The sequence below is a fragment of the Mauremys reevesii genome, linkage group 11 (assembly GCF_016161935.1).
Source record: "Mauremys reevesii isolate NIE-2019 linkage group 11, ASM1616193v1, whole genome shotgun sequence".
NCBI lineage: Eukaryota > Metazoa > Chordata > Testudines > Geoemydidae > Mauremys > Mauremys reevesii.
In genome coordinates, this window is record NC_052633.1 from 71173636 (window position 1) to 71245724 (window position 72089).

The window sequence follows — 72089 nt, forward strand, 5'->3', positions numbered from 1 at the left end:
ATGTGATTCTAGACACGTCGAAACCTCTGAGGCCTGGAAGTTAGATTGGCCAATTTCTCAAGCACTAGACTAGGAGCCAGGAGATTAACCCAGCCCTGACACAGATTTCCTCTGTGACCCTTGGCAAGTCACTCAGGCCAAAGTTTTATTATTACTATTAATTGTTACAGTAATGCCAACCCCACAGGTACAAAAATCATGAGTGAACCCTCCTCCTGCCCTTCTCCCAAAAAATCATGAGATTGATTTAAGATCTCATGCACTGCCACAGGCTGGGGACCGACTGGCTAAGCAGCAGTTCTGCAAAAAAGGACCTGGGGATTACAGTGAATGAGAAGCTGAATATGAGTCAACAGTGTGCCCTTGTTGCCAAGAAGGCTAATGGCATATTGGGCTGCATTAGTAGGAGCACTGCCAGCAGATCAAGGGAAGGAATTATTCCCCTCTGTTCAGCACTGGTGAGGCCACATCTGGAGTACTGAGTCCAGTTTTGGGCCCCCCACTACCAAAAGAATGTGGACAAATTGGAGGAAGTCCAGTGGAGGGCAACAAAAATGATTATAGAAAAATGGGACATGTGACTTATGAGGAGAGGCTGAGGGAACTGGGTTTATTTAGTCTGCAGAAGAAAAGAGTGAGGGGGGATTTGATAGCAGCCCTTCAACTACCTGAAGGGGGGTTCCAAAGAGGATGGAGCTCGGCTGTTCTCTGTGGTACCAGGTGACAGAACAAGGAGCAATGGTCTCAAGTTGCAGTGGGGGAGGTCTGGGTTGGATATTAGGAAAAATATTTTCACTAGGAGAGGGTGGAGAATCACTGGAATGGGTTATGTAAGGAAGTAGTGGAATCTCCATCCTTAGAGGTTTTTAAGGCCTGGCTTGACAAAGCTCTGGCTGGGATGATTTAGTTGGGGTTGGTCCTGCTTTGAGCAGGGGGTTGGAGAAGATGATCTCCTGAGGTCTCTTCCAACCCTAATCTTCTATGATACTAAGATTTTTTCAAACAATAAATTTTTTTTGGTGTGGGGGGGGTTGTTTGCCTTCTAGTTCTGGAAGCTTTAGGGCAAAGCTGCCTGCCCCCCAAGTGTGTTGTGAGCTTTTAAGGGTCCGGCCTTAAATACACAGGTAAAAACAAGTCCTTCCCCCTGGTGTTCTGGACTAGATTCCACTTCCTCTCCACAACTCCTGGGATTGGGGAGCTATCAGTCTCTCTCTCCCTCATCACTACCCTCTGCATCCCCTCTAGGCTTCCCTCCAGTTCCCAATCCTCCTCTGCCTCCTGCCCTCTGCCTCCCCATGCCCCTAATCCCTTGAAACCCCTAAATCTGCCTCCTGCTCCCCCCTGGTCTCCTTATGTACCTTTTATAGAGTCTCTGCTATATCATAGTTTCAGTCAGGCCCCCCACAACAATAGTGTGGCAGCCATTTTGCCTGTAGGCATGTTTCAGTTTCACTGGAAAAAGTGGGAGGTGGCAGCCATCTTTATTTGAGGACACTTCACTTCCAGATGCAAATAGATGGTAGTGCTGGGGGGAAGCAACCACCTTGCTGGCTTCAGCCCCATCTACAGTAATGGGAGAGGGTGGCTATTTTGAACATGGGAAAATTGTGTGTTAAAGCTGCCTCTCATCATGCTTTTATGAAATAGGTATAACCACATCCCCAATCACCAGACTCATGATGAAGTTGCAGGAGTGTATAGTATACTGCATTTATACTATGAGAGCTCTAAAGGTCTCAACCAAGTTGGGCCCCCAAGTGCTAGGTACAGTACAAACATAATAAATCACAACCCCAGAGAATTTACAAAAATATAACAGGGGGGATGAGATAATCAAGTGGGGGATCCTGTGGGGGGGGGGAAGAGGGGCAGGATAACAAGGGACCAGGTTCTCCACTCATGTAGACAAGTGCAGCTTCATTGGCTTCAGAGAAGTTAATCCTGATTTAGGATGTTGTAAGAAAGAGGGGACCAGACCCAAGAGGTCCCCCCCCCCTCTTTTATTTTGCTAAAGTATTAAGGGAAGGCTATTGGGGGCGGGGATAGGGAATGAGAAACTGTCTTTCACTCAGCACCTGCCTCTCTGGCACAGAGGACACAGGCCCTCCGAATGTTGTGGCCCTTCAATAAAAATTTCTCGAGCAGGAGGTGAGAGAAGGCTCCTGGTGGTTTCTAAATGCTTGTGCTGCAGTTCCATGATGCACGTAATTAGGAATGGTCAGAGAAGGGCTGATCTTGCCATATTTCCATCTGGGATGCAGCAACCAATGTACTAAACAGACAGTGATGTTGGGGATACATAATGCTGAGCTCCACAAGCTGCATTTCTGGACATGTGTTCCAAGGAGACGAAGGCCTTTAGTGTTAAGGTCTGGGCCACTAGACCATCTCTCTCTTTGTGCCATATTAGGACAATAGTGGTCAGCAGAGGGGACTGAGCCGGAGTTCCTTGTGTAGTTGGCAGTATATTCTCTGTAAAGGCCTTCATCTCTGAAAGATGTTTTCCCTATTTGGTCCACCAGTACCTGGATCTTCTAACTGTCTGAACCTGCTGCAAATCTCCTCTCTTTTCTTCTGGTATTTGGGGAAGGTGAAGGGTGACATTTCAAAAGGATAATTTAGGAGTCCAGAAGGATTACCTCTTGTGGTAAGATTTGATTATAATTGCATGGGCAGTGGCTGTAAGTGGTTCAATATGAGTTCCTAATCATTGTGTATTTTGCATTTTCAGGCACACCAGCTCTTGAGATGGGGACCGTTTTCATATGTATTTGATAAGTCAAAATTAACTAATTGTGCTAATGGCAGTCACAATTTTAAATAGAAGGAATATCTGTTCTCACCAGGGCACCTTTCCTAATGGTAAAATGGTTAAAGGACCCTTTTAAGGTACCCATTGTATCATGCCTCTAACCTCACCCCCAAATAACATGGAGAGAAAATTATCCTATATTGCTGTGATGTCAGCCTAAGGTTAAAGTGTGATTTTGAAACACTCACCTCCTGTTTTGAATAAGAACATTAGGTTCAACTGTGGGTTTATACTTCAACTTTGTATTCCCGAAGCCTCATGGTGATCTTTACAATCTCTCCAATAAGTGTATTTACTTAGGTTTTTTTTTTTTTAATAAATGGAAAAGGTTAAAGTCACAAGAGTTTATAGTATACTGTGCATATACTCTGGGTGTATCTAAAGGTCTTAACCAGGTTGGGCCTGCCACTATTTTTATGGGGAAGACTGTCTTGTTTTTTAAAGTTTTAAATTTTTTTTTTAAAAAAGCAAAGACCATTATTTCCCCGTTATTTCTTCTCCACCATTGCTCATGACTCCCCCTTTGCCTTCTTTCTTCTCTTACTAAATTCACTCTGTCGTTTTTTCCTTCCTCTCTTTTGAAAACGATGAGTGGAATGTGTCTCAGATACCCACAACAATAGCACGCAAGCCACAAATGAACCAGAGCTAATGGGGCACGAGGGGAAGGAAGAGAAGCAGGTGGCATTGTTTCCAGACTCATATACCTCAATGGCTGTGAGCAGCTCTGAAATCTACATTCGCTATGGGTCAAGAATTATCGTAAACTATAGGACTGGCTATTTAGGGCTTGATTCTTGCTGCAATCTAGCAAAGTTCGTGCTTAACTTTAAGCACATGAGTGGCCCCATTGCAGTCAGATGCAGTTATAACAAGGATGATCTAATAAGCTGAATAGAATGGAACAGAATTGAAGTGAATGAGACTAGTAAAGGGCTTAAAGTTAAGCAGTGCTTAAGTGCTTTTTGTGGATCAGGGCCAGAGTGCTTAGCACCTGGCAAGATTGAGCCCAAAGAGAAGAAAGTGAATAGGTAACCATAAAGGGCATGGTGGTACTTTGGCACGTCTTGTGGTCCAGTTTTGGGTTGAGGGAATAATAAGGTTCAGGGTTGGGGCCAGTTAGTTAGCCCTGAAAAAAAACTAGCAGAGGTGAGTCAATGGAATGGAGCAAGTAGGTGCAGTTTGTCCCACTGTTTTTCAACCCCAAGAGCTGTCTGTGAACTGTCATTACTAATGGCCCATACTGCTACTATGTGATTTCAGTAAATCAATACCCACACCTCCATTTGTCATTGTGGATATAATCCATCATGCCATTTGGTTGGTCTGGGCTGCAAAGAGGATGAGCGGGGATAGATAAATAACTCACCTCCCTGCTCATAAATAAGCTCTTTAAACATGAAGCAAGACCGGCTTCTCTTGTATTGATCCAGATATCCTTTTTCTGCTTTCCACCACTCTGCCTTCCCCTTTAGTGTAACATGGAAGCTCTGAGCTGTTCAAACTAACTGAAGGTCATGACTACGTTGATGCAGCAATGTGAAAATGAGTCAGCTCCAGCCAGCCAGCTAGGACTAAGAGAGAGCCCATCTTCCCTATAGAGTTGGTGAAGAGATGTAATTGTGTGGTATATGGTATAGATCTGAGATATCAAGTTATTGAGGAGTTAGAGGATAAGCCTTCCTTACAGATTAGTTTGCTCATATTTTCCCAAGCCAGGAGTTTCACCTAGTAAGGCCCTATGTTAGCAAATTCTTACTGCAAAGATTCCATAAGTAAATTTCAGTGTCACAAAGACCAAATCAGCTGCGTTGGAGGAGCCTCAATGAGCAGAACACCACCAATGGTTTTCATTACCACCATAGCACTGAGAGCTGCCAACTTTCAGCATGGGCCCTGTGACAGGGTTGGGACTCACCACCACAGCGCCTCCTACTGGTTGTCTCCTTGAATTAGCTCAGTCCAGTGGAGCGCCCTCTCCTGGTGGTGTCCCGCCCTCAGTTGGCATCTGAGCCTGTGTCGCTCTCCAACTTCTTGCGTCCTCTTCAGAACCACTGCCCTCTGGCAGTGCCCCTTAGTCCATCCACCCCACCTTCCCAAGGGGGTGATCGGCAGTCTTTCTACACCCCAGCCACCATCTCCAACCACACCCCCAAAGTCTAACCTCTCCTGTCAGGGATCTGGCATAGTCCATGATGGCTGCTCCCCACAGCCAATGGCTGGGTGTACTGCAAGGGGGGACCCAGGCCCACCCTCTACTCTGGTCCCAGCCCAGGTACCCTCCAGCATCAGCCACACAGTCCTCCTTATCTCCCCTCATCTGTCCACTTTCCTGGGCCACTTCCCCTATGGCCCCTTGCACCCACCAGGCCTTCCCTTCAGGGCCTGCAGCCTGGCAGGCTATGGGCTAGAGCTCCCTTCTGCTCTCTGAGCCCAGCCAGCACTGCACTGTCCACAGTGCTAATCTCCCTACTCTGGCGACAGACCTTCCCTTGTCAAAGGTCTGGAACAGACTGACTGCTCCCTTTCTGGGCAGCCTTTATATAGGGCCAAGCTGAGCCCTGATTGGCTCCCAATAAGCCCTTTTCTAATTGGTGGCCTGTCTGCACAGGTACACTGGCCTGCTGCAGCCTACACTCTCAGGGAGTGGAGCAGCTGCTCTACTACAGTCCCATTCTTCTAGGCAAGAAGGAAGTAGTCCCCACACAAAAGAGAGTCCAATCAAAATTGACAAGGAGTGGGAGGATGGATATACATTCCCATTTTACTGATGGGAAACTAAGGCACAGGGGAGGTTAAGAGACTTGTCCAAGGTCATACAGAAAGCTATGGGCAAAGCTGGGAAATGAACCTCGCTCTTCTGAGTCCCAGCCTAGAGCCTTCACTACAAGAAGATTCTTCAGTGACATGGGTCTAGGCACAATCCATCCATGCTGATACTGGATGACAAAACAAGCACATGGTCTCTCCCATATTGAACTGAATGGAAACAGTTCTCATCCTGCAAATATTTCTGAGAGTTTGAAATCCCCTTCCACCATCTCAAATCAGGATGAAAAGTCAAAATTGTGAAAATATCCATGAACCAAAAATCCATGTTTTATTTCAAAAGTTTGGAAACATTTAATTTCAATTTTGATGCCCCTCCCCCTTTTAAACTTTTCTTCCCTTCAGGCTAATAGCTTAGATTCCTGAACAGCATTATATTTCAGATCAGAAAACTGGAAAATTTCATATTGAAAATGCCAATACATTTCATTTTGACAATTTTGAAAAACTTTTTTCTCAAAATTTTTTTGAGTTGGGAAATTCACTAAACCTGACACTGATTTGGGACAGTTCAATGAATAAGCATGGTTGGATGGAAGAACAATTATTTAAATACATATATGGAGATATACCTATCTCATAGAGCTGGAAGGGACCCCAAATGGTCATTGAGTCCAGCCCCCTGCCTTCACTAGCAGGACCAACTACCAATTTTTCCCCAGATCCCTCAGTGGCCCCTTCAAAGATTGAACTCATAACTCTGTGTTTAGCAAACCAACGCTCAAACCACTGAACTATCCCTCCTGCTGTTGAAAAATATCTGACTAAGTCAACTCCCATGACTCCAGTCACTACATCATTAAGTTTTGCTTTAAAGGTTTATTGTGTCTCTATTTCATTGTGCTTGTTTTATTTGTACATAATTGCATTTGTAAATTGTTTTATGGAAACCCAAGTGCTTAGGGGATCAGGGATGCTCATAAAAAGAATATCTATATGATAGGAGAATTGGCATTAAAAACAGTGGTTGAATCATAACAACCTACTGGTTAGAGAAGAGAAATGGAAAAAAACCTGTTTGACTGAAAGATCTGTCTCCGAGCACATGCAGGATTATTCCTCATATTATGGGTAAGGATTGAAAGAACCCCGAGGAAATTTGGGTCTGAATTAAACTTTGCAGCAGACCTACACATTAGGGATAAATCAGTTCTTGCATTATGGAGAAAGGAAAGTGGCGGGGGGGGGAATCACAAATGATGTGAAATGAGACAGCAAACTGATAAAAGGCCAATTGTCTTCCTCGTCAACACGCACAGAGAGCATTCAAAGCTCCACAAAAATTTCTTTTTGTTAATTTATTTGGCTAAAAAGCATTTACACTAGTAGCTCGTACAATAATTTGCTGCCAACGGAACCCAGAAGTCACGTGAGCATTCTACTGCAAAACCTTTTCTGGAAAGGTGCAGGCAAGTCTCCGAGTGCCCCCTTTCAGGCCTGTCGAGTCCCAATTTCCCAAATGGAGTAGCAATCAATTCTGAATTAAAAGCCCAGGGCAAAGAGAAGCCAGCACACATGAAGTAAATGCCATGTACCTTTAATAAACTTCAGCCCAGGGAAGCATTGCCACAAACAGTTCCTCAGTCCAGGAACCATTACAACAATTGTTTCATTAGAGCCCAGGTTGAGGTCTCCCATACCTACAGTTCCCAAGTCTATGGATCAGTTTAGACTTGTCTCCAAGTGCCTCAGGGAACAACTGTTACTCCCCCCGCCCCTGGAAGCCAGCCAACTGGCAATACAATAAGCCATCAGCAAGATCAAGAAATGAAAGACCCATGGAAACAGCGGAAGGTTAAGAACAATTGGGCTGCCTCTAAATCATTTAAGATAGAACAAAGGAGACTTTAATTATGTTTGACAAAGGAAATTGGTGGAAAGTTTTGCAAAAAAAAATATCATTCAAAAGGTGAGACAAGATTTTATTTGTAATTGCCCACTTTGATTTTTAAATGTCTTATTTTGTTTAGATTTAAGCATTTTTTTCCATCATGCACACATGCGTACACACACACTGACCAGGCGGTCTGCATTGCAAGAATGTGTTTCTGTTTTGAATGCATAAAGCAATAAATGAGTTTCTTTTTTAAAAAGGGAAAGTACATCCATGCTGAAATAAAAATAGCAGATTATTCATGGAAGGACTCCAGGGAAAGAAATTGAAAGGTTACTTTGAAAGAGTCAGATACTGTAAGGTACAAAGCACCTTCTGCTCCTGCTGAAGTCTATGAGCGCAGAGGCCTCTCAGCATCTTACGGGAGATGCTTAAAACCTCACAGAATAGGACCCTGGGAGACCAGGATCATAAAATAACTTACTGATAAGCCTGAATTATGGCACAGCATGCCCCATTTTATTACAATCTCCATTTCATGCTGTCTATGCGTACCACAAATCCCTAGAACTTGAGAGTTTCAGAGGGAATTTGTACTGACATCCTTGGGCTGATTAGAAGCCTTAGGACATGGAGGTAGTGGAATGAAGTAAATGTCAGAGTCTTTACTGAGTTATCAGATAAATCGGATGCCTTACTACCAGGATTCTGAGCAGAAAGATTATAGGCCTCAAAATTGAGGTAAATGAATGAGGTCAGAGAGGTCAGAGGCTACCAACAACGCCTAAGAGGAGAATTCATCTGGCAAACAAAGTGAGGGGAACTTGTTGAACTGAGCACAGGAACTTTTCGGTCCATGTTTCCTTTTCTGTCCTATTTAGGATTTTATATGGACATCACCACGGTACCTGAGTGTCTGAACTTTGACTCAACAGATCCTGAGTCTATAGCAAAAACTGGAGTTCCTGATTCTCTACTGCTTGCACTTATGCCTGTGCAAAGTGGAGGCACACAGCACTTTTCTGATCTGGAAGCATTTTATGCCCAACTTTGCACAGTTATCAGGTGAAAGGCGGGGAAGAATCAAGTCTCATGTCTGAGAAATGAAAATATAAAATAATGGGCCAGGTACTCAGCTGGTGTAATTTGGTGTAGCTCCATTATTGTGCAATTTACTCCAGCTGAAGATGTGGTTCTACGAAAACAGGCCTTGAGCATCAAAATTAAACCTTTTACAACTCTTTCTCCTTATAACACATTGGATTGATATTTGTTTTGTTTCCTGCATTAGTCCTTGGGAAGCATGGAGTCTCAGGTTTCAGTGATTTGCTTTTATTAAGCTATTATGTCAAGAACATCATGGATGAAACTGATTTGGGTTCTTACTGTAAACTTTCCATGCCTCTCTAGCTTACTTTCTCTTGCTGTACTTTCTATTAGGCCTTGTCTACATTGGGGGGGGTGGGAAATCGATTTAAGTTACGCAACTTCAGCTACATGAATAACATAGCTGAAGTCGATGTACTTAGACCTATTCACCGTGGTGTCTTCACTGCAGTGAGTCGACTGCTGCCACTCCCCCGTTGACTCTGCTTGCACCTCTCGTAGCGGTGGAGTACAGGAGTTGATGGGAGAGCGCTCAGGGGTTGATTTATCACGTCTAGTCTAGACGCGATAAATCGATCCCCACTGGATCGATCACTGCCCGCCGATCCGGCGGATAGTGTAGACATACCCTTAGATAAATAAAGATGGCAGTATGCCATTATTTCCCCATGACTGCGGTGCTTCCTGGATTTGGCTGGGGCCAGAAGCGTCAGCATGGAAGAGGCATTTCTGACCACTTAACTGGAAGTTTTAAACAGACAGGTTTTGGTAAACAAAAACAGCACCAATCGGAACCTGGTACTTCATCTGCTACATGCACAAAATTCTCATTTAACACTCCATGCTCTTGGTGTCCCTAAACTTCTGGCTGCCAGTAGCTGGGACTGGACAACAGAGGAGGGAATCACTCAATAGTTGTCCTGTTCTGTTCATTTCCTCTGAAGCATCTGGCACTGGCCAGTGTTAGAAGACAGGATACTGGGCTAGATAGACCATTGGTCTGACCCAGTGTGACTGTTCCGATGTTCTATTTAGCCAAAGTGGATTGGATAGTCCCTTGCCCAATTTGTAAAGTTTTCCTCATTTTATTTACACAAGAAATGTTCCTACATCATAGAGGACCTCACTCCTATAAGCAGATCTGCCCTTCTGTACTTTGATTTTGATGGTCTTAAAGTTTCTGGGTTCTAAGGTGTCTCATAGCATTTACAAAAGGTGCAGTTATTTAACTTTCACATCTGCAGCTCCATGTGCATGTTCAGGCACCATGACTATATTAAACTGGAAGGACTGATTCCACTTTCACACAAAACACTTTAAGTCAGTAGTAGCTTCAAATAGGCCAAATCCATGTACGCTGTGCTAGTTTAAAGCTGCTGAGGATATTACCAATGGAGTTAAAGCAGTGTAAGAGAAAGGAGAATCAAGCCCATAAGGATATTGTCTGTCTCACTGTAAAACTAATTTTGAATCCTTTAATATTAGTCTGTGCTTACAGTATTTTTCAGAAGCTACTATTTTAAAAGCAGATGCACACTAAATCTTGGTTTGAATGAAATCTTGCAGTTTTGTCAGACTTTGTTACTTATTTGGGATCTGATTTTGAAACAATGAGCTTTTCAATTGACTTTAAAATATCCCTGGCTTGAATTTCAGATCCCCTACTGCTAAGATATATAAATGGACCACGGCATTGCGATACAGTGAACTTACAAAGGTTAGTTACATAAATAATGGACACATTTCCACTTGAAAGCAAGACATGATCTATAAACTTCAAACTTGAGTTGCTTTGCTACCAAAAGCCACTGCATGCATCTGACAAAGTGGGTATTGACCCACGAAAGCTTATGCTCCAATATGTCTGTGAGTCTATAAGGTGCCACAGGACTCTTTGTTTCTGTTTACAGATCCAGACTAACACGGCTCCCCCTCTGATATTTGCAGAAAGTTTGTGTTCGTTTGTTGACTGTTGAAGGATATACACAATTTTGGGTCTCTAACAGCTAAATCTCAAATACAAGAAATGGATGTTCCGACTTCTGACTGGCTGACATGAAATTTTCCTTTTGAAAATATGAGGATTAGGTGTTCTTTATGGCCAGTTTTTCCAATGCGTTATGTTAGTAGTCTAAACCAGACCCTAAAAGAACCAGCCTGTATGATTACAAATCTTAATAAAAGACCATATATATTTTTCAATAACATGTAGGTAACTTCGTAACACTTAGCGCAAGAAAAATAAGTCTACTCACAGAATTGCAGGCTGGGAACTTGCAGCTTTATTTAACTGCATCACTGCTGAATGAGGTGGTGATGGTGGTGGTGGGGGGGACTTTCACTGACTAAACAGAAAGTAAGGGAGGGGTGGAACCATGACAGTTAACCCTATCACAATCTCTTTACTACAGATAATGCAAGCCAAACCCTATAAATCATAAAAATCAAGGAAGAAAATTACTCAGTAGGCTATCTACTACATAGTGCCATCCGGTGGACCCTGTATGGTATATAACAGAAAGGAGGCTAGAGAGAGACAGAGAGGCAGATTTGAGGGGTTCTCTGAATAAGATACTGAATCTAATTCCATCCATTATGTTAGAATCATAGAATCTCAGGGTTGGAAGGGACCTCAGGAGGTCATCTAGTCCAACCCCCTGCTCAAAGCAGGACCAAACCCAACTAAATCATCCCAGCCAGGGCTTTGTCAAGCCTGACCTTAAAAACCTCTAAGGAAGGAGATTCCACCACCTCCCTAGGTAACCCATTCCAGTGCTTCACCACCCTACTAGTGAAAAAGTTTTTCCTAATGTCCAACCTAAACCTCCCCCTCTGCAACTTGAGACCATTACTCCTTGTTCTGTCATCTTCTACCACTGAGAACAGTCTAGATCCATCCTCTTTGGAACCCCCTTTCAGGTAGTTGAAAGCAGCTATCAAATCCCTCCTCATTCTTCTCTTCTGCAGGCTAAACAATCTCAGTTCCCTCAGCCTCTCCTCGTAAGTCATTTTTGTGGCCCCCCGCTAGACTCTCTCCAATTTATTCACATCCTTCTTGTAGTGTGGGGCCCAAAACTGGACACAGTACTCCAAATGAGGCCTCACCAGTGCTGAATAGAGGGGAATGATCACATCCCTCGATCTGCTGGAAATGCCCCTACTTATACAACCCAAAATGCCATTAGCCTTCTTGGCAACAAGGGCACACTGTTGACTCATATTCAGCTTTTCGTCCACTGTAACCCCTAGGTCCCTTTCTGCAGAACTGCTGCCCAGCCATTCGGTCCCTAGTCTATAGCAGTGCATGGGATTCTTCCGTCCTAAATGCAGGACTCTGCACTTGTCCTTGTTGAACCTCATCAGATTTCTTTTGGCCCAATCCTCTAATTTGTCTAGGTCCCTCTGTATCCTATCCCTACCCTCCAGCGTATCAACCACTCCTCCCAGTTTAGTGTCATCTGCAAACTTGCTAAGGGTGCAGTCCACACCATCCTCCAGATCGTTAATGAAGATATTGAACAAAACCGGCCCCAGCACCGACCCTTGGGGCACTCCACTTGATACCGGCTGCCAACTAGACATGGAACCATTGATCACTACCCATTGAGCCCGACCATCTAGCCAGTTTTCTATCCACCTTACCATCCATTCATCCAGCCCAGACTTCTTTAACTTGCTGGCAAGAATACTGTGGGAGACTGTATCAAAAGCTTTGCTAAAGTCCAGAAATAGCACATCCACTGCTTTCCCCTCATCCACAGAGCCGGTTATCTCATCATAGAAGGCAATTAGGTTAGTCAGGCATGACTTGCCCTTGGTGAATCCATGCTGACTGTTCCTGATCACTTTCCCCTCCTTTAAGTGGTTCAGAATTGATTCCTTGAGGACCTGTTCCATGATTTTTCCAGGGACTGAGGTGAGACTGACTGGCCTGTAGTTCCCTGGATCTTCCTTCTTCTCCTTTTTAAAGATGGGCACTACATTAGCTTTTTTCCAGTCATCCGGGACCTCCCCCGATCGCCATGATTTTTCAAAGATAATGGCCAATGGCTCTGCAATCTCATCGGCCAACTCCTTTAGCACCCTCGGATGCAGCGCATCCGGCCCCATGGACTTGTGCTCGTCCAGCTTTTCTAAATAGTCCCGAACTACTTCTTTCTCCACAGAGAGCTGGTCACCTCCTCCCCATACCATGCTGCAGAGTGCAGCTGTCTGGGAGCTGACCTTGTCTGTGAAGACAGAGGCAAAAAAAGCATTGAGTACACTAGCTTTCTCCACATCCTCTGTCACTAGGTTCCCTCCCTCATTCAGCAAGGGGCCCACACTTTCCTTGACTTTCTTCTTGTTGCTAACATACCTGAAGAAACCCTTCTTGTTACTCCTAACATCTCCGGCTAGCTGCAACTCCAAGTGTGATTTGGCCTTCCTAATTTCACTCCTGCATGCCTGAGCAATACTTTTATACTCCTCCCTTGTTATTTGTCCAATCTTCCACTTCTTGTAAGCTGTTTTTTTATGTTTAAGATGAGCAAGGATTTCACTGTTAAGCCGAGCTGGTTGCCTGCCGTATTTACTTTTCTTCCTACACATCGGGATGGTTTGTTCCTGCAACCTCAATAAGGATTCTTTAAAATACAGCCAGCTTTCCTCGACTCCTTTCCCCGTCATGTTATTCTCCCAGGGGACCTTGCCCATCAGTTCCCTGAGGGAGTTGAAGTCTGCTTTTCTGAAGTCCAGGGTCTCTGTTCTACTGCTCTCCTTTCTTCCTTGTATCAAGATCCTGAACTCGACCATCTCATGGTCACTGCCTCCCAGGTTCCCATCCACTATTGCTTCCTCTACTATTTCTTCCCTGTTTGTGAGCAGCAGGTCAAGAAGAGCTTTTCCCCTAGTTGGTTCCTCCAGCACTTGCACCAGGAAATTGTCCCCTACACTTTCCAGAAACTTCCTGGATTGTCTGTGCACTGCTGTATTGCTCTCCCAGAAGATATCAGGGTGATTAAAGTCACTCATGAGAACCAGGGCCTGTGATCTAGCAACTTCTGTTAGTTGCTGGAAGAAAGCCTAGTCCACCTCATCCCCCTGGTCTGGTGCTCTGTAGCAGACTCCCACCACGACATCACCCTTGTTGTTCATACTTCTAAATTTAATCCAGAGACTCTCAGGTTTTTCTGCAGTTTCATACTGGAGCTCTGAGCAGTCATACTGCTCTCTTACATACAACGCAACTCCCGCACCTTTTCTGCCCTGCCTATCCTTCCTGAACAGTTTATATCCATCCATGACAGTACTCCAGTCATGTGAGTTATCCCACCAAGTCTCTGTTATTCCAATTACATCATAATTCCTTGACTGTGCCAGGACTTCTAGTTCTCCCTGCTTGTTCCCCAGGCTTCTTGCATTTGTGTATAGGCATGTAAGATAACTCACTGATCGTCCTGGTGTCCCAGTATGTTGTTGAGGACATTGGTAATTAAATAAATGGAATTCATTTAAACTTGAGACTCTGCCTCCTCAAACACGGCAATTTTATTTCCTTGCCTGAGAAATAAGAAACAAAGAGGAGTCTGAATTAGTGAGAGTCTTTCTGAGATTTTCACCACTCAGGAAGTTGTTGATAAAGTGACAATTGTCTGTTGTGGAGGGAGGTCTTAATGGGAACAGCAGAAGTGACCCACCTTGAACTTTGAAGAAAGCTGGGTTTAAATGTAGATCTGCACTTCAAGATGTGTGGTTCTTTCTCACTTATTGAACAATAACCACTTTTCTCTAATCAGACTGATATATCAGCACTGTTTGTCATAGCTCTAAGCAATAATGTTCACGTCCCTAGAAAGAGTTGTGACTTGGATTAGAACTACACCTATTCTTCTCACTCAGAACCAATATATTAGAATTGGAAAATACAGAGAAGGGCAACAAAAATGATTAGGGGGATGGAACAGCTTCCATGAGGAGAGATTAAAAAGACTGGGACCGTTCAGCTTGGAAAAGAGCTGACTGAAGGGGGACATGATAGAGGTCTATAAAATTATGAATTAAGTGGAGAAAGTGAATAAGGAAGTGTTGTTTACCCCCTCACATAACATATGAACAAGGAGTCAATTAATAGGCAGCCAGTTTAAAACAATCAAAAGGAAGTATTTCACACAACGCACAGTCAACCCGTGGATGTTGTAAAGGCCAAAAGTATAACTGGGATTAAAAAAAAAGAATTAGATAAGTTCTTGGAGGATAGGTCCATCAGTGGCTCTTAGCCAAGATGGTCAGGGATGCAACCCCATACTCTGGGTGTCCCCAAGCCTCTGACTGCCAGATGCTGGGGATGAATACCAAGGGTTTGATTACTCGATAATTGACTTCTTCTGTTCATTCCCTCTGAAGAACCTGGCACTGGCCACTGTCAGAAGACAGGATACTGGGCTAGATGGACCATAAGCCTGACCCATTATGGCCGTTCTTATGTTCTTTCACACACACCCAGAACTCATTTCAGATACAAGCACTGAACGTCTTTCCTTCCTGATGCAGCTTGTAAGCTCCTCTCTCAGAAGCTAGTGGCCTTGTTGAGCTTGTGGAACCTTAGAAGGGCTGTAAGATCATTAGTCTGGTGCTTTGTGACCTATGCTGGCTGCTTACTGGTTTCTGAGCAGAGAGCAAGATGTCAGTTATAACCTTAAAAAGTCCTTCATGTTTGAAGAGCAGGTTACCTGGGAGACCGCCTCTCACACTGTTGACAGCATCACCATTACAGTCAGTGGAGACACTTGTGTGAATACTCTCATGGTTTAAACAGGGGGGAATTACTGGAAGGACATTCTGTACAAATTCCCCTTACTTTGAAAAAGTATAAATATTTATTACACATTAAAAACTATGTTAAAAGAACATTATTAAGGTTTCAACGTCAAGTGCTCAGAAGTTAGGAAAAGCAGGTATTAAGCTTCGTCTCCAGATGTGGGGTACACAGTCTTCACATGTCCACTGAGTAGTTTTGGGTTCCAGACTTTCTTTCCCATTTTCCCACTGGGAGACTCTTTCTGATCTGGCTCCTCCAACCTGTCCTGTCTCTTCCCCACCCTGGCTTCTTCACCCAATCCCATTCTCCTCACCTAGACAGTCCCAGTCTCCACTCATGTTTCTTCACCCAATCCAAGTCTCCTTTGCCAGCACCTCCTAGTCTCACCACTCTGGAACCACTCTTGTCACAGTACCAAGTCTCTCCCTCCCCAAGTTCCAGTCTTCTTGTCTAGCCAATCCCAGTCCCCTCCCTCCTGGCTCCTCATCCCAACTCTCTCTTCCCCCCACCCTAACTCCCTCCACCCACATTCTCCATCTCCAGTTGGTCCCAATTCAATCTTCATCCCTGAGTTACATGCCCAGTCTTAGTGCTCCCCCATCCATACCCCCAGGTCTTTGTGCTAGTATATTTGCCCAGGCAGTTACATTTCTTCCTCCATACCTGGCTCCTTGTCAGATCTGTCTCTCCCTCCCCATCACCTCTTTCCCCCGATGCATAGCTGTTCAACCCCAGTGCCATTGCCCAGCCAGTCCCAGTCTCCTTCCATGCGCCTTGTCCCAATCTACTCTCCCTATATCCCCATAGGTCTGGCTCTTGTCCCCTCCGCATTTGAATCAGACAGCTTCTCCCCCCACACTGCCTGGCCTCAGCAGGGGTGTCATTCAAAGCACAGGAGATAGTATCTCAGTTCTCAATTTAGGTGTGTGGACCTGGTTCCCGCATATCCCAGAGCAGTCCACAGCTGTAATTGCAAGGAAAGTCCTCCTCATTCCACATGACCAGGGCACACAATGTTCAGAGAATGTAGCTGCTAAGCCTGTACTGAGCATATGCAAACTGATTTTTCAAAAGTTTATAATGTAGCCAAATTTGGGGAGATTTTCATAGGAATGGCAAAAGACACCTCCTGGATGCATTTCAAAGTTCCTGTCCTAAAGCAAGGGGGCCCTTGTTGAGAAGTGGGTGTGAGGGCATAACTGAGGATTTTATTTAGTGGTCAAAGAATCAGGGGGTCGCCGTGTTAGTCTGTATCCACACAAACAAGAGGAGTCTGGTGGCACCTTAAAGACTAACAGATTCATTTGGGCACGAAATTTTAGTATTTTATTTACCCACGAAAGCTTATGCCCAAATAAATCTGTTAGCCTTTAAGGTGCTACTGGACTCCTCGTTGTTATTTAGTGGTCAGTAATTCTTTATCTGAAGCATATGGACAATTGATTTTATTGCCTTGTATTTCAGATCCTGATCCAAATTTCTCCAGAGAGCCCAGGTTTTGATTCAGGCCTGTCACTACGTATAGTAATGCCTATGTTTTCTGTCTTGGGACCTCACATTGTTAAAGCATATACCAAAACTAAAGACGAGGATATCTAAAGGGCATTTTGCGAAGACCAATAAGCAGAGAATGAAAGGCCATATGGAAAACTAAATAACCTTATTCAAATACCACAGGTTACAAACAGATATTAGCCATGCAAAAATGCAGCAAGAGATAACAAGAGCTAATACCAAGGTCACAGTATGCCTGACTCCTTAGTCACAGCAGACCAATAATGATCCTACAAAGCAAATAGTGAAATATTCAAAGGGAACAGAAGAAAAAAAAAACATTGAAAGTCAAGCAAGCTTTGAATTCAAAGAATTTCTCAATTATCCTGTTCCTTGTTTCCTAATTTACCTGAATGGGCTGTTAGGGGCTTAGGAAAATACTATGCTTTTGTTAACTCCAAATGAGACATACAACACCTTGTGCCTTCATCCCAGTGTGACAGTAAGAAGGGTGAATCACAATATGGCCCTTGATCTTCTGCCATTGACAGTAGAAGATCACTGAACGATGAGAGTCTCCATATCTTCCCAAGCTGAAAACTAGATTGCGATGCCTTCTGAGAGAACACCAGTGCTGTCAGGCTGGCATCACCTTCTAATTACCGTAATCTTCCCTAAAAGAGGAAGATTAAAGACTGGGCCATAAGACGCAAGATTCTCCGTGGCAAGAGATTGTTTCTTAGCAAGGCAATTACCCAAATTAGTTCTGTAGGGTTCATGTCTTCCTTTGGAAGGACAAGCTGCCACCACCTCCCCACAAGATTTTATCAGTCATAAGGGATATGGGTCCAACTTGCAGGTCAGACACCAAAGCTACCCAGCACTTCTGGAACCTCTTGAAGCAACCCTGACACAGATACGAACAAAGCATACTTCATACATTTTGTCTCCTCCAGACATATATTAACTACCGATATTCTGGAAGCCAACTAACTTGTCTGAATCCAAGCCTTGAAACTGCCCCCTGCTCAACCTGAGCAGAGCAGTAAGAAATTACATAGGCATGTAGGTATACAAACTGAACTACTTGCTCCCGGGAGAAGATGACCCCTCTTGCAAGCGGCCCCTCCTATGCAGGGTTGAGGGTCCTGTGATGAGCAGTGGTGGAAGGCAAGTTTGCCCAGCGACTAATGATTTTGGGGTTCATTAAATAACAAACCAGTGAATGAGAAAGGAATAAAACAAACTGTAGGGTGTCTCTGGTGAACTGCTGCACCCAGCCATGAAGTGCTCCCAACCCCCACCTTTAGGGCACATCCCCAAATTCCTAACACTAGCCATTACGAGGGAGCATCGCTAAATTATAATCTTTTACAAACATACCTCTACAGCGACGGCTTTAGAAGTGCCTGTTTTGTGGATAAATAGAGAAGTTCATTTATTTGGGCTTTACTTTCAACAGCTCTGAATTCTCTAATGGGTGAAAAATAGATTGAGAAACAGGTTCTCTGATGCTCCAAAATATACTCAGTGCAGGGGAGTGGGCGAGTGCCTCAGGGAGCATGCTCAATCTGTTCCAGGACCCAACATCAGTAAGAGCAGCCTAGGAACTGCTCTAATTTGTGACAGCTGGTTAGGAAGGATCCTTCAGGGTTCATAAACCCTGTGTGAATTGTCATAGCAGTGCAGAGATTCATTCTACTCCTGACACCCACACATGCACACACATAACATGAGATGAGCTGGTGTCTCTGCCACCTTTACTCTTGTTGAAAATTGCCCTCCATCCTTATCTTGGCAAGTGTTCCTCATTTGCACAACTCAGGCTGCATAAAAGAGCCAAATCACAAATGAATGTCTGACCTTGGAGTCCAACAGTAAAAGAGAATATAAAGTCTCAAGGCCAGAGCCTCAGCTGTTATAATCTAGCATTGCTCCACTCCATGTGAGTCAACGGTGTTCTGCTGCTGTGAAAGAGGCAAATGTCATTTTGGGATGTATTACAGAAGTGTCGTATAAAGACCTGGGAGGTAACGGTTCCACTCTACTCGGCACTGGTGGGTCTCAGCTGGAGTGTTGTGTCCACTTTTGGGGGCTAAAGTTTAAGAAAGATGTGGGCAAATTGAAGAGAATCCAGAGGAGAGTAACAGAAATGACTGAAGGGTTAGAAAATGTCACCTGTTAGGAAAGGTTCCATGTCACTTTGTCACAGTAGCCTAAATATGATGTGCATTCTCCTTGTTATTTCAGCTGTGAAAGAAAAAAGGAAGACAAACAAAAATACTGACTCTTGATGAGCAGAAATGGTCATAGATTAATAGGTTTTTAAGGCCAGAAGGGATCATTGTGATCATTCAGTATAACATCCTGCATAACACAGGCCATAGAATTTCACTCAGTTACCTCTAGGCATCCAGTCTTGATCTGAAAACATCAGCAGATGGAGAATCTACCTCGTCTTTGGATAGTTAATTCCAATGAATTATCCTCACTGTTAAAAAAACAAAAAACAAAAAAATGCCCTGTTTCTAATCTGATTTTTAACTTCATGCTGTTGGGTTTTATTATACATTTACATTTCTCAGCTAGATCCTTCTGAGATCTAGCTTAGTACCTGGAACCATGGTAACGAGCTTTCATGAAAAATTTCAAAAAAATTGAATTAATCTTCATTCTGCAGAGTTCAAAAAAGAATTTTTTTTTGTTTATGCAACATGCTTTATGAAGATCATCAATTTTCAAGATCTGGGTTTTCACCTTCCTTCCCTGTGTTCATTTTTTTTCCATTTTGCCAGGAAAAAAAGGGGGAGAAATGGAGAAAAACAAACAAAACCTTTTTGGTTTTGCATTTTGTCATAAATATGAAAAAAAATGGATGGAAAATGAAATTTTAAGCAAAAAAATCATTTCCATTTTATTTAAAAAGCACAAAAAAGTGCAAAAAAAAATGTTGAAAAATTCCAGTCAGTTCTGTTAATGGGACATTGTCAAGCAACAACTCACATGTAAAAAAACAAACAAACAAACAACCCTTAGCTGCGCTAATAGTGGATCATTAGACACCTCCCTCTGTGAACATCTCCGCTGAGTGCCCTGCATCACCACATCAAGTTCAACCTGCTTGTCATTATCTTCAAGGGCCCTCACATTTCTTCTGCTCCTTATCTGCTCATGCTCTCATCACCCCAATGTCAGCCACAGGCCCCATTTGTCAGCTGATTCCACAACCATCTTTGCATTTACTTCCATGCCTCCCCTTATGCTTAGGACAGTCTGTAAACCCATTTTACAGATGAATCATCTGTATCTTGGAGAATTTGCAACTGACCTGTGTGGGCTCAATGAATCTATGGAAGTTAGGAGCAGAATCCAGGAATGCTGGCTCCTAGCCACAGGTGGCTCGTCAGCCCAGGCAAGTGAGGCAAAGCCTAACCAAAAATTCTCAAAAGCTGCAAAACACATTCTCTCTTTTGTTTTAACTTAATGGATAAATACATAGAGATTTCGGGACAAATAGTGACTTGATTTCAAGGTCACAACTTGCTGTCTCCAGCCACGACATGCAACGCCAGAAAGGTCGAAGAATGTAATGCTGCGTGAAGCTCAAATCTCAGTATAGCTAATAGTGCCTCAAGAAGCTGCCGTGTCACCATGGCAATTTACCATGCCCAGGAGAGCATTGCTGTGGTAACCACTGCTTGGTGAGGTCACAGGGGGATTGTAACAGTTAAGCCCAGGCTGCAGGGGGCTTGCAGGGGACAGGGATGGAGGCTGTGCCCTGTGCCTCCCTTACACTCTCCCCCAAGGACCTGGCCCCGTGTGTGTGCATGAGGATCCACCACCAAACCACAGGCCTGCCTTGTGTTCTGTCCCCATGCCAGCCTGGGTAACAGTGGTGCTTTGGTAGCGACTCCATCTCCTGGGTCCACCTGCTGCTTCTTCACTATAAATAAGGTAAGCTTTAATTAGCTATTAAATTATACACTGCATGTGGGTGGAAAAGACAAGTTTGTGATTTATGTCTCACCTGTCAAAAAGGTCATGAGCTGCCACACTCTGAGCCCCCTCACTGGGGGCTTGCCCAGCTGCGATCCAGACCATGTGCAACAATACATTTCCCTTAACGTTGCCCTGGGGCACTGGTTCAATACCACTCCAAAGCAGAAAGGGAGCCTGCTCCTGTAGATAAGGCCCTGGAAAGGGACCCTGAGGAGACACAGGTTCTCTTCCTGACATGCCCAGAGTTCTTGGACTAGATGACCTCCTGAGGTCCCTTCCAACCCTGAGATTCTATGATTCTATGATATGTGACTTGGGGCAGATTGTTTATTTCTCTGGTACTTCTGTTTCCACTCCCACCCTTTGTCTGTCTTGTCTATTTAGACTATTGACTGTAAGCTCTGTCGACAAGAAATCTCCTGCTGTGTGTGCGTACAGCATCATGCACAATGAGGTACTGATCCTCAGTGTGGGCACTAGGTGCTACTGTAATATAATTAATAATACGAGAGTGAAAAAAAAAAACACTTTCCATTGAGTTATCAACACCCGTTCTTGTAGCAATCTCGATTTGCCTTGAAGATCTTCCATCCAAACACTGACTTGGCCAGAAACAGCTTAGCGCTCAGCATAAACATCATCCACTTGAAATTGACCTTTGAATGAGATTTAAGTAATACAGACAGCATAGAATCATAGAAGATTAGCGTTGGAAGAGACCTCAGGAGATCATCTAGTCCCACCCCCTGCTCAAAGCAGGACTAACCCCAATTAAATCATCCCAGCCAGGGTTTTGTCAAGCCAGGTCTTAAAAACCTCAAAGGATGGAGATTCTACTATCTTCCTAGGTATCCCATTCCAGTGTGTCACCACCCTCCTAGTGAAAGACCTCCCCCACTGCAACTTGAGACCATTGCTCCTTGTTCTGTCATCTACCACCACTGAGAACAGCCTAGATCCATTCCCTTTGGAACCCCACCTTCAGGTAGTTGAAGGCTGCTATCAAATCCCCCCCCACACACACACACTCTTCTTTTCTGCAGACTAAACAAGCCCAGTTCCCTCAGCCTCTCCTCGTAAGTCATGTGCCCCAGCCCCCTGATCATTTTTGTTGCCCTCCACTGGACTCTCTCCAATGTGTCCACATCCTTTCTGTACTGGGGGGCCCAAAAACTGGATGCAATACTCCAGCAACCATACAGCAACCTTTTACCCTGAGGAGAAAGTCACCCATAATAAGCAAAGCATTAGCCTTTAATAAAATACATGGTCTACTAGATTCTCACATAAACACTTGTCATTATAGTGACCTGCCTCAAAACTGCTAATTATCTATTGACCTCATTCAAGTCTATGGAACTACACCAGTTTACACCATCTCTGGATCGGGCTCTCCAAGATCAAATGTAATTGGTATAACAGGATTCAGTTCCCATGGACTTTACTGACATTGCATGTACGCCAAATTGAATTTCCCCTTGTGCTAATTATTAAGGGCTTAAGTGATTGATATCAGTGTGTCCATCTTTTAAAAAGATTTAGGGCATTACATCTGCAGTAAAGTTTAGGGTATTTTATTAAGTAGTGGGATAACTTGGATGTCTACTTATTTTGAATAACTGCATATAAGTATCACTAATTACTGGTATATATTAGTCGGATATTGTCTACACGACCTTTATTTTTACTATTAATATTTTGTCTTGTAATTTACAGGCTTAATTATGACACCGAGGATAAATGAAGCACTGATGGTGGAAGGGGAATGGTGCTGCTGTAGTGTCTCAGTAAGGATAGGAGGAGGCATTGTGTCTGTGTACAAAGCCTTCAGAGATGCCGGGTTGCACTGTATTGGTACGTCTATACAAGGAGGCTTGGTCTGCACTTAAAATTTATACCAGCATAACTGTGTTGGTCAGGGGTCTGAAAAAAACCACACTTGGTATGCAAACAAAAAACCCAGTATAGACTCAGCTTTGTTGACAGAAAGATGCCTCCTTTGGCATAGCTAAAGTCATTCAGGAAGGGGATGTTTCTACACTGGAAGAAAATCTCCTTCTGTCAACGTAGGCTGTGTTTACACTGAGTGGCTACAATGCCCTACCTATGCCAACATAACTGTGTTGACATAGGCTCTGTAGTGTAGACAGACAAACACAGGCATAGTGTGCATTCCAAAAACGCTTCCTTCCAGGCACTAACTTAGAGCACAGTGGTTGTATGGGAGAAGGACCTACCCATGCCCATCTCTGAACCCTGTGTAGAATATTTACCTTCTGGTTTCTGAATTTTTAGGATGTACTTGGCTTTTTCTGATTTTTCCCTGAAATTATGGAGCAAGATTTTTAAAATAAAAGGTGAAATTCTCATGAGAAAGGTGAGAAATCCCATGACTATAGTAGACAAAGAAAAACCACCAAACATTCAAGATTTATAATAAAATTGCAAGAGTTAATAACAGCACTGCAAACACAAGCCAAGCCTGGGCCAAGCTAAAGCCATACTGGGTTTCAGATGGAAACCTGCTTTCACATCATTTCAACATGAAACTCCAGGCAGAACTCCAGTGCTGTTTCTGAATATTTTTTCTATTTTTTACTTTTTTGTATAAAATGTCAAGTGAATCAGCAGCCATGATGTCAAGCTGTAGCTATTGACTCCCGATGGCTTAGCTGACAGTTGGAAGCTCTCCTGCCTATGAAAGACCTCTACCAGTAGGTGTAGCAGTGCCATTCCCATTAAGAAGGCACATTATGGAGGAGACAGAAGCCTTCCTTTTGAATGCGGAAGAAAAGGATTGATGGTTTATGAAAGACTGTTTTGTGTTTGGGCAGCTAGTCTTGTTTAGAATCACAGTAATTTTCTTATTCCCATGGTCCTATGCTCTGGGTTTCTGACTCACTTGCACAACTTGTGAGACAATACTTGTTATGTACCTAAAGAGAGCAGCACCCAAAAGGAATATAAATATATATTAAAATCAGCAGCTACTCTAAAACCATTGCTTTCCTATTCTCCTTAAACCAGCCCTGTGCCGAATTCTCTCTCTTTTCTTTGTGGATTTCAAGATAGTTAACAATGTAATAATCAAAATCAAAATGTATCGTTCGCCTGGGCTTTTCCCACTTACTGGCTTGAAATGGCCTCCTGCCCTGCGTTGTGCTTTTATTATTGTTTTTTTCTTGCTTATTTTTCTTCACTCATTTATGTTTAACTAGAATTGTTCATATTTTTCCTGGATGTTCCTGAGAAGAATGAATTACAATTCAAGATCATTGTATGTACATTCAGAAATGCAGTCACAGAATCATAGAAGATTATGGTTGGAAGAGACCTCAGGAGGTCATCTAGTCCAACCCCTTGCTCAAAAGCAGGAATATCCCCAATTAAATCATCCCAGCCAGGGCTTTGTCAAGCCTGACCTTAAAAACCTCTAAAGAAGGAGATTGCACCACTTACCTAGGTAACCCATTCCAGTGCTTCACCATCCTCCTAGTGAAATAGTGTTTTCCTAATATCCAGCCTAGATCTCCCGCACTGCTACTTGAGACCATTACTCCTTGTTCTGTCATCTGTCACCACTGAGAACAGCCGAGCTCCATCCTCTTTGGAACCTCCCTTCAGGTAGTTGAAGACTGCTATCAAATCCCCCATCACTCTGCTCTTCTGCAGACTAAACAAGCCCAGTTCCCTCAGCCTCTCCTCATAAGCCATGTGACCCAGCCCCCAAATAATTTTTGTTGCCCTCTGCTGGACTCTCTCCAATTTGTCCACATCCTTTCTGGGGATGGGGAGTCTCAAACTGGATGCAACACTTCAGATGTGGCCTCACCAGTGCTGAATAGAGGGGAATAATCACTTCCCTCGATCTGCTGGCAATGCTCCTACTAATGCAGCCCAATATGCCATTAGCCTTCTTGGAAGCAAGGCCACACCATTGACTCATATCCAGTTTCTCATCCACCGTAATCCCCAGGTCCTTTTCTGCAGAACGGCCACTTAACCAGTTGGTCCCCAGCCTGTAGCAGTGCATGGGATTCTTCCCTCCTAAGTGCAGGACTCTGCACTTGTCCTTGTTGAACCTCATCAGATTTCATTTGGCCAATCGTCCAATTTGTCTAGGTCACTCTGGACCCTATCCCTATCCTCCAGCATATCTATCTCTCCCCCGAGTTTAGTGTCATCTGCAAACTTGCTGAGGGTGCAATCCATGCCATCCTCCAGATCATTCATGAAGATGTTGAACAGAACTGGCCCCAGGGTCAACCCCTGGGGCACTCCGCTTGATACCGGCTGCCAACTAGACATCAAGCTGTTGATCACTACCCACTGAGCCTGATGATCTAACCAGCGCTCTATATACCTTATCGTCCATTCACCCGATCCATACTTCTTTAAATTGCTGGCAAGAATATAGTCACCATTCAGAGACCAACAATTTTGGATTGGAGAACATTACAGACGAATAAGCCAGTTGAAGAACAACTGACTTGAAGCTTTGTTCAAAATTCAGATGTGAACCTTTGAGGCAATTTAAAAATGGCCAGTTAATTTTGTATTATTATTAATCGCTAACATTTATCATCATTTTATCCATATGTGAAGTGAAAAAAAAATGCTCTCACAGTTTTGATTTTAATATGATGAGTAGAAAGGGGTGATTGCATGGGAGACACATTTGTGTGGAAGTGAAGGCTTGGGGATGTCAACCTAAGAACCTGCTCCTAGAATATATCACATGCAGCTCAGAATATATCACTGGCCTTACAGTTTGTTTAATAAAGCTGTTTCTTTCAACTCTGCCTGCTTGTGTTACTTATTCTAATGAAACAGTGATGCCTTATCTTTTAAGTTAAAGAAGAACGAGAAAGAGTGAATATAATGTCTCCATGAGAGACAGCATATGTGCCAACTGTGTCTCTCTCTGTTAGATCATTCTTGAATCTCTTCCCTCTGGCAGCCAGACTTCAGGGGCCTGATTCTGATATTGCTTACCCAGGTATAAATCATGTTTCGCTTCACTGAAATCAATGGAGTTACATTTGTGTAGCATAAGTGTGAGACGAGTATGCTCTTTTCATTTAAAGGGGCAGTGCCTAGAAACAAGATCATAGCTACATGGAGCACAGCTATTATTACTATTCATTCATTTTTGCATTGACTGTACTTTCTAGTTCAGCTGGATTTGGATGGGAATGTGCAAAAAATGTTATTTAAAACAGCATATTGTTGGAGTAAATATAGTCGGTGTCCTAGATTTGAATATTAGCAATGCTGCTTCTGCAACTGGATTTCAAAAGGAAGCCACCATTTCCCCAGCTAGTTACTGCTTGAGAAGCAGCCAGGCCACTTTTAACTGAAATGTAAGGAGCTGAATTGGGAGCCGATTTAAACTAGTTCATTAGTTAAGACAGTGAGTTTATAGCAGTGCCAACTTTTACAATTTTAAATCACGTGTCTTACAGTACCGGCTGGGTTTTCAGAAGGCCCCAGCTCCTGGACATTGTCTGCTTTCATTTAACCACCAAGGTAAACCCATGCAGTTGCAAAAATAGTTGAACATGTGACACAAGGGCACTATAAAGGCTGAAAAATGCAAATAAAACCTAAGTTTGTTAATTAAAAAACCTTCATTATTTTTAAGCCAGTCTCATGATTTGGGGGGGCCTAACTCAAGAGTTTTGAATGCTTGGGGTTGGCAAAACTGAGTTTAAGGGAATACCTGAAGCTAGGGTTGCCAAATTCCTAATTTTGGTAAACTGAACCCCCATGCTCTGCTTCTTCCACAAGGCCCCACCCCTGCTCTAACTTCTTCCCTTGAGACCCTGCCCCTGCTTGCTCTTCTCCACCTTCCTCATTGCTTGATCCTTTCCACCTCCCTCCCATCCCAGCTGGGCTCTCTCTGTTCCAGGTCTGGGACGGGAGCTGCAGCCGGATGTGGAGCTTGCCACCTGCCCATGAGATGCAGGTAGAAGGCGGCCCTGGCTGACCAGAAGCTGGCGCAGGTTGATGACCTGGCACCTCCCTGCCTCCCACCTGTGATAACCAGACTTTGGTGTCCCATCAGTACATCTGGCCAGATACTGCCAGGTCCCCTTTTTGACTGGACTTTCTGGTAGAAAACCAGACACCTGGCAACCCTACCTGAAGCCAGTGCTGGGGGAGGCGAAGAGAAGAGGAGGAGCAGGGTAGGATGGTAACAAGTTACACATGGGAAGGGCAGTAACTAGGACCTGATTTTCACATGTTCCCAGAATTCCAGTTGGAATCAGTGAGAGGTACAGATGCTCAGCACTTCAAAAAAAAAATCACTTCACATAGAAATGGTTATACTGGCCCAGTATTCAGAAAGAATGAACAGAACAGGGCACCCCCTATCTCACAAACTTTAAGGTCAGAAGGGACCATAGAATATTGGGGTTGGAAGGGATCTCAGGAGGTCATCTAGTCCAACCCCCTGCTCAAAGCAGAACCAATCCCCAGACAGATTTTTGCCTAGATCCCTAAGTGGCCTCCTTAAGGATTGAACTCACAACTCTGGGCTTAGTAGTCCAATGCTCAAACCACTGAGCTATTGCTCCCCCTGACCACTGTGATCATCTAATCTGAACTCCTGCATATTACCACAGAACCTCAGCCACCCTCTCCTATAATAGACCCTCTAACCTTTGCCTGAGTTACTGAAGTGCTCAATCATGATTTAAAGTCTTCAAGTTACAGAGAACCCACCGTTTACACTAGTTTAAACTTGCAAGTGACCCATGCCCCATACTGCAGATGCAGGTGAACCCCCTCCCCGAGGGTTTCTAACAATCTGACCCTGGGGGAAAATTCCTTCCAAACCCCAGATATGGAGATCAGTTGCCCATGTGCTCAAGGTCAAGACCCAGAAGCCAGACACCTGGGAAAGAATTCTCTGTATTAACTCGCAGCCCTCTCCATCTAGTGTCCCAGTCTCAGCTTCTGGCAATCAGAGGTTTAGGGACACGCAAAGCATGGGGTTGTGTCCCTGATCATCTTGGCTAATAGCCATTGATAGAGAATATCATGGGGGATAGATCTCATACTTTTTTGAACTCGGTTATACTTTTGACTTCAGAACATACCCTGGCAATGAGTTCCTGAGGCTGATTTGCATACCACAGTTAGTAGTTCTGCAATTTCATAGTTGAGTTCCTTCAGAACCCTTGGGTGAATACCATATGGTCCTGGTGACTTATTACTGTTTAATTTATCAATTTGTTCAAAAACATCTTCTCTTGACAACTTAATCTGGGAGAGTTCCTCAGATTTGTCACCTAAAAAGACTAGCTCAGGTGTCGGAATCTCCCTCACATTCTCTGCAGTGAAGACTCAGTGCAAAGAATTCATTTAGCTTCTCTACAATGATCTTGTCTTCCTTGACTGCTCTTTCAGCACTTTGATCATCCAGTGGCTCCATTAATTGTTTGGTATGCTTCCTGCTTCTGATGTACTTATAAAAACTAACAGCAATTTTTATTTTGTCTTTTGTTAGTAGTTCAATTTTTGGGGGAATCTGCCTAATTATATTTTTACCTTGACTTGCCATGCCATGATGTCTTCATTCCCAATTAATTCTCTCACTCAACCCATTATGTACACACGGATTTTCCTGTTTCTCCTGTGATGAGCTTCCAGATGTGCACCACTGAGAGATGGCGTACAGAAGAAGCCCCAACTGGCCAACCAGAACCTCGTTGTGTGCAATCAAGACCTGAGCGTGTTCAGCACCTATAGCTTTCATTGAAATTATTAGGATTTTCAGGTGCTCAGCAGTGCATGCTCAGTTGAAGCAGCATGTGGAATAATATCCCAAGGGCAGTGATAAAAAGCCTAGTTTTTGGAGATATTTAAAACTACACTGGAGAAGTCTGTGCACTGTCAAAGAGACAGGTAGCAGTCCTCTTTTCCATCTCTAATTTTTTTCACTATTCTGTGGTTTAATATGGGCTCAGATTCACGTGTTACCTCCTGAATCACTACATCACTGGATTTACTTTAACTGAGGAATTCTTCCCTACTATTTCATTATGGACCTGGTGCGCCTAATGGAAGTTCACTTTCTGTTTCTCCCTTCCATGTCTTTTGTAAGATGGACCATTTGTGACTTGTAAAATTATAATCAAAGAATGAAGCCCGATATAGCCAGATTCTCAACTGGTATAAAATGGCATGGCTTCATTGACCCCAACACAACAATGATTCCACTGGCATCAAGGCTGAATCCCCACTCTGACACCTCGAGTGCAGGAAGTGGGGGCCTGCAAGGATTTAAAAAATGAATACTGGCCACTCCAGGCTTGTATTAAACTCCCAAGGTTACAGCTTCTCTCTGACCTTGGCTTGGTAAAGCTGCCACCACCCAAATGAAAAAAAGCCCCCTTTGAACCCAGGAAGGCGCACTTGGGAATTCCTCCTTGTGGGGTAACCTCAAGCCCTTTCACACACACACACACACACACACACACACACCCGCCCCCCGGGGAAGAGTTGAGAAAGAAAACAAAGGAAATTTGCACAAACCTCTTAGGACACCAAAAATCCAATCCTGTTCTCAAAAAAAAGGTGAATTTTATTAAAAACAAAAAAAACACATCTGGAACTTAGGCTTTTTGCTAGATCTTAAAAGAAAAAATTACAAAAATTAAGCACCCAAATTAGCTTTCTTGGGGGTTCAGCTTAAAGGTGACAAGCAAACAAAAGCATCTGGGGTTAGCACAGAGGAGATCCACAAGCCAAAATAAAGAAATAGACCTGATTGTGTCTAGCTAAACATTCCTAATTTACTTACATATTTTGGGGGTTTCAAATAAGTAATTCTAGGTATGATCTGATGATTTTCATATCTGGTTCAAGCCTTATGTAGCATTGCGGCTCCATGTCTCCTTCCCTGGAAAACAGACAAAGGGAAAGTTTCCTTCTCCATTTTAAAAAGTTCTAGCCTTCTCATTGGCTCTTTTGGTCAGATGCCCACTTTTTTTCCCCTTTATCTGTGGGCTTGTTAACCCTTTACAGGTAAAGCAAGTAGAGAACAGCTACCAAGAGGGATTTTATAGCTAACTGTCTGGCTGGGTGTCCATAAACGGGAGCTATCTCCACTTCATTTATCACACTGTCAATTTACACCAGCTGAGAAGGATCTGGTCCTAGTAACCCAACGTTGTTAGGATATTTTTGTCTTAAAATTTTGAAACATACCATTGATTTCCGCAGACTTAGGACATAGGAAGAAGTCATAGTCAACCCCCTGCAAGTTCAGGTTGTCAATGGGAGGCAGGAGACTTCACCGGGCAAGAGACAGGTACTGCATATGATCTTTGCTGGAAGGCCATGTAGTTAATGATGAGCTAGTTAATTAATGGTGAGTGTTCCTCTCCAGCTGCTCTAGCCACTTGCTAATTGCTTGGTGTTGCCCTGGCTACCCAGCACCTAACACTTGGAGAATGATGTCTCAAATTGCTATTATATAGAGATGGCCCTTTAACAGGGTTCACATCAAGGGAGGGAGAAGGGTGTGCCTCTGCTCACCCAGTTCCAAAGACCAACTGACTTCCCTGTTGCAGACACACATGACACATTCTACGGCACTCAGTTCAGCTAAGAAAACCAGTTGATTGCCGTTTCATCAGCAAATCAGTACTTTGTCACTTGGCGATGTCCTTTGAATTTGTACATTTTAATGGGGATATGCTGCGTATCATGTGCAAACATGACCGAGCTGATCCAAAGAGAAACCCAGGGAGGTCTAGTCTGCCCAATGTACCAAGCCAATTAGATCACAAGTCAGCTATTAAGGAATATGTATGTATAACGACAGACATTTTAGCCACCATCTGGGATTGACCCCAAGACTTCCAGAGTTAAGAGCATAAGCCCATACAGCTGTCTAAAGGCCATGGAATTCAGAGGACATTAGGTGCCTAAATACCTTTTAAAAACCTGGCCCTAATTCCTCTCTCTGTGGCATCTGTAGCAAACTCCTACCCTGTGTGTATCAGGCACAGAAAGGGAACACATAGAACAGTGACACAGACCAGAACCCCTGACTCACTGTCCCCCACATGCAAAGCAACTGTTTGTTGTGACTTTGGTTTCTGCCAAATAATGCTACACTGCCCTCAACAGAGAACTATTCAATATGATGCCATCGCCCCCACTAAAATCACTTGTGAAACAAGAGTTTAGGCCTGGGGATAAGAAAAGATTCCTTTACTGCTTGTCTGAAAGGTTTGGAGATGCAAGGCAGAGTGTTTTCTGCCCTCATCTTCCTTCCAAGCAGCCATAGCACATTTGTCACACTGCCCAGAAATCCCCAAAGGTGATACTTTAAATGGAGCCATCAGGCCTGCAAATTGGCTGGTGCGTGACATTGCAACAGTTTATCAAAACTGCAACCATTGAATTTTTTATGTCTTAGGCCCCTCACTTCCTTGTCCCCGCCTCTCTCCTTGAAGTTTCCTATCGACTTTCTTAGGTGGCTCCCTGCTCAGGTGCTGGCTTCTCTGAATCCCTTTCTTAGGCACCAAACTCTCTCCATGCCTTCTGTAGGACGCTCGGCACTTAACTCAGGGCTGTCCATTCCACTGGGTGGCAGGGTGCCGAAACGTTAGGCATTGCAATCCTGAGCGTAAGTTCCCTTTGGGTAAGAGTCCTTATGCCATGGCTTGATAGGAACAGGTGAGCTGCCTTCTGGGAAATGGAGTCTGATATCCTGTGCAACACCAGCCAGCACGGGATGTTTCAGAGGAATGCGTGACTCATTCAAAAATGAATATAATTAAGTAACATTATAGTCTGTGCTTAATTTCTTTCTGAGTCTAGTTGCGGGATCATTTTATATAATAAAGCATGGGGTTTGAAAGCTCTTCTTAGGCCCCTCCTTAAGATTCGGTTCTTCCATAATGTCCACAGGTGAACCAACAAGCCAAACACACACACACACACACACACCCCTCTAAATTTGTCCTTCTAATGGGCTTCCTAGTGTACTCAGTGTTTTCTGTACTATCTTGAGAAGACTGATTAGCTTGAATGGAGTCCCTGGAATTAACAGGGCTATACTGGTGTTAAACAATAAATAGTTAATGCAACAATTTTCCCATCATCACAAAGTCTGTTTTACTGGGGAGAAGCAAGTTCTCTCCCCCCCTCCATCATGCCTCCACTCCCAGCTTCCCAAAATGCTGGAGGAGACCAGAGTTTTAAATTTTTAATTGCTAACTTAAAAGTATCAAACAGATTGTTTTAGCAACAGCAAAATGCTAACCTATCATAACAAAAATTAAAATGCATTTAATAGAAAATAAAACAAATGGATTATATTAAGGTTAAATTGGGAAGGTTAGAATTCACCACAGTTCTTTGTTGCTAGGTTAAAAAATTGGTAGTGCAACATCAACGTTCTTAAATATAGCAAATATTAAACTACCTCTGTAGCTTTTCGTTTGAAAACGCTCAGTGATCTTGAAGGTTTAAGTCAGCTATTAAGAACGTTATTTATACTAATCTGTGGCTGCCTATCAGTGCTCCCTCTAAAAGCAGAGATGGTCAGTAATGATACATGCAAAATTGCAACAGGAAAATTCCCTTGATAAGTTCCCAGCTCAGCATCCCTCTCATCAAGACTAAAAAGCCTTAGAGAATCACTGAATCTGTAGCTAATGGTTGCCAAAATCAAGGGTGGAATAATCTACTTGCATTAAAATATAAGAAAGAAGAGACTGTTTTATTAATTGGGAAATTCCCATCATTAAAAAGATCTTGCACTCTTAGCATGAAGGGCTGAAATATGAAGTAAAGGGCTACCCAAGGTCACTGATGCTAGGAGGGGTAAACCAAGAGAAATTGCAGGTCTGTTGGTCACCAAAGTTCAGTGAGCTCAAAACCAGCGAGGACAGTATTCTTTCTGTGCCAGCTGCATCCCTCCATATCTGGCCTTCTCTCACTTCCAATGCTCTTAGAATGTCCCATGCCTGTTTTCCCCTGTGGGTAGCTCACTCCTGCATCTGCAAGACTAGGTATAGGCAGCCAGAATGTGGGATTTTCTGGAGACCTCTCCCCAGTCGTGTTTTAGAAAGCCAGTATGAATCAGCAACAGGAACCACCAGTGTTTTTTGTCTCAATGCAGAGTGGGGAGTCCCATAAATTCCCTTGCTTGTTTCCTAGAATTAGGAATCATGGGGCCTCTAAGGGAAGCGGGTCTTTTGATTCCTCCTAGAAGAGAAGACAAGCTGGCCATGTATGGAGAAGTTGGGTAAGGGAATGAGCCAGACATTCCCAAAGAACCTCAGAGGAGGCAGAAGACTTCTCTCAGAGGACAGCATGAGATAAATAGGAGTGGAAAGCCTAGGACAATTGGGTGAAAAGGAGGAAAAGTCTTGCATTTGGGGCATGAGGGATTAGGAGCCAAAAGGTTTCAATGATCTGGCTAAGCAACCAAACTTTTGTAACACATAAGGCTGCCGTGGCATACTGTGGCTTGAGAAAAATCAGGCATTCAACCATGGCAAACAGGTCAGCGTGTAGCATATGTTTTTTCCCATTGTGTATGGGAAGAAAGAGAGTATTTTGTGGAAGGCTTCCTGTTGGAAGAGAGATTTACCTCTTGCTGTGCATGGGAAATCTGGAATTAATGAGTAGAATGCACATAACACTCTTTATTTTAATGCTCACAGGGTGGTGCGACATTTAGGTCACCTTTAGTTTGGAGCTGACATTTACCTCACAATGAGATTAATGAACACTCTGGGAAAGCTCAACAAATGCTAGACTCCCCTGAAAATTGGAAACACTTTGACGTCCATAAGCGGGTTATGTTATGCCAATGAAACGTGCTTGAACAGTGAACTGCCAGTTCCATTCATAGAGGTAGGATAGTCAATGTATTGCTAAATTCTGTTTATCTAAAATTTCTCCTCACAGTTTCATTGGGATAGACTATTCTTCCCACATTCCTTTCCTAAACTCTCCTGTGGCTGTTAAATAGAAATAGAATTGCTACTGCTGTCCGCCTTTGAACTAGCTACATTTCAGTGATGACTGAAGAGAATTATGTACTATAGCAGCTGACTAGTTATCTTACCCTCCTTTCCCACAAGTTCATGCTCAAATTTCTGAAACTTTATCTATTATTCTTTAGTGGATACAGTTTGTAAATATATACATATAGACATTAGTATAAAAAAAGTAGTCCATAAATGATACAGAAACAGACTTGAAACAAACAAAAGGAAGTACTTATTTATGCAAAGCACAGTCAACCTGTGGAACTCATTGCCAGGAGTTGTTGTGAAGGTCAAAAACTATGAACGAGGCTCAAACAAGAATCAGATAAGTTCATGGAGGATAGGTCCATCAATGGCAATTAGCCAATATGATCAGGGATGCAACCCCATGCTCTGGGTGTCTGACTGCCAGAAGCTGGGTGTGGATGTCAGGGGATGGATCAATAGATGATTTCCTGCTCTGTTCATTCTATCTGAATGGGCCACTGCCAGAAGACAGGATACTGGGCTAGATGGACCGGTCTGAACTAGTATGGCCGTTCTTATGTTCAGTAGATATCTGAAAAAGAAAATCTGCCACAGAAACTGTTCTTATTTTAACTTTTAATCTTTGCCTATGTAGAGTTTATGACCCGCAGAAGTCAAACTCTGCAAATACAGAATTTAGGGCTAAAAGCAGAATTCCTGGAAGGGAGGCAATTGGCCTAGTGGATGGCACTTTAGCCTGTTAATCAGAATATCTGGTTCTATCTCTGGCTCTAGCACTAGCCTGCTAGTTTAACGTGGGCACACCACTGTGCCTCAATTTCCCATATGCAAAAAGGAGTTAATGATCTTTAGCTCCTTTGTAAAGTGGTTAGAGATCTACAGATGAGAATTGCTATGTAGAAACTAGCTGTTATTAAATAGTTTTAAGGTTTCTTTTTCCTTAAAGGATGAATTAAATACAAATTGTTGATTAATTTGAACATTCAAGTCAGAGAAGTTGAAGCCATGCTGCACTTTTCTAATATTTTACATTTTTAAAAATACATAATTTAGTGTCATGCAATTGGCTGTCCAGTATATGTCATAAATATATGCCATGCATCCTGTTGACATTCCTGAAAGAAGATTTTTTAAATTGTCTAACTGGAGTATTTCAAAAAGTAAATTTGATACACGTGTCTGTCTCTCTCTCAAAATGAATTTGATATTGTAACAAAATTCTTTGGGATGAAAAATTCTATTCACTATATAGTACTATCATTGTAAATTATAACAATTGAGAATGTGCTAATTCTTATTTAATAGCTTCCAGCTCCAATACTGAATCCACATAGGAGGCATACCGTTAATAGCATTGTTGGGTTACACTTACTCTTTACTGTTGAAAGAGCTTTGTTTTATCTCGTGCCTCAAAGTACTTCAGTAGGTACATTAGTAGATTGTTAGCTGCTGCAAGATGGTGAAAATAGTCCTTCCTCCAATCCACCAAACCATTGTCCTTATCTTAGAGACGACACCATTGTATTATATCTAAACGAGGTGTAGGAGAGAATGTGGCCACTCAGAAAAGGAGTTCTCAAAAAGAACTTTCCTAAAGGTTATATGTCTACTGTATATTATCTCAGCATAAGGAAACTATTCGTCTTTTGATCAAAACATGACAAAAGGGAGCACATCCAAATCGATATATGGAAAATTTAATCCTACAAGCTGTCAGAATCACAAATAGAGCAGGTGAATTTTAATGACAGGAAAGCAAACATATTCATTGTGGGAAAGGTTACTGCTGAAAAGACTAATCTGACTTCTTAGAACAGCATGGAAGAGATATTACACGTTGACCTTAAAGTGTGTCACCTAACACTTCTCGTGCTTTTCAGCAACAAAAAAGCACATCTTGGAACATCTAGCCTGTCATCTCTGCTACTTCGCCCTTTACATATTGAGCTTCTAGGTGAAAAATGTGTATCACAGGAGATTCTCTTGGCTCTTTTAGAGGAGCTGCAAGCAATAGAGCAAAGTTCCCATAACAATCCTTCCTCTTAGAAAAGTGTTAAGGTCCAAACTTTTCAGCTTGGTCCCTTTAAACCAGCAGAATTTGCACCTGAAAATTGTACTCATGGTATCAGAAATTATCTAACTACCTGATTTGCACATGTAGATAAGGTAGTTGTACATTCGGTTACTAACATTGCACCCAAAATCTGTTGCAGCAGTTGATATAGGAATCTCCATCTCTGGAGATATTTAAGAGCAGGTTAGAGAAATGTCTATCAGGGATGGTCTAGACAGTATTTGGTCCTGCCATGAGGGCAGGGGACTGGACTTGATGACCTCTTGAGGTCCCTTCCAGTCCTAGAATCTATATGGAATCACAGTCCTTATTAAAATAAGAAATCTTTAATAAAGACAACAGCTGCAACTACAGACTAACAAAGAGGATTTCACACAATTTGTGTTTCAGCTTTGTCTCTTTTGATTTCCAGGGACTACACCCAGTCTTACATTGCACACAGCACCCACAGATTTCAAGAGGCTGAATACAATAATGTAAGTAAACATATCATAACAGCAGGTCCCTAAAATATAAGTACAATTTTGTAGGTACTAATTGCATCTGTCCAAAAGGCAAACTATCCTGAAAATTTAGCTCCGAGATTCTAGGAACTAGTAATTTGATGACTCATGGCTTGAAATTCATTTTCAGTTCGCCTAAGAATTGTATCTTATGCTAACTGAACAGAGTAGATATTATTAGGCTTAATTCTGAGAACACTAGAGGGAGGCTGTCAGGATTCAAGACAAAAGGAAAAGATGTAGTTATTTTTTCATTAGTTGGTTTCAATAAAGAATCTAGTTTTATCCTGCTGACTCTGTTTATCTCTGTGATAATTTGTATGAATTATTTAAGCTTCCTGAGTCTACCAAAAAAAAGTGGGGGGGGGAGGGGAAGGTGTGCTATGCTGTGGTATTTCAATATTAAAGCTGGCCAACATTTAAGAAACAAGCAAACTCATTTTTATTTAAATGTTTCATTTTGGTTGGGTGGGGGAAGGTGATTCTTGGGGGCAAAATTCCAATCAGCTCTAGTCAGCACTTCCCGTTCTCATTCTGAATGGAGCCCTTAAATGCAAAGGAAAATGGAAAAAAAAAAAGTGATCCAAAAATTTTGCAATCACCAAAACAGTTGAGTTTGAGTTCAGTTCTAGACCTGGAAGATAGAACCCAGCCCCCACGTGAAAGAGTTTTCATTAGCAAGTTGGTTCCTCATTCAGGCCAGAGAACTCTAGAAGGGTCACTATTTATTAAGATGGTATTGGACCGCTGCTTACTGGTCCCAATATGGCCTATAATATTTGGTCAGCAACAGAACTATTCCCTCCCAATGTGTAGAGAGTACACCAACAGCAATAATTTGAATTTGTCACAATGTTTTGACTTTTGACAACATTACGGATTTTGAAGGACGGGGTGGGGAATTAGGGGGAAATCCATGATTGTTTCTGCCTTTTCCAACCAGCGTTAATAACATGGACAAATTCATCATGCTTCTTAGCACTTATATAGTACTTCTCAGCTGTGGGGCTCAGAGTAAGTTAGCATCAGTCCCATCATTTTACAAGTGAGCAAAGGCCAAGGAAGAACAGTGCAGCGGTCAGGCCCCTAATCTAGGTTGTGGAGACCTGAATTCAAATCCTACCATGCTGCAGACTTTGCGTGACACTTAGCCTTTGATTTCCCCATCTGTAAAACAGGGGTAGTAGCACTTTCCTATCACAGAGGAGTATTGTGAAGATAAATGTGTTAAAGATAGTGAGGTGCTCAAATATTACGTAATGGGGGTCTGTAGAAGGCACACCACCACTGACCGTGCTAGCTAGTGCTCACGTGGTGGTTGGCAGGACAGCTCCCTGTTAAAGCAAGATCTCATCCTTCGGCCCCAGTGGTTTCCAGCCCTCCCCTTTAGCTTGGGGTCTTGGCTCTGTAATAGTCAGTCAGTCTTTTTCAGCTGGCCTCTCAGCAGGTGAAGGCTCTTATATTGCCCTCTCAAAGTGGATAGGGGACCCCAAGCCTACACTCTCCACTGGGCTCCAGTCCAGGGCCCAATGGTGGGCAGCTGCACCCAATGCCAGGAGCTAGGATGCTGCACTCCTCTCCCACCGCCCCAGACTACTTCCTATCTCCTGGAGCTTCTGTGACGTTATTGATATATTCTGGGACCATATAGAATATGGTTGCAACCAAGGTCCTGTAGTGGCAGCAAATCTTATGTAAAGGGGGTCATATAAGGTGTCTAAGACCAGAATATGGGTTGCTGGTTATGATTATGCTGTCTATATGCATGTATCATTTTGTAGTTGAAGTTATGAGTATTGGCTCTATACTGTCTGTATTTCAAATTTGTGCTGTGCTTCTGGGAGACATCCCAGACAAGTTGGTGTTAGCTCTGCCTAGCCTGCTTGATGGCCCATTAAGGACCATCAGCTACACAATTGACCCATTGAGAGGAGGCAGATAGGTCTTGTAACTCAGCAAAGTATGCAGGGACTTGCCCATGTGACTGCAGACTCCATTTTGCCGTAATTTTCCACAGTAAGAACAGAGAGGTGTTCTTACACCTGGAAAAGCCTATAAAAGGCTGATGCCCCATCTGCATCTTGTCGTCAATCCTGCTTCTTACCTCTGGAGGGACTTTGCTACAAACTGAAGCTCTGAACAAAGGACTGATGACCCATCCCAGTGGGGGGATGTACTCCAGAGACTTGATTTGAACCTGCAGTTTACTCCATCACTGCTACAAGCCTGAACTAAGAACTTTGCCATTACTGGATGTAATTGATTCCATTTAACCAATTCTAGCTCTCATCTCTATCTTTTTCCTTTTATGAATAAACCTTTAGATTCTAAAGAATTGGCAACAGTGTGATTTGTGGGTAAGATCTGATGTGTATATTGACCTGGGTCTGGGGCTTGATTCTTTAGGATCAAGAGAACCGTTTTCTTTTATTGGGGTGTTGGTTTTCATAACCATTCATCCCCAGGACAAGTGGCACTGGTGGTGATACTGAAAAACTGGAGTGTCTAAAGGAAACTGCTCGTGTGACTTGTGGTTAGCCAGTGGGGTGAAACCAAAGTCCTCTTTGTCTGGCTGGTTTGGTTTGCCTTAGAGGTGGAAAAACCCCAGCCTAGGGCTGTAACTGCCCTGTTTAAGCAATTAGTCCTGAATTGGCACTCTCAGTTAGGTCCCGCCAGAACCGCATCGTCACAGCTTCCCAGACTAAACCACTCCAACATAGTCTGACGCACCCGCTTCGTCCCCTGTTTCTCCCTTGTGGGTTTGCCTGGTCTGTATTGTTAGGTCACAGGCAATGAGTCCTGGGTAGTGACTGCTCTGCTCCCCTTTGAAAGCCCTGCCTCCAGCTTAGGCAGTCTTTGCAGGTGTGTCTGCCTGGGCCCAGAGTTGATGGCCCTATGATACAACTTTGGCTAACAAACAGAGAGTGTAAGGACTATATTTTCACAGTAATTCCGAGTGTCTCCATTTTTCGTTGCCCAACAAAACACTCTTAGGGTCTCTATTTCACAGGTGTTGAGCACCCACAGCTCCAGTCCACTTCAGTCACAGATGCAGAACATCTCTGAAAATCGGGCCTGCCTTCCGTGTCTCATGTTAGGCACCCAACCACTCAAAATTATGTGGAGAAATGCAGTTCTCTCCATCAGTCACTGGCAGATCCAAGAACAGCACTCAGGTTTCTTGATTCCCAGTCCAGTGCCCCATCTTTGCACAATGCTGTCTCTAGAATTTCAAATTAGGGCTCTGGCTAGCAGGAGAGAATAGAAGAAGAAATCTGTGCCATGTTCATGGAATAAATGAGAGGAACAGCTTTCATTTAATAGCTAGGCTGCTGCACCAGCCGTGATTTTCCCCAGTAATTAATTGGCTGCTGTAGCTGATTAAAGACCCGTGAATACTGATTATCCCAAATGTTCTAAGTTTTTCACGAAAGGAAAACTTCCATGCATGCTGGAGACCCCGAAAGAGCAAAGTGCACTTAATTAATGCAGTCCCTCCAAACTATGTCAGCAGAGACATTGCCTTGGGACTTTTTTTCACTGGGAACGGTGAAATGTGTCAAAGAACAAAGCAAGTAAGACTGCACATGTGGGGAATATGATACCCTGCCAACAATTCAGAGCAGAACGCTCCCAGGAGAAGACCTGCGAAACAGTATGGTAATCTGGCTGAAAGCAGTGCTCTCATTTTTGTGCATTTTCATGTTTGGACTTTTTACATTCTTGGTAGGAAGATATTTAATTTCTTACCGTCCAACCTGAAAGCAGCATTTTCAGGCAAGCCCCCTTCTTGGTAAAGGAAATTTGCTTCTGCCTAGATTTTAGGTACTGCTATAATGCTATGTAACTAGACTAGAAACTAGTGACAGAAACTGCAGTTCCAAGCTTTTGCAGAGTTGTCTGTTTGCTTAAGCATTGCTGTACCTAATTGTAACAGGGTGTAGCAGGGTCCCCTTTGTTCCTGCCTCTACTGCATTCACAAACCACTCAGAGACTCTAGGGTTCGGCAATCACCAGTGCAGTTTATTTACAATGTGTGCTCCCACCACCTTCTCTCCATTCACAGGTTGGGGTTGCAGCCTTAAGGTCTTCTGCACCTAGGAGGGAAGAGCTACCACTCTCCTTCGACTCTGTCTCCTTCCTGGCTTCCTTCCTCTGGGCCCGTATGTAGCCCAGGGGCGGCTCTAGACATTTCACCGCCCCAAGCACGGCAGTATGTTGCAGGGGGCGCTCTGCCGGTCGCCGGTCCTGCGGCTCCGGTGGACCTCTCGCAGGCGTGATACCTACTACAGAACACTGGAAGGCGTTTCATTGGAGGATTTAAGGCAAAGAGACAACATATTTATTGGTCCTTTATGATTTATATCAGGCAGGGGACAACATGGCTTGACACTACTTGATGGATGGAGACTGTGCACAATTGAAGGGAGAGTGGGATTTTGTTTCCTGCACAGACAGAAGCTTGCCCAAGGTCACACAAGAAGCCTGTGGTGAAGGAGGGAATTGAATCCAGCTCTTACAAGTCCCAAGCTAGTATTGAACGACTGGACCATCCTTCCCCTCACCATGTTAAGAGTGCAGTTACACATGCAATAGCTTCTCCTGACCCAGATCAGAGAAGAACAAGCTAGAGAGGGAAACCTAAATGCACCAGCTAGTCTACAAATACTCACTCTTACCAAGATCTTCCTCCCCTGAAAACAAGCCTAGACAGACAGCATAGCAGGGACAACAGATTCAGGGTATTTTGAACTAAGAGAGATGTGAATGCCAAAGCCAACAGCCCCTCATCCTGCCAGCAACTCCCTTTCCCTTGAACCGAAGGAGCTCCAGGTTGAGCACCTCCTCTGATGGGAGCTTCAGGCCTATATCAAAGGGAGGGCAGCAGTCTATCAAACATGGTGGTTCTGAGCCATTTAGGGCATCATAGGTCAAAACCAACATGCTAAAAATCCATCCTGAAGCCACTAGGGAGTCAGTGCAAATCCCAGAGCACTGGTGTCACATGTTCCTGGTGAGATAGAAGCAAAGGAGTTGCACATTTGGCATAGCTCTAGTCTATAGGCTGATTTACACTGGAGTCGCATAAAGACACAACATTGCACTAGTCTAATTGTGAGGTGACAAAAGCATGGCTAACAGAAGCCTGGTCCACATAGTAGAGAAGTGGTAACAACCTTCTAGTTAGAAAACGATGGCCAAAAGCCAGACTAGACAAAGCTGTAGCATTGCCCAGTCTAAGAATACACCCAGATTGCAAACTCAGTTAACATATGGTTGGCACATGCCATCAATTAGAACTGCTTTGAAATTTCTGTTGAAATGTTTTTCTACCAAAAACGCAGTTTTTGTTGAAATCAAAACGTTTCATAAGATGTCAATTCTGACAAAAATTCATTTTGAAAAAAAAAACCCAACAAATGAAGCATGTCAATAATGCCAAAGCATTGCATTTCAACATTTTTGGAATGGAATGTTTCAATTTTTTTTCATTTTGAAATGAAATCATTTGGTGTTTCTATATACATTTTGTAAAAGTTTAATAAAGTCAAAATTAGCATGAAAGATTTGCTTGAGTCAAAACAAATGTTTTCAGAATTTCATTTCATGGGAAATTTTAGATTTTTCTTTTCTATTCCACAAAGGAAACAAATTCTAAAATTATGGAATTTCCTGTGAAATGGAAAATCCAGTTCCTGCCCAGATCTACCATTAGGGTTGTGTGTCCTCCCTCAGAATCCAACAGAATCACTGAAGTTCCATCACCCTCAGAGGAAGGATGATCAAAAACAGGCCCCTCCCCAAAGCTGGCATGCTCCTGTTTTGAGCAAGCCGGAGTACCACTTTCAGGGTCCCACAATCACATGCTGGAGATGTAGTTTTGCACTGAACGGCTTTGTCAAGGCTCACAGACTGAGTCCATACAAGTGCCCAGTAGACGGACGTACACTGAACTGTAAAGGTTATTAAAAGACAACTGAACTTGTTAACAGTTGCTTTCATGAAAAATTTCCAATGAAAAGGTCACTGAAGCGCCTGACCTTTCCTGTCCTCCCAGTTACCCTGTGATTGTACAGCACCAATTGTGACTCACAGGAAACATTAATAGTGATGGAAACTTTCCCAGTGTCACAGCAGCAAAGTCATCATCATCAACACATTTACAGTCTGCAACCAAAGGTCAAATGGAAGCATAAACACAATGATTAATTACTATTATTCAGATCAGAGTTGTACCCCGTCAACTGTCTCTCTCACATTAAAGGACACCCTGAATAGCTATTTAATGGCCCAACTACCCGGACCTATTGATTTAAATGGAGTCATACCAGTGTCAAAGTGGAGTAACGATAGTGAGTTGAGCCCATAGGGCCAGATCTCTAGCTGGTGTAAGTCAGCATAGCCCCATTGACATATGTCCACTTACATCAATCAACACCAGCTGAGGATCTGCCTCTTTGAGTCTAAATATAACACTCAGGCTATATTTAGTTTAGACTTATGTTTAGTTTAGTTATGGCTGGACTCACAACTATGGTTCTGCAGTTTAATGGGTACCTGAAGGAGTTGTACAATGCACAGGATCTGTTTCAGTGGTGGTCCTTCAATAGCTTGACATTTTATGGAAGTGACAGATGGACTAGTTACAGCCTCGATTAGTACCGGAGTCCAGCAAGGTTCCAGTAAGATTTTGTTTGAACCTCCTTCTATTGCAACTCTTAATTCTGATGACTTGGTGGAAGAAACTTTGGTACCAGATCCAGCTGGTTCCATACCAGATTGAACTGGTTCCTTACCACCGACTGTTCCTGTTGGTCAGGACACTGCCACACCACCATCACCCTGGGACCCCAAGAGAATGTGAAAACCAGGTGTGTGCCTGAATTTATAAATTGTTTAGCTAGTAAACTACATTTCCAGGGCAGAATAATCCCTGGCAATTTAAGCAGCTATGGTAGTCCACTCACAACTCTTAGTTTGGTTATATAGTGTTTATTGTGAGCCAGGTAAACAATAATTTATGTGTGTTTGGAAAGTGTTTTAGGGGAGGGTGGAGGAATGTACTCTTTATGGGTTTAAGTACACTCCCCTCCCCAGGGCAAAGCCTCACTTTCATGTTAGTTTCAGTTTTGCACTCAGAACAATAAAGTGAGCACAACACCCCTGTGTGTCCATTAGCTCCCCCTACAGCAGTGTATGTCCTTCTCTGCTGGTTCCAGAAATATAATACATGTATTTTCTTCCTGATAGGCTGTACGGTAACACTACTTTATTTCTAAGAACTCTTAACACACAACAACCAAATACATACATAGATAGCAAGCTGTTTCCTAAGGCAGAGCAGCAAAACACACACCACCTTCTCCAGACTGGATCATTTGCAGCCTGACTTCTAAGGACCCACCTTCCCTCAGAGCCCCTAGCCTGTAAGGGCAGGAAAGGAAATCCCTTAAAACCCAAAGTGATAGCTTGTAATGTTAGCACAGTTTTCCAAACACCACAGGAACATCCTGGCCATTTCTTAACCACTTCACTCAGCTATTTTTAGATCTTTTTTATTGTCTCTCTCCAAAGGGAGCTTAAAATTCCTTGGTTTGTAAAACAGGCACAGATGCCCCTATTCTCCACTACATCCAAGTGTCCCTCCAATGCAATAGACTTGTGTAATGACATCAGCATCTGCCTCTCATGATTGCCCCCTTTTGGCTGATACATGCCTGAAATCCATCATTTGTGAACAGGGTAGCACCCACCACTCACAGGTGTCCCCTTTCCCGATGGGTGTAAGCTTTCCTTAGTTCTTGGTTGGCATGGGGTATCACCCACCTCTCACAAGTGCCTTCCCTGCCCCCAGCCAATGGTTCTTTTGGCAGGTCTTCAGTAAGTCAGCCCTCTGATTGAGTCACAGACACTGTTCCCCCTTCTGGGGTATGCAGTCTCTAGTTCTTTCTCAGAGTCCTGATATGGGGCCATATCACCAAGGCTTCCCTCCTGGAGGAACTGCCTTCTTTAACAGGGGCCCTTCTCGGCACCCTCAGTTGGGGTCCTTCAACCAAACCAGCAGGTCCCATCACGGTACCCTCTCCTGGTCTTGCTGAGTTTTGGTGGTCCTTTGCTCTTCCAGCCAGCCAGGCACCTGTCCTCCATCTTCAAGCTCCAGTTCTGGGGTATGCAGTCTCTAGTTCTTTCTCAGAGTCCTGATATGGGGCCATATCACCAAGGCTTCCCTCCTGGAGGAACTGCCTTCTTTAACAGGGGCCCTTCTCGGCACCCTCAGTTGGGGTCCTTCAACCAAACCAGCAGGTCCCATCACGGTACCCTCTCCTGGTCTTGCTGAGTTTTGGGCTCAGTCTACCCACACTGACCTGTCCATGGTCCTGTTGCTCTTCCAGCCAGCCAGGCACCCTGTACTCCATCTTCAAGCTCCAGGCAGCAACTGACTGCTCTACCACTGCAACTTCCTTTTATAGGGGCCTTCTGGCCCCTGATTGGTCGATCCAGCAGTCCCTCTGATTGGCTGTTCCCCTGCAGCCACTCTAGGCTGCCTGAAGGACTTTTCCTCTTCTCTCTTCTGGAGTGGGGTGAGACAGGTCCAAAGGGTCTCCAGCAGGGGGCCTCTGCATCTAGTCCAACCCATCACAAATGGCAATTACAGTTCTCTTACCTTTGGCTGCCTGGCTCTGCAGGAAATTAGATTGCCAAGTGGCCTATTCTAACTTTGCCTGGAAAGAGTACCAGTGGCTATAGTGGAACTCAGCTCTACCACATCACCAAAACACCCCCCCTCCACTAAATGAGGGACTGGGCAGGTGGGGGCTAGTCTCCCTGTGTAAGATTGTCCCTACACAGGGAGAAGTCTACTGAGGCAATCACTGGCTGGTTTATATGTGGAAAGTGAACTGGAGAATCCAGACTTCCACATTTCAGAGATCTCCTTCTTTAGTGGCAATACCATTTACTACACTCTTTGCACTATTCTGGACTCTAAGAAGAGAGAACACTTTCAATCCTGTGTCACTCTGGGATGCAGCAAACTCAGATTGCCAGATTCTGTCAGCCTGGCTCACCCAGAGTCATTCCTAACTGCATGAGAGGTCTCACTGATTTCAATGGGACTACTCACAGAGAAAAGCAAGGGGCTACTCTGCAGGTTTAAGGCTGGCAGAGTCTAGCCCCAAGATTACAGCAGGATAGGCTGCATATCATAGGTGTCCTGGAGTGGAGAATCAGGCCTATCATTAGCAATGAATCATTTGACCAACTCGATTCTTCATTATTCTTCAGAGCATTCATTTGTGGCATTTTTTTCTTCTTGATCCCGGAGCCCATTGCTCATAGAAACGGCCCTGTAGAAATCAATGGTGCTACTAGTACGAGTTGCAGAGTGAAACAACAAGAATGGGAGTGGAGTCTTTGAGAGCAGAATGAGTCAAGAGTGGTGATAAAAGATGTCTAGAAAGGCTCTTACCAAATGCAATACAAATGTTCGAGCAAGTGCCTGACACCCTTCTGAAGAGGATAGGAAAGTCAAGGAGTATTCAGGGGCGTCTAAGTGCTCTGGGCTGCCTTATCACGAGCTCTGTCAAAGGAAAGCACAAAAAATACTGACAGGATGCAAAATGTTGTTAAGCTGAGGGATGCAGTGGATAATGTACTTCCACCTCCTAGGTTGATTTTCTAAACAGGATCATTTGGCCATGCATGGTGTGCTGTGTAACCATGTCATTATGGCCCTTTCAAGCCTAGGGGGAAAGATATGGAGGAAATGTTTTATCCCCAGGGATGCTGCAATACTCAGTTTATTAACTACAGTTATCATGGAGTTATTAACTAGAGTTATCAGGTTCATGGAGCTACAAAGAGCACTTTTGCATTGTCACCCAACCCACCTTCAGCTCTGCTGAGTACTGCATGTCTCCAGTTAAATATCTAGCCCAATGTTATATCTGTGCCACCAACAGTTCATTATCAGGAAGCTCCAAGCACATTTACAGAGCAGTCATCTTCTTCTGATTGAGTCTTTGGCACCATGTATACATCTCACCCACTTGTGTAGGAGGATCTGGGGCTTTTGGACTTCGGGGGCTGCAGACACAGAAGACTCTTTGCTTACAGTGCTCCATGGAGAGTCGTTCAACTCCACCTCAATCCTTCCTGCATGCTCACTCACTAATGAAAACAAATTATATGCCCCCCAGAAAAATAGCCAGCACGGAAAAGGCCACTGAAGATTGAGGCCAGGCACATGGCATTCCCGCTGAAAGTGTGAGCAGGAGGAGTTTGCACACACACTGAACAGGTATCTCTAAATCCTGCAGAACTGAAACAAACTATAAGATTATATGCTTGTGGGAAGCTGAGTCCCGCTCTGTAATTCTGTCTTTGTCTGTCTGTTCAGCAGCATGAGTTCCTTAGACAATTAAATACCTTGGAAGATCTGGGCCCAAGCTGCCATTGGACTTCCTGTTCACAAAAGAGGTGAAGGCTCACATTAGGAGTAAGTGAGGCTCCAAGCAGATTCTTGGTGCCAAGTTGATAGAGTCCTGAGGAGAGCATGCCAGAGAGAGAGCAGCCTGCCCCCGCAGCCCCCCGCAATCCCAACTCCCAGGAAAGGGGAGCATCTGAACCAACCTTGTTTGGAAAGATTATATACAAGGTGCAGGCTAGTACTCATATGGAAACAAAGCTCACTTCTAAAAGCAGGTGTTTTCTTTAGGATAGAAGCGTGACAGTGAAGGAAGTTCCTCCTTCTGGTAACAAGACAGTTCAGTGAAAGTGGGTATCAGCTGAGTGTATTAAGAATTCCTCCAAAAGCCATGTCATTATGCTCACCTATGGTGAAACTCTCCATTTAGCAGAAGGTTAGCCATAGCCATCCTTGTGCTTATGTCTTGTGCTAGCTCTCAGCACAGCAGTGAATTTTACCCACAGAATTTCTCTCTATTTTTTTTAACCAAAATTAAAAAAAAGCAGATTTTGGAGGCGGGCTTTATGCCCTGAGCCTGCAAGATGACCCCTCCCGTATGCTTAACTTGAAGCACATGAGTAGCCCTAGTAACTTCAGGGGATTTGCTCACACAGGAGTACAGTTAAGCATGTGTTGATTTGCAGGATCAGGGCAATAAGCCATTTGGGAGGGTGCAAACAAGTGGATACTTTCCCAGGTTCTTCTAAGCCCAGCCTCTCACAGACCTTTTCTACAGCCCTCATTCTGGGCTCTATGTTTCCTTCAGTTGCCTGACAGAGAATGTCTGTTCTTTCCAGGTTGCTACATGTTCCCCCATAGTCCGCCTTCCTCACAGCTATCAACCTCCTCTGGCTAAAAGCTACCCTGCAGGCTCTGCCTCATTCTGGGTTCCTCCAACAGAGACACACTCTCTCTTAAAGAGTCCTGGTAGTCACATGACCCCTCCTGGTAACTACATCTCCCTACATGCCTTTAAGGGCAGAATCCCAGTGTCCATCCATTTTTGTTTTGTTGTTGTTGTTCTGGGCAGAGCTGTACAGAGGTTTTGGATGGCGGGGCAGGGCAAAATCTGAAATTGAGGCCCCTCCTCTCCCATGCACACACTTCCAAAAAAATTACCATGGAGACAAAAGAATTGAAGGGAAGGGTGGTCGCTGCCCTCCCATACAGCCCAGGGGGTTCTGCCAGGCAAGCAGCTTGCTCCCAGCCCTGCATCTTCTTGAGTTCCGGCCCCCCTCCTGCTGGAAACAATATCCCTGAACCCTCCACCTACCTCTGGGCCCAGTGCAATAATGCCAGTAGCAGCGATGGGGGGAGGGGGGAGATAGAGACCTGGCTGGAGTAGGCAAGTCACTCCTTGCATTATTGGTGGAGGGTGCCAAACCTGAGTGGCCTGTGACCCCATGCACCAGTTTGCAATGTTTGGCCTGGCCAGCCCTCCACCACTTTGCAGCCCTGGTTTGCTAAAAGGAGTGCATCTGGCATTTCACTCCAATTATTAACAACTGAAAAACGATTGAAAATCTTATTTTCTTTTCACCATTGAGGCTCTCTATATTTTGCATTCGCTCAATGTAGACAGTGAAATTAGACCGGGTAGTTTTGCTTTCTGTTCATAAACCCCAATCCTGCAAATCAGACCCTTGTGCCAGTTTGAAGCCTCATTATCTCCAGTGGGGTCACATGAGTATGAAAGGGTCTCTGCATAGATCCGATTATAGCACTAGGGCAATAATTGCTTTCCCTTGGGTTCTGGTGCTATCACAGTGTTCTTTCCTGTGTTTGGATTTCCAGGACTGCCTGGGGAATGCTAAAATGTCAAAGATCCATCACAACTAGTTTTAGTTAAAAACATTTATTTTTTTATCCTAAATATTTCCAGAGAGAAATGAACAAGCCAAATCATTGGTAGTATGGTGGAAGAAATACAAATCTAAGCTAGTGATGCAGAGCTTCAGTTCAGCAAAGTACTAATGCACATGCCTAACTTTAAGCACATGTGTAGTTCAATTGACTTCAGTGAGTCTACTCGTGCTTAAATTATGCACATGCGCAAACACTTTGCTAGACTCAGGCGTAAAAGCCAGGATCAGAACCTTTTTCAGCTTTGGAATTGGAGGGAGATCAGATCCAAACCCAGAGCCACAAAGAATGTGAAATTAATTTTCATATTAGTTTTGCTCTTAGGAGGATTGAAATATCTGCCTCATTATCTCTGTGTTCTGCGGTCATTCAACATCTATGGCAAAGAGTGACAGGTCCAGTCTCAATCTGGCTGCAGTGATTTACATCCTGCAAAAATGTTCAAACACTACAGCTGCAATTGGTTTAAATCTGGATTTGTCGCACTCTGACATTTTTATATGTTACCAAAATGTCACAGAGCTATAGCAAAAGAAGCTATTATGTCAAGTGCCCTCAAAACATCTCCCACACCAAATTTAACATTTATTTTACTTGATGTGCATGATTGTAATATAGGGCAGGGGTGCTCTTTTCATGGGGTTCAATGGGAAAGAGGCTGTTTTCCTAGCTAAGGTCTTGGAGAATAGCAGGGACAGTAAGAGTTGGTCATGGAAATGTCCAAACAATATCTAAAGTAGGTTGTTATGCTGTTCAATGAAGTGGGAACTACAGGGTTATAGATATGTATGTATCTCACTGCAACTCACCTATCTTTCTGTATCTGTTCTGTGTACATTCAGTCTCTGTTCTGTGGACAGAAGCCTCTAGTCTCCTGATATAATATTCACTTAGCCCCTTTACATGAGACTATTTAAACTGGGTTAAGTTGTCTCACGAAGGAACACCAGAAGGAGATGGGTTTCAAAGTGGTAGCCATACTAGTCTGTATCAGCAAAAAGAATGAGGAGTAATGCCAAAAGTACTCCTCGTTCTTTTTGCAGAAGGAGATGAAATCTGTCATGGTGGAGGGACAATTGACTGCCCACACTTCGGTACAAGCTGTGCTGGACACATCAGATTTTACAGGGCCACATGGCAGCAACTTTAGTAGCCATGAGATCATCATGGCATCAGTCATTGGGGATCCTCAGAGAAGGCCAAGAAGCAATTTTATCATCCATTAATGATCTGGATGGTGGGATGGATTACCCCCTCAGCAAGTTCGCAGATGACACTAAGCTGAGGGGAGAGGTAGATATGCTGGAGGGTAGGGATAGGGTCCAGAGTGACCTAGACAAATTGGGGGATTGGGCCAAAAGAAATCTGGTGACGTTCAACAAGGACAAGAGCAGAGTCCTGCACTTTGGAGGGAAGAATCCCATGCACTGCTACAGGCTGGGGACCGACTGGCTAAACAGCAGTTCTGCAGAAAAGGACCTGGGGATTACAGTGGATGAGAAGCTGGATTTCAGTTAACAGTGTGCCCTTGTTGCCAAGAAGGCTAATGGCATATTGGGCTGCATTAGAAGGAGCATTGCCAGCAGATCGAGGGAAGTGATTATCCCCCTCTATTCGGTACTGGTGAGGCCACATCTGGAGTACTGCATTCAGTTTTGGGGCCCCCCACTACAGAAAGGAGGTATGCAAATTAGAGAGAGTCCAGCGGAGGGCAACAAAAAATGATTAGGGGGCCAGGGCACATGACTTGTGAGGCAAGGCTGATGGAACTGGGCTTATTTAGTTTGCAGAAGAAAAGAGTGAGGGAGGATTTGATAGCAGCCTTCAACTACCTGAAGGTTGGTTTGCAGCTCTCAACCTACAAGACATCTATTTCCTCATATTTCTCCATCCCAGACAAAAGGAAACACCTCAGGTTCTTGTTAGCAGGGCCGTCCTTAGGCATACGCAGCATATGTGGCTGTGTAGGGCACCTGAAAATTTGGGGCATCTCTGGGTCTTAGTGTCCACCCCCCGCCTCTTCCTATCCCTATTCTGACCCTTCCTGCAGGCTCCCACCACAGCTGGCTGCTGCAGCCCAGTGAGTCTTCCTCTGGAGGGGGATCTAGTACTTAGAAGTGAAAAAGCCTCCAGCCTGCCAGACCTATTAGCACAACACTGAAACTGTTAAAGAGCCATTCAGGTGGTAATGAAGCCATTTAACAGTCATTTGCCAACCCCCAGGTATAGACTGCCAGTTTCCTTAAATTTACTGACAAAAGCAGTTATGCATGACTGTAATATTTACTCAAAACATGTTAGTCTACAGGACCTTGGTTTAAAATTTGCTTTAAAAATATTTCATGAGTGTGTTGCTGAAGATTATAAAATCACATCTCTAAAAAATCCTTGTACAGATTTTTAGATGCACAATTTGAGGATTCATCTTTAGCCTTAAAAGCTTGGATCTTCAGACAGATAGTTTTTTTAAATAAATCCCTCAAAAGAGCACCCTTATCTAAAATACACATGCAAGCCTGGGCTGCCATCGAGCACAGGGGCACTAGTTTAATAATACTGTACAAGGCCCTGTAGCGAAGTGAGACTCACCGGTGCGGCACCTCCTGCTGGTTATCCTGGGAATGAGCCCTTGTCCAGCCCAGAGTGCCCTCTGAAGACCAGTGACTCACCTGGCTTAGGGCCACCCCATGTCCCTCCCAGACCCCGGTGCCCCTTTTCCTCTGGGTTCTGCCTCCAGCAGTAACCCACAATCTGGGTCTCCCCTCCCAGGGGAACCCCCAACCCTCTATCCCCACCTTGCCTCAGTGGCTACTGCCAGTCATCATCTAGCCCCTTCTCACTGGGGTAAACTGCAGTTTGTTAAAGGCGACTCCTCATTGGCAAGGGGGGGGTCAGACCAGCTGCCTCTGCCTAAGCCCAGGTGGCAGCCTCTGCAACCCCTGTACTGGCTTTGGCCTTTAGCAAGGTCTGCAGCCTGGGGATTTCCCAAGCTGAAGCTCTCCTGGCCTTTCCCCAAACCCCGCTCTACTCTCAGTACCCTGAGCTCCCAGGCAGCTAGGTCCTTCTCTCTCCAGTGCGAGAGAGACTGACTCAGCTCCTGGCTCACAGCCCTTTTATAGGGCCCCGCTGTGGCCTGACTGAGGCGTGGCCCCAGCTGCGGCTGCTTCCCCAATCAGCCTATTCTTATTGGCTCTCAGCCCCAGCCCTCTCCAAGGGGTGACTGCCCGGCTACAGGCCCCGTAAATCCTAAGGTTGGCCCTGCCTGATAGGAACATTTCACCGCCAGTACAGGGCCCTGATCTTTGTTCATTCCACAGCACCGAGGAAATACTTGGCACCAAATACTTGGCAGTCATGTAAGCGCATCTAAGGAGACAAGGAATCCACAAATCTGCATATCCATATCTCAATTGCTGGCTGATTTGAGGAAGATCACCCCAACATGTGATCAATTCAGTTCAAGTAATTTGAAAGCTCTTGGACTTGCTGGGTCCCAAAGTCAACAGACAAAACCTCTCACTGAGTCAGAATCAGTGCATAGAATTCAGAGCAGCACTGTTTGGCTCCAGATCAGCAAGAGCTTACCATCACAAGAAAGACTGTGAACAATAACAGGACTCATCAACCAACTTTGAGTTTACCTTAGAAAATCAATGAGAAAATACCTCAGACTTCTGGGATGCATGTTCTCATGCACTTAATCTCACGCAGCACTCCAGGCTTCACCCACACTCTATGCAACTGTGATTGAAATCAATGTATCTACCCAGCAGACACTGTATGGACATGATCTTCACAGTCCCACAAGAAGTTCTTTCCTGGTTAAACTGGTGAAAAAACTCTCTGCCGATGTGTGAAAGAGGACCCTTCTCCACACCTGTCTACCAAGACTCTGGTGACAGACACCTCCACTCAGGGATGAGGCGCTCATCTAGATCACCTTTGAATTCAAGGCCATGGTCCCCTCAAGAAGTTTTCCTCCTCATAAAAATCTTGGCATACAAAGTATTCCTGCCTGTTCTTCAGAGATCCCCAGTACAAATGCTGACAGGCAATCCCACTGCCATGCATTATGTCAACATGCAAGGGGGAGGGGTTGAAAATCATCCCCACTTAGTCAGGAAACCAGGTGACTATGGAATTGCTACATTCCTAACCAAATCACACAAGTGGTCCTGCATTTTTCCAGCCTTCAGAACACCTCAGTAGATCAACTCAGCAGGTTTCACTGACAGCCAGGAGCAGTCTGTCTTATGACTCAGTCGTATGGGGCATCTTTTGCCAGGGGATATTCCCAGTAATAGCCCTATTTGCCACAGACTAGAAAAAGAAAGTGTCAAACAGGTTTGAGCCCAGTCTCCCTAACAAATGCCTTTCTCATCCCCTAGATCCCAGACTGATGATGTATGTCTTTCCTCTGATATCAGTGTTAATGAGGAAACAAGCAAGACACAGGACTGATGATTATGAATGCCCCAGCACGGGCCAAAATTTTCACTGACATTTGTTTCCTGGTGGTGGTGGTTTGGTTTGGGGTTTTTTTGGTCATAATGTCAAGGAAAAATTTTGTCAAAAAATTAAAATTCATACACTTTGACTAATTTTTCTGGTGAGTGTAAATTTAAATGATTATTTTCTGCAAATACAGCACGTGGTCTTGACGTTCACTTTCTGCAAACATATTCCCCAATCAAATGTCATTGCATGAGTATTCACGGGCAGCAAAACAGAGAGACAAAGCAGTGACCTAAACTCAGTATATTCTGTTGCCACATTTGCCCAGCTTGAGTGGCAGTGCTCCAGAGGCCATCAATGACAGCAGCAATAATCTGGAACCAAAAAAAAAAAAAAAAAATTACACACTTATTTCCAGTCTAGATGAGAAATGCTTCTAAGACCTTGTGTACCCTGGGGAAATGTATCCGTTTAGCGAATGTGTTGTTACCTAATGTTTTAACTAACATGAAGATAAACACGACTTAGCACCTTTTGTAGAAGGGGATTGTGACGGGGTGTGCATACTCCGGACTAGGCAGGAAAGGGTTAATCCCACACTATGGGTGGCGGAAGTCCCACCCCTTACACCAGACTGGGCATGCTCCAAATGCTTCACCAGTATAAAGGAGAGCAGCCCAGCTCATTCCAGACTGACCGCTGGGAAAGAAGAATGCTCGGTGCAGGCTCCAGCCCCTGACTGCAGGAGTCAGAGAGCCTGAGCCCAGACCAGAGACCGGTTGCCCACAGCCAGCTGACACGCGTCGGAGTCCCAACACGCTACCTGCGCCAAGATGCTCGGAGACCCTGACGATGAACGGAGCTTGGCTTCAGGACTTATGGTAGAAAATGGCCCAGGGGCAGGGCCAGCTCCAGGCACCAGTGAAGGAAGCAGGTGCTTGGGGCGGCCAACGGAAAGGGGCAGCATGTCCGGCTCTTCGGCGGCAATTCAGCGGTGGGTCCCTCAGTGCTTCTCGAAGGGAAGGACCGGCCAATGAAGCATTGCAGTAGAGCAGCCGCCGAAGTGCCACCGATCGCGGCTTTTTTTTTTTTGCTTTTTTTTCCCCGCCTCTTGGGGCAGCAAAAACGCTGGAGCCAGCCCTGCCCAGGGGCGGGGAGTGAGTGGTACCTCGCACCTGAGGAAAGTCAGCGTGTTGCAGTAGGATCCCTGCTGACTGGGTGTGACCACACTCACTGCCGATGGGGCCCTGGGCCAGGACCTGGTGAAGACAAAGGGGCCAGGTCCCTGTACCCCCCTCCCTGTCACCACCCACCCCTAGGTGGTGGCCCACTTCTCTGACTCTGGCCACTAGCCCGCATAGCCCTGACCCCACAGGCAGTTGTATTGACTCTGGCCACTAGGCTGCTCAACCCTGACTTCCAGGGCAGCTGGACTGAGTCTGGCCACTAGGCCTCACTTCCCTGAACCCAAGGTCTGCCCTTTTGAATCTGACCATTGTGCCTTATCATGGTGAGGCCCGAGACAGTCGAGTAGACTGTAACCACGGTGTCAGCAGTCCTATCATCTGCTTCAACAGGAGATGGGGTGTGCATACACTGCCACAGGGACAAGTCAGATTTAAAGAGATGCTATCTGATAAGAGAAGAGGGTTGGAGTTTCAACAGCACCTAAGTGACTTAGGAGTACAACACCCATCAACAGAAGCTGTGCTTCTAAGTCAGTAGGCCTAAACCTCCAAGTTATATAGGCATCTCACTCCCATTGAAATCAATTGTGTTAGTGGCCAGATTTTTAAAGGTTGCTTAGGTGCCTGGCAGGATATTTAAAAAGCATGCTAACCCCCGTTGATTTTATGTGCTTTCGAAAATCCCACCCAAAACAGTGTTCAACTTCATGGTAGTTAATTTGTTTCCAACATGATGCATCTTCCCTGTTTAGACTAGGCCTCCGTGATTAAGGACTCTTTGGATGCTAAAGCTATGCCAGCTTGAAAACACCCTGATGCCTGTTTCAGGCAGAGAACGCAAGCCACTAATTAGTCACTTCCAGTTGGGTGAATTAATTACCACCCAAAAATGAGTGTCTATGTTTGGGGAAACAAAACAAAAACAAAAACAACAAAAAAAAAGGCTTTTTGACAGGTTGATCTAGTACCCTAATACATTATGCACCAGGGCCACATGATGAATGGAAAACTAGACCAAAATGGAAAATATACGAAGGAGAGATCAGTGGGAAGATAGATGATTTTTCTATATGGACATCTTCGGTTAAAAACTAATTATGCAAAAGAGCCAGCTTTCTGGAGATGGTTGAGTTCATCTACATACAGTCTGAGAGAAAGGATTGTGCAAAGTTTGCAAAGTCTGTTTCTGTTGCTACCTGCAGCACTTATAACAGTGTATTAGCATGATTGCCTGATCCCGCCCTCACATAAAAAGAGGCAGATCTAAGAACCTCTAAATTAAGCCATTAAGGGTTGCCCGTGACAGCAGCATTGTATTAAATTATCTCCCTCTACCAGCCTCTAAAACACAGGATGTTCAAATAAACAAGGTTTGAAAATAAAAATAGCAAGACTGACAATGAAACAATTGCCTGAGTGTCTTCCTGAGATATATATCTGTCCGGTTACACACTCTGTTCATATAATTACAGGGATATACTCAAGACTAGACCCAGGTGAATTACTGATTTTTTTGGCTCATTGGCAATTCAGAAAAATGGAAGGGGAAAAAACCCAACATTTTGAGTCCACCCCAAGATGAAATTTTCAGCAAATCGAACAGTTAGAAACTGTTTTGGGTTGAACAAAAGATTGTTCCATTTCAAGTGCATTTTAAAGTTCTGACATTTGAAAAAAAAATCACAAGAAAATTTCAAAGCAAAAAGTGATTTCAAATAAAAAAATTAGACATTTCATTTTGAAAATGTCAAAAAAAAGATTTTTGGGGAATTCAGAGAAAATACCTTGGAACAATTTGGAGAAATTGAGATGAATTTGTGAAATTTGTGAATTTCAGGGTTGCTGAATTGGCATTTTTCAATGAAAAAGGTTTTGGTGGAAATTTTTTGCCAAGCTCTAAGTCAAGTCAGGCTTGGGCATAGATGAATGTATACAGACATATCTTCACTGATGTCAATGTCTTCATACACTTCCTGTCCTAAAGTGGGGAGTAATGTAGCTATGTGCTATTGAACAATTCCATTCACTGGGATTTAATTGGTATGACAAGCTTTGTAAGTATAAAAAAAGAGACAGAACTCCCTTCTGCCTCTAAGGTACCTTTCAGAGGCAGGTATGATCCACACATACAAGACTAATATTGGGAATCATTAGGAAAGGGATAGATAATAAGACAGAAAATATCATATTGCCTCTATATAAATCCATGGTACACCCACATCTTGACTACTGCGTGCAGATCTGGTTACCCCATCTCAAAAAAAGATATATTGGAATTGGAAAACGTTCAGAAAAGGGCAACAAAAATGATTGAGTATAGAACAGCTTCCTTATAAGGAGAGATTAATAAGGCTAGGACTTTTCAGCTTGGAAAGGAGATGACTAAGGGGGGATATGATAGAGGTCTATAAAATCATGACTGGTGTGGAGAAAGTAAATAAAGATGTGTTATTTACTCCTTCTCATAACACAAGAACTAGGGGTCACCAAATGAAATTAGTAGGCAGCAGGTTTAAAACAAACCAAAAGAAGTATTTCTTCCACACAACGCACAGTCAACCCATGGAACGCTTTGCCAGAGGATGTTGTGAAGGCCAAACCTATAAGTGGGTTCAAAAAAGAACTAGAAAAGTTCATGGAGGATAAATCCATCAATGGCTAGTAGCCAGGATGGTGTCCCTAGCCTCTGTTTGCCTGAAGATGGGAATGGAGATGGGAATGGATCACTTGATGATGACCTGTTCTGTTCATTCCCTCTGCGGCACCTGGCATTAGCCACTGTCGGCAGACAGGATACTGAGCTAGATGGACCTTTGGTCTGACCCAATATGGTTGTTCTTATGTTGTACTATGTACGGTATTTGGGGTTGGTCTCCCTGTGTCCATTTGTCATAACTGTTCATTTCTGATCTTGTGGCAAGTTGCTCCATTGTGCTCTGATACCTGTTTCCTTTCCCCAGGGTGAGGCATCTCTTTCTAATGAGAAATCTTTTACAATTCCTGATAATTTGAGGAAACATCTCTCACACACTTCCTTTATTTTGAACAGGACTCAGGGAGTCATTCACAGAGTAAATCAGGAGCAACTTTACTGAATTCACCAACTTGGGAACCATACTACTCATTCGCATGTGCCACTAGAGGGCTTTCTGTCTATTAACTATCTACACATGGATATGTCTCTCTCTGTTCTGTAGCACTCGCATTAACACCTCAACAGCTGAATGGCTACCACATTCCATCCCAGAGGCAGGCGAAGTGATTGCTGGATATGGATTTCTAAAGCACTTTGGGATACAACTGGAGGAAGAAATGTTGCAAGGATGGAAGAATCTCCCACCCCCCCTCCTATTTTTCCTTCTTAAATATTTTGGGCTGTCGAGATGCTATTTGTGCTGCTCTTTAAGTGGATACCAAGAATAGCTAGTAATCATAATTAATGATAATTTTCAGAGAGATGCCAAACCATGGGCTGATGGGCTCAAGAGATTAGAAATCAGGATTAGACCTTCATAGGGGGCACATTAACCTCCATCTGTTTGCTGTGAGGTTCTTACACCTCCCTCTGAAACTGGTCACTATCGGGTTTCAGAGTAGCAGCCGTGTTAGTCTGTATCCACAAAAAGAACAGGAGTACTTGTGGCACCTTTATTTATTTCAGCATGAGCTTTCGTGGGCTACAGCTCACTTCTTTGGATGCATAGAATGGAACACACAAACAGGAGATATTTATACATACAGAGAACATGAAAAGGTGGAAGTATGCATACCAACAGGAAGAAACAATTGATTAGACTCTTCCTGTTGGTATGTGTACTTCCACCTTTTCATGTTCTCTGTATGTATAAATATCTCCTGTCTGTGTGTTCCATTCTATTCATCCGAAGAAGTGAGCTGTAGCCCACGAAAGCTTATGCTGAAATAAATTTGTTAGTCTCTAAGGTGCCACAAGTACTCCTGTTCTTTTTGTGGTCACTATCAGAGAGAAGATGCAGGATGAGACAGAGGTCAGGTCTGACCCAGTCTGGCGATATTTATGTTAAATAAAAAATAAAATAAGAAACACCCTGGAAAAAAAGGAAGAGTCGCTCTTAAAATATTTCCTCTGCAAGAAAAACAAATAAATAAATGGCAGGAAGGTTGATTCAGTCTCTGTGAATATTACTTGGAATTTATCACTTGTTCTTCCCCTCCCCCTTGCAAATCACTACAAGAGTCCTGTGTCTTTGATTCATCAACACGCAGCTTCCCATCCCCCCCTTCTGTGAGCAGGCTGTGCTGAGTATGCTGAAATCCAGTGTAGGCTGCCAATTAGCAGAATTTATCACATGCCTTTCAGAGGGAATCCAGGTGGAGCTTTTGTCAGGGGAAAACTCAAGGGCTGCACTTCCCTTTCAGCACAGAGGCCAGTGGGTGATAGCAGGCTACCTAGGTACCTATTCTTTAGCAAACAGGAAGCTCCAGGTGTTAATAGTCCCATCAATTGCTCCCTCTGAATGACATCAGTGATATATGGTGACTGTGGGGCTCCCTGAGTCTGTCTTGTTGAAGTTGTTCCACTGTAGATAAAATAAAGAGTGATTGGAGCAGGGTGACAGGACCTGGGCTCTCCCACCACCCAGGTGGGTGCCCGAACCACTGAACTTCACTCTCGCTCTGGCCCAACGACTCTTTTGTTGTGGAAAAATTAAATATTATTCCACAGTGGAAGAGTCATTGGGCCAGAGAGAGAGAGAAAATGACCCACCGATCACTGCACTCATCTGGGAGGTGGGAGACACTGGATCCAATCCCCCTGGCTGGATAATAACCCATAGCTCAGTGACTGGGGCCCTCTGCTGAAAGGTGGCAGATCCTTGTTCAAATCCTTTTTTCGTCACTGGCAGAAAGGGGAGAATTGATCTTGTGTTCCCCACATCCCATGGGAGGGCTCTCGCTACTGAGCTAAATGTTATCCTCCTCTATGAGACCCAATCCAGCAGGCGTGCTTGGAGGCCACCTACCAGAAACCTGGATTCTATTCCTGGATCTGCCATTGGGTGATCTTGGGCAAGTCACCTGCCCTCATTGCCTCTGCGCCCATCAATTGTCCTTCTTGCCTATTTAGACTGTAGTTTGTGGGGGGCAGGGATGGTTTATGTTTTTTGTGTGTTTGTGCAGTGCCTAGCACCATAAGGCCCTATCACACTGCAAGATTCCTTCACCAATCCAGTGGGCTTTGAGGAAAGAATTTTCCCATCTTTGTTTCAGTAGAACTTCTGGCACCATGTAAGCTTTAATATACACTCAGAAGGCACAGGACTTAATTAAAAAAACAAACCCCAACTGCAAAAACATTCAGCTCAGTCTGAGTCTGCTCCAGCTTCTGTAAACATCTAGTTCAGACTGGGCACGCTCAGAGGCTTATCATGACTGGTGATATGGCATGGGAGTGACTAAAACTAACATCACATTGTGCTACTAACTTAGACAATCCCATTCTAGTAACCGGACACGTACTGTCATGGGGCATGGCCACCCCAAAGTGCCCCCTGCTGGCTGAGTATGGCACTGCTGGCACTCCCTGTCTTAGTTTCCTTCCCCTGGGGTGGGTCTCCTCAGCTTTCCTTACACCAATCTAGGCTGGAGATGTATTTTTTCTCTTGTGGTTTATATTACCAGAACTCCTTGCTAAAAAATAAATGCAACTTCTTAGCATCAAAGGAATATAGAATTTGCAGTGACAGTTCAGTATCAACTGTCCATCATGCCAATATGCTGCTTCTGGCACTAGCTTAGATCTGTTGCTTCAGAAGAAGGCAAGGGGGAAAACAATTGCACATTGATGCATATGGTGCAAAAAAAAAAAAAGTCCTCTTGATCCCTGTGGTGATCAGCTAACGCCCTGAGCATGAGAATGGATTAACTCAGTCTTCGCAGGCAAAACTAGAAGTATTCTGAATGGTCATAACCTCACCCCAGGCCTTTTCAAATGCAGCTACTGTGTTTGACTCTGACCTCCGCTGTACTGCAAGCCATAAGCTCACTAAATGCTCTGTGAAGAAGAATTTCATGTCATTTGTTTTACATTTCTCTGCCATTAGCTTCCAGTGACCTCTTGTTCTTTAATTATAACACAGTATAAAAAGCAGGGGCTGACTGGTTTTTACTTCAGAGTTTCAGTGAAGTCCACTCCAGCTTTATACTTCCCAGGCTAAATAATCTGCATGTTTGCTAAATGTCAGGATATATTTTATTAGCTATAAATTAGTATAAAGATGTCCTTCCAAAATACTGCTTCCCACATGCCTGGGATAATTAGTGAGTTGGCTAGCATGTCAAACGCATTAGTGTTTGTCATTATCTCCTCCGTGGTGAAACGTGGATAAGTAGATGTGTATCCGTAGAGATTTGGGGGATGATTTTCAAGGCATACAGGACCATGAGGTACTTACGTCCCATTGAAAGTCAATGGGAGTTTGGAGACTAACGGCTATTTGTGTCTTTGGAGTTGGTAAATTTCCATGTTAATTCTGCGAGACTCATTTAAATGGCTGGATAGCTGGGAACGAAAGGTCTAATCCAGTGTGCACTGGTGACAGTGGAAATACATTGATTTAAATAAGCATTGGATCACACCCTAAGGGGTGAAAAACAACTCTGCTAGACTAAGAGGAGCCTCTTTCTGGGTTCTGTGCTGGGTTCTCTTGAGGCACATAAAACACATGGGCCTAATTTTGAACTCATTTCTAGCAGTGAGAACCAGGTGTAATTCCCCTGAAGTCAGTGGAGTTACACTAGTGTGAGATCAGAATTGGGACCCATCACTTGTGATTCCCAAAGGGCATGTATTGAGCTACTGCTTCATTCAAAAGCTGATACATAAAGCCTGAGTCTGCAGGTAATGAACATCCCCTGCAAAGGTGCTAACTGGATGCCCCTTTCAAGGCCCAGGTCTACACTAGCGGGGGGGGTCAACCTAAGATACGCAACTTCAGCTACACGAATAGCGAATAACGTAGCTGAAGTCAGCGTAGCTTAGGTCGACTTACCTGGCTGTGAGGACGGTGGCGAGTCAACCGCTGCTGCTCCCCCATCGACTCCACTTCTGCCTCTTGTGAGCTGGAGTTCCGGAATCGACGGGAAGTGCGATCGGGGATCAATTTTATCGCCTCTATGCTAGACGCGATAAATCGACCCCCGATAAATGGATCACTACCTGCCATTGAAGGTGTCAGCACACTGCAGGATCAGGCCCAAATTTAGATCACACAACCTTGATCAGTGCACATTATTTCCCTGCACTGTGTTCTAAGGATATTGGTCACTAATGGACTTCATCTTTGAACTTCAACTCTGACCCATCCACATAGGAGGAAGAAAAAGTATTACATATAGAACCCCAGAAATGTAGGGCTGGAAGAAAGCTTGAGAGGTCATCAAGTCCAGCCCCCATGCTGAGGCAGGACCAAGTTAACCTAGACCATCCCTGACAGGGGTTTGTCCAACCTGTTCTTAAACACCTCCAACGACGGGCATTCCACAACCTCCCTTGGAAGTCTATTCCAGTGCTTAATTACCCCTATAGTTAGAAAGTTTTTCCTAACACCTAAATCTACCTTGCTGCAGATTGAGCCAATTACTTCTTGACCTACCTTCAGTGGACACAGAGAACAATTGATCACTGTACTCTTTATAACAGCCCTTATCATATTTAAAACTGTTATGAGGTCCCCTCTCAGTCTTCTCAGTTGGGGAGAAGGGGTTTCATGTGGTTTAAGGCAGCATGGTGCAAAGCGGGGTCCAGGAACCCAGATCCAATTCCTGGCTTGGCCATGGACCTGCTGGGTCATCTTGGGAAAGTCACCATGCCATGTCTTTTCTGTTCAGATTGTAAGGACTTTAGGGAAGGGACTGTGTCATGTTGTGTTGTGTTTTTACAGGGCCGAGTGCAATGGGCCTCCAATCTTAATTGGGGCCTCGATGCGATACTGCAATACAAATACTAAAACTATTGTGGCAACACATATTTATACTTTCAGGGGATAACGGAAGAACGGGGCCAAAAATATTTGAATCAGCTAGTGTGGCTGTGTCTGTATCTCCTATTATAGGTGATATGCTAAATAGTTTATGAAAAAAAACTGATGCAGTTTTGCATACGCCTATCGATCAAAAGAATGCATTGTAAAGGCACTGGATGTAAAGCCTGAAAGAAGTAATGTAATACTCACGGTGCCATTGCTACTACAGAGCACCATCAGTTCCAATAGTCATATTATAATTACCTTATTTACTGTAGCTATCTGGCAGTTTCATCCTATTCCAGGTTGTATTGTAGTTTCAGATCGCCTGAGGAGGGAGAGGGAGGCAGGGAGGGGCACAGACATGGGAGGAGGGTAGAACGTGCTTGTGGAATCAACACATCTTCGGTAATTTCCTGAAGTGTCTGAAATAATCACTTTCAATGATTGAACACAGAATGACACAGGGAGCCGAAAAATGAAGGGAAATAGATAAAGAATAATGCTGAAGCAAGGAAAAGCCGTCTATCAGATTACCTAGGGGGAATAGCTGTGTAATGATACATGTGTAGCTAAATTTACCTGGTTTAATACTGTTATCCGAGACAAGCCGGTATCACTGCAGAGACTACGCTTCGTTCCTTTGCTGATTTCACCACTAGTCAAATTTCTGATGGCTGCTCAGGAGAAATACGCTTGTGCCTTCACATCTGCCTTCCATGACATCCAATTAAAGAGCAGTTGTGTGGACAAAGATGGCAAAGACATTTCACGGGTACTTTGGTATGAGAAGGGATCAAAGCCCCTAAGTGACACAGGATGTTAATTAACGGTATGACTGTGGAGCATAGAATAACAGGATTATTAGTATTACACTGGTGTGTTATTTATGTAGCTGCATAGGCAAATAAAAGAAAAGGACCCAGATCTTCTGCTGTGCTATGGCCCAGGATTGCTGTGTGGCCCAGGAATGAGGTGCAAAAGGGGGACTAAATGTGTGTTTGGCTGGTCTCCCAGCCTAATTTAGAGCAGCCTAAAGGTTGCTTTAAATTACACCAGCTGACAACATTCCCCAAAACGTATATCAGACAGGGTCTAGTCAGGGAAATTCTGGGCCCCAGTCACACCACATTCACCCAAAGTAGAGAGGGGAGCTAGCATAAGAGTCCCTAGGTCACCCCGGGATTCCCGTACACTCAGGTAATCTTCTAGCATAAGCTACATGAGCTGTAGGGCCAAAAATCTGCTGCACAACCGGGAGAAACCAGGCTATGGTACTTGCTCTGAAAAATCTTGCAATCTAAAGTCCTGATTCTCACGGCCTTTCGCCTTCTGTTGTCATCATTCACTCCTGAGCAAAGCAGGCTCAACCCACTGCACCAGTGAGAGGGAATGGAGGAGTCTGACTTGACAGCATTTTATGCTTACTTACTTTGCAGAGGTGAAAGTGACCTTACACAGTTTCAAGGCAGGGAAGATTCAGCCCCTTCTCTGCATGGTATCAGAAGTAACACATTTGGTAGTAACAGCCAGGAAGGGCAGAGTGCAGACTGCTGCTTACCCTGCAAGCATGGCCAGTGAAGTTCATTATGACAGTCTCGTTAAACCTCCTTCATATCTCAGGCCATAATTTTCAGCCAGTAGTTCCTGCTTCTATCCCAACAATGTGTGATTGAACTAGAGCATGTGTTTTAGGAAAACTTCATTCTTTCAGTGCTTACCCTAAATCATTCTAATCTACATTTACATTATGAAGGACAAATGGCAAGCAGCTACAAACCATTCTTATTTTTTTTTTACTGATACACAAGAGTTGAAAAAATAGTCTGCATGACGTGGCATTGAAACTAGAAAGGAAAGTGTGGTTTCGTTTGCAGGTGCTTTACCGTTGAGCGTTTTACAGTTATAATACATACAACTGATTAAGTATTGTTCATCCTAGGACACCTGGTGACCAGCTGCCAAAGCTAACACCTTGCCTGTTACGTATGCTAATTGCCACCAAACTTCAAACACACTTGTGCGCTGTTTATGAATTTATAGGGCCACATTAGGTGGTAGAAATCAATGCCTTTATTTATTATTACAGAACAGTGGAGACCAGTTCCCTGCTTCTGTTCTTCTGTAATAAATATTTTGAAGTGTGAAGAAGCCTGCATTGATTTTAACATAAGGAAAGAAACAGGCTGCAAGCTAAATTTTAAGAGAAGGTCATAGGAGATGTTGGGGAGGGGGAATGCAATGACCTCAGTAATGGTGAGAGAAGTCAGAGGAGTTTCTGAGGCCTAACTGTCAAAGGCATTTCCTGTCAATGTAAAAAGAGAGACGGTGATATTCAGTCAACACCACACATGAGTGTGGCTCCTGATTTATAAAAATAAATCCTCTCTCTAAGTTTCCTCACGGCAAACTGACACGGTAATTAGGATATAGCTTGAACCTCTCCTATAGCTGGGTAGGGTTGAACCCAGGGTGGTCAGGATGAACACCAGAGAGAGAAGGCAGGTCTGGAGAGCAGCCATGCTTCTCCAGTGACCCAATGGTTCCAGAGAGATGTTTGTGCAGAAGCTAATGCTGCGCCTTGAACCAATAGCTATATTCTGCTGTGGGTCCTCCCATGTGCACAGGGGACACAACGACAGACTAGCTCCCAAAGGAGTGCTGCTACAAGGAGGGGGCTACAAGGGGTTCTGCACAGTGTGAAAGCAACACAATGCCCCCTCTGTTGTCAATCTCCAACTGAGGAGCACAGTCACTGGAAACTCAGCAAGTTGAGCCTCATGGCATCCTGCAAGTCTTTCCTGAGTTTTATTCTGGGAAGATAAAACACATCAGGAGACTGGGTTAGAATCATAGAAGATTAGAGTTGGAAGAGACCTCAGGAGGTTATCTAGTCCAAACCCCTGCTCAAAGCAGGACCAACCCCAACTAAATCATCCCAGCCAGGGCTTTGTGAAGCCTGACCTTAAAAACCTCTAAGGAAGGAGATTCCACCACCTCCCTAGGGAACCCATTCCAGTGCTTCACCACCCTCCTAGTGAAATAGTTTTTCCTAATATCCAACCTAGACCTCCCCCACTGCAACTTGAGACCATTGCCCCTTGTTCTGTCATTTGCCACCACTGAGAATATCCTAGTTCCATCCTCTTTGGAACCCCCCTTCAGGTAGTTGAAGGCTGTTATGAAATCCTCACTCTTCTCTTCTGCAGACTAAATAAGCCCAGTTCCCTCAGCCTCTGCTCATAAGTCATGTGCCCCAGCCACCTAATCATTTTTGTTGCCCTCTGCTGCACTCTCTCCAATTTGTCCACTTCCTTTCTGGGGGAAGATGGAGGGGTTGGGGGGAACTGGACGCAATAGTCCAGATGTGGCCTAACCAGCGCCAAATAGAGGGGAATAATAACGTCCCTCAATCTGGTTACCTGGGTCAGGGAAGGCAAGAACAGAACTGATTCTGAAGCAGCAGCGAGGCTGGGACAGGACTGGAACAGGGCTGGGTGTAGACGGGAGCAGAACTGGAGCAGGGCTAGGAGAGAGATAAGCACAGGAAGGCAGAGAATCCATGGGTGTGTGCATTGAACCACTGGTGCTCTGCTCTGGCTGCTGGGCTTGTAAATCAGGCTGTTGCTCCTGCAGCCAATCAGGTGCTGTGATTAATCAGAGCGGGCAGTGCAGTTGCCTAGCAGTGAAGTTAGCACCTATTGAGTTCCTGGAGCAGGTCAATAGCTGGTCTTAGCTGCCCTGGCCCCTCACAGTGCTCCTTCCACTTTTAGGCAGGCCCTTGCAGGAGCTCTAAGGGCAGATTTCTCAGGGTGAAAGATGTGTAGGAGGTCTGGGACATGGACATGTGCCTCAGATTCCCATGATCATTTGTCTGGGCTGTATCCTTCCCAGTCTATGAAATATTGGCGTTTTCCCTGAATTTAGTGGGAGTCCAGATCTTGCTGGGCCACATATACTTCCTGGCCCTGAACAGTTACTGGTGGGAGGGAGGGGGACGAAGATGTGAAGCAGGAAAATATTCCTGTCATATGTTTCTAAAAGGGAGACATGAAACACTGGGTGAACCTTAAGAGATTCTTCTAACTTCAACCTGAATGCTACAGGGTTAACCTGTTCTGTGACCTGGAAGGGCCCTAAATACCGGTGGTCCAGCTTCATGGAGGGAGGCATTGATTTAAAATTTCCGGCAGACATCCAGACTTTACGCCCTATTGTAAAGCTGGGAGCTGGATGGTGGTGCCGGTCAACATGTCGTTTGTATGCTGCCTTAGCTTCCTCTGACCATCATCTGAGCTCTTGGTTCTCTTGGTGGACGGGAGCAGTAAGGTCAGCATTGGTAGGTACTGGCAAGTCACTGGGGATCTCAGGGTGAAAGATGGGGTGGAACCCATAGTTAGCAAAAAACGGGATCGTGGGTGGAGACATGCATGAGATTGATGTAAGCAAATGCAGCACACGGGAATCGAGGCAGGCAGTTGTCTTGGTGACAGGTTAGGCACCAACGTACCTTGCAATGATGGAATTGCTGCCTGCCTCAAATATCCACAAGGCAATGGACAACATTCAGATATCTACACTGAACACATCACCACACTCATCCATTTAATCCTCATCCACAACAATTTACTTTAATAACACTTTACCTAGGGAGGTAGTGGAATCTCCTTCCTTAGAGGTTTTTAAGGTCAGGCTTGACAAAGCCCTGGCTGGGATGATTTAGTTGGGTTTGGTCCTGCTTTGAGCAGGGGGTTGGACTAGATGACCTCCTGAGGTCCCTTCCAACCCTGAGATTCTATGATTCTATGACTTTGTCCAAACCATGGGAACAGCCACGGGAACAACCCCATGTGCTGAGTGTCCCTAGCCGCTGTTTGCCAGAAGCTGGGAGTGGACAAAATGGGATGGATCACTTGATGATTGCCTGTTCTGTTCATTCCCTCTGGGGCACTTGGCATTGGCCACTGTCGGAAGACAGGATACTGAGCTATATGGACTTTTGGTCTGACCCAGTATGGCCGTTCTTATCTTCTTATAGTTAGTAGGGTGGCTCCCCAATATGACAACCTCTTCATGGGTCACCTTGAGGAAGAATTTCTGGACAAGTGCACCATGAAAAGCTGAGATGCACTGATGATATTTTCATCCTCTGGACAAACGACCTAAACTCCTTCATAGATTTCCATCAAAACTTCGACAACCACCACCCATCCATTAAAGTCCCTCTTGAACACTCCCACACAAGCATCAACTTCCTGGACACCATGATCATCTTCAACAAAGTAATCCTATAGACAACTATATACAAAGAAACCCACAGATCACCCCACTGGCCTTCACAGATCCAGTAACCACCTCAAACACACCAAGAAATCTGTTATCTACAGCCAGAATATACTCTGAGGAGAAAGTCTGGGATATATACCTTAACACAATTAAAACCATCTTCACCAAACAAGGACACTCCAACAGAGAAGTAGATCGCATCATGGAGCAGGCCTCCGAAATACCCAGAGAGAACCTGCTTCAAAAGAGGGGGAAAAAACCCACTGACCGCCCACCTACCACCCCACACTGGAACCCATATGGGGTATCATTAACCAATTACAACCCACACTCGATAGGGAACCACATCCTGAAATAAATCTTTCCAGGACCCCTTCTAACCTCACTAAGCTCATTATCAGAAACAAGCTCTCCACAGACCAGCACACACCAACTCAAAGAGACAATAAAAGATGCAAAACCTGAAGACATCTCTCCATTGCTACTATAATCAATATCTCCCACAACACATCTTTCAAGATCCATGAGCCCTATGCATCTCTAATACAACATGTGGTGTACCTCATCCAGAGCACTAAATTCTCCAATAACAAAATGTGGGTGAAACGAGACAATCGCTATGCTATTGAAGGAGCTCACACAAACTGATGATAAAAGATAGAAACACCTTTTAACCCATGGGCAAACACTTTTCACAAAACAATGACTCCCTCTCAGTCCTCGCTGTCAAAGGAAACCTGCACAACTTCAAAAGATGAGCCTGGGAACTTAAATTCATAACTCTGCTAGATATAAAAAATCATGGACTTAAAGACACTGGATGTATGACTCAGTTCAGCAAACTGTAACCCACTAACCCTCCTTTGTCCTATGATTGTAGAGGTGTTAACTGGCTGTTGCCCATAGGGCTAGCTTGCTTTTATTATATTCATTGCTTTCCGTTATATTCAGCAGTAGTGCAAGGAACCTACAGGCCGGTATTCTGTAAAACATTCAATTCAGGAAATTAGCATAAGGTTTAAGGCCTATGAACTTTGAACAGATAAATGGCCCAACGGAAATCCACAGGTATTGGGGAGCTGAAAATAGAGTGTTTAAGTAGAATTTCTGACCACAGGAACAACCAACCACAAGAGTGTCCAAAAGTCCAACCATAAAAGTGTCACGGCAACAAACTGACTCATATAACAGGTATATGAGCTACATCGACAGATATCTAACCACAAGATATACGAATCTACCGGAGAAGGACACTCCAACATTAGTAAGGTGAGGCTATACAAATAAGGAAAAGGGGAAATACCCTACTCAATATGCATCAAACATAGTGGCGTCAGCGTATCATATTATAAAAGTGATGTCCCAGCCTAGGGACAGTAGAAGGAGATGGAGTCCTTGGAAGGTGCCAGAATGATGGTCACTGGTGACTGGGGGGGGGGGAGGGGGAGAGGGGGAGGAAGGTGATGGTGATGAGGAAGATGATGGATAAGATTTCAGGTTGGTCTACCTGGGATGGTATGAGTATATGGATGTGTAGATGTACATTCTATAGTATCTCTAACTTACTGAGTCAGGTGTTTGTGACTGTGCTAAATGTATTAATAAGCTATTTGTAAATATAGAAGAGTTCCAATTGTGTGAGTGTTGCAACTGTGCACATTGGGGTTCCCAGCTCTATAATAATTTGAATAATACTGGACCTGATCTTGGGACAAGAATCTGTCAGCCCTCAAAGTGATAACTGGGGATTCTTACATAATCTAATCTGAAAAAGGAGATAAAATGCGCCATTCAGTATTAAGTAACAGCTGCTGTTAAAGTTTTTTAAAAATAAAATTAAATAAACATATTTAAACTATTACCGGTATATTACGTTGTATTAGCTGTGTTGTTGTAGCCATATTGGTCGGAGGATATGAGAGACAAGCTTGGGGAGGTAATATCTTTTATTGGACCAACTTCTGTTGGTGAGAGAGAGAAGCTTTTAAGCTTACACAGAGCTCTCCTTCAGGTCTGGGAAATGTACTTCAGAGTTTCACAGCTAAATACAAGGTGGAACAGATAAGGAATTAACACATGTTGCAAGAGACCATTTAAGGTGAAGTGGGCAGTGTAGCCAGATAGCTAGATCAAAGTGTCTCCTGTTTGTGATGTAACGAAACTGTCTGACACTTCGTCAGGAAACTCTGTATATAGGTGTCAATCAGTACTAAGTAGCAGCTGCCCGTAACAGTTTAAAAATAAAATAAAATGAAAAAAAAATGTTAACTATTATATGCCCTAATAGATCACGAAATAATGTAATAAAAGCATAAACACAAACAAAAAATAAAATAAAATTTGAAATGAAATTTTCACATTCCAAAACAAATTTCAAAATTTCCTGAAATGAAAAATTTCCATTTTTTTTTTTAAATTGAAATAGGGTCCTCTCTAGGAATAGTCATAGAAATTGATACAATGATGTGAAAAAATATCAGTTTAATCAAAACACTTTTTATCAATGAAACACTGTTTGGTCAACATTTTCCAACCTGCTCTACTCTGAACCTCTTTGGGAGAGGGTAAATTAGGTGTTATGTCAGTATTCTGTCTCTGTTTCCTTTAGTCTTTCCCATCCCTCCTTAACGTCTATCCAATGGTCCAATCTGGGGGTTATGGCTGTGCAAGAGAACACTGCTACTATTATTTTTGGTGAATGTACTGTTGGTGAAATGCGGCAAATGGATAGTGAGAAACTAACAATTGTACTTTCTGTTGGCCAATTTGTAAGAGCGGCTTGAGTTCATGGATTCCCACCCCCCACATCCTGCACATATTACTCCCCCCACCCCACACACATACATTACATCTGGCTGTTTTCCACTCTCCATTGTTATTACTAATGAATAACTTTGATACATTTACATGGGTGTATAAGAGATTAGACCCTAGCCTGCTGAGACTAGCTGTCTCCAAAAAAACAAATTTTCTGCTCTGAGCTTTGCAGCATTCTCTAGCACGAATCGAAATCATAAGATATCCTATATGTGAGTCCTCTATCCCCATAACCTAATTTGTAGTACATTGATCTACCTCGTTCCTTTGTTTCTTTCATATCCTGTTAATCGATACTTTAGATTATTTCTGCAATACTCTTTCTCTGTTAAAATTTCTCAGATATGGAAACCTCAAAAGTTTGTATATTTCGAAGGCCAGATTCTTCCACCCTCACTCACATGGGGCCGAATTTAGAGTCTATGGGATTCTTTCCAGTGACTTCAGATCAGGCCAGTGGACTAGCACCAGACCCTTGAAACAGTTTCTTTGAAATCAACAGGATTATTTAGGGCTCACGTGTGAGCAACCACATGAGCTCATGCAGGGGCTACTTGCATTGTGAGGCCACCCCTCTCACTCATGTAAGTAGGAAGCAAGCTTTCAGAGGAAGGAAGTGGGCAGAGCTTTCTTTCACCCTTCTTCCCTACCAATGCACCAGTCAGCACTGCCGAACTGGCAAAGCAGTTTCATTAATCAGCCCCAGGTATAGACCGGCACATGTTACTTACCCACCCTGGAGTCAAGTGGGAATAAGGAAATAAACTGTACATTTTCCTTTCAGATTCGTAAGACATTTAGCAGCCAGCCATGCCATTTAGATTTTCTGAGTAACAAAAAAATTAAAATTGAAACAGGAGAGAAATCAGATTGACTTTGCTAAACATAGTGGCATTGTGTAATAAGGCCAAAGGCTAGTGAGATTTGCACGAGGGGTTGAAACACATGCAGGAAAGGTGTCTGAGATGTTGATCTCCCTTATTCTACTGACAAAGGAAGACTGGCATCCCCAATGGCAAAGTGTTTTCAAATCACTCACTGGGAAAATGACATTGGGTCTGTGAACTGCCACCAATCTGTCAGATTCAGCTACTCCCAGGCTCCAGACACACTCCCATCATGTCAAAGAAAGCAGACTTCAGTTAGTTCATGTGTGTTATACTGTCAAGCCACAAATCAAACAGCAAGGAGGCAGAAAACGAGTTAAATGAAGAAGTGTCACAAGAAAGGCTGAGATCCATCGATGTGCAGAGAGTCTGGCAGGAGGAGCCACTGCTATGCCATCATTTATAGGACTGCCTCTGAGCTGTTTTATTTACTCACTCACTCAAGGATTCAGTTCTTCATCTCCTGGAGTGTAAGGGAAGAAAACTTTTCACACACACACACACACACACACGTTGCCCTCATGATTACAGTGCGTTCAGCTCTAACGTGTCAATGAATCACAGTGAAGGGAATTGTCTCCCTCCAATAGAAGACCACTGATAGAAACAGTCTCAGGGCGCTCAGCATCCACCGGATTTGAGGGTGAAAAAATGAACAG

General features: G+C 44.0%; 2 long non-coding RNA genes across 2 annotated transcripts; one reads left to right on the plus strand and one right to left on the minus strand.

Moving 5' to 3' along the window:
• Positions 1-19053: 19053 nt before the first annotated feature.
• On the minus strand, positions 19054-44888 carry LOC120374884. Its single transcript, XR_005586314.1, has 3 exons — positions 44831-44888; positions 19279-19366; positions 19054-19125 (listed from the first exon to the last, which is right to left on the minus strand). It is a non-coding gene; the product is annotated as an uncharacterized LOC120374884 (long non-coding RNA).
• LOC120374883 lies at positions 20623-22631 on the plus strand. The gene is made up of 2 exons (XR_005586313.1): positions 20623-20829; positions 22591-22631. It is a non-coding gene; the product is annotated as an uncharacterized LOC120374883 (long non-coding RNA).
• Positions 44889-72089: the final 27201 nt, after the last annotated feature.